The following is a 60948-nucleotide window of genomic DNA, read 5'->3' as shown; positions in this document are numbered from 1 at the left end:
GGTACTGACTCACACTGGGGTACGTGTCCCCCTCTCCTGAAGGTACTGACTCTCACTGGGGTACGTGTCCCCCTCTCCTGAAGGTACTGACTCTCACTGGGGTACGTGTCCCCCTTTCCTGAAGGTGCTGACTCTCACTGGGGTACGGGTCCCCCTCTCCTGAAGGTGCTGACTCTCACTGGGGTACGGGTCCTCCTCTCCTGAAGGTGCTGACTCTCACTGGGGTACGGGTCCCCCTCTCCTGAAGGTGCTGACTCTCACTGGGGTACGGGTCCCCTCCTCTCCTGAAGGTGCTGACTCTCACTGGGGTACGGGTCCCCCTCTCCTGAAGGTACTGACTCTCACTGGGGTACGTGTCCCCCTCTCCTGAAGGTACTGACTCTCACTGGGGTACGTGTTCCCCCTCTCCTGAAGGTGCTGACTCTCACTGGGGTACGGGTCCACTCTCCTGAAGGTACTGACTCTCACTGGGGTACGTGTCCCCCTCTCCTGAAGGTGCTGACTCTCACTGGGGTACGTGTCCCACTCTCCTGAAGGTGCTGACTCTCACTGGGGTACATGTCCCCCTCTCCTGAAGGTACTGACTCTCACTGGGGTACGTGTCCCCCTCTCCTGAAGGTACTGACTCTCACTGGGGTACGTGTCCCCCTCTCCTGAAGGTGCTGACTCTCACTGGGGTACGTGTCCCCCTCTCCTGAAGGTGCTGACTCTCACTGGATTATGGGTCCCCCTCCTCTCCTGAAGGTGCTGACTCTCACTGGATTATGGGTCCCCCTCCTCTCCTGAAGGTACTGACTCTCACTGGGGTACAGGTCCCCTCCTGTCCTGAAGGTACTGACTCTCACTGGGGTACAGGTCCCCTCCTCTCCTGAAGGTGCTGACTCTCACTGGGGTACAGGTCCCCTCCTGTCCTGAAGGTACTGACTCTCACTGGGGTACAGGTCCCCTCCTCTCCTGAAGGTGCTGACTCTCACTGGGGTACAGGTCCCCTCCTCTCCTGAAGGTGCTGACTCTCACTGGGGTACAGGTCCCCTCCTCTCCTGAAGGTGCTGACTCTCACTGGGGTACGGGTCCCCTCCTCTCCTGAAGGTGCTGACTCTCACTGGGATACGGGTCCCCTCCTCTCCTGAAGGTGCTGACTCTCACTGGGGTACGTGTCCCCTCCTCTCCTGAAGGTACTGACTCTCACTGGGGTACGTGTCCCCTCCTCTCCTGAAGGTGCTGACTCTCACTGGGGTACAGGTCCCCTCCTCTCCTGAAGGTGCTGACTCTCAATGGGGTACAGGTCCCCTCCTGTTCTGAAGATGTGGACACTCACTGGGGTATGGGTCCCCTTCCTCTCCTGAAGATGTGGACACACTGGGGTATGGGTCCCCTTCCTCTCCTGAAGATGTGGACACACTGGGGTACGGGTCCCCTTCCTCTCCTGAAGGTGCTGACACTCACTGGGGTATGGGTCCCCTTCCTCTCCTGAAGATGTGGACACTCACTGGGGTATGGGTCCCCTTCCTCTCCTGAAGATGTGGACACACTGGGGTATGGGTCCCCTTCCTCTCCTGAAGATGCTGACACTCACTGGGGTATGGGTCCCCTTCCTCTCCTGAAGGTGCTGACACTCACTGGGGTATGGGTCCCCCTCCTCTCCTGAAGGTACTGACACTCACTGGGGTATGGGTCCCCTACCTCTCCTGAAGATGCTGACACTCACTGGGGTATGGGTCTCCTTCCTCTCCTGAAGGTGCTGACTCTCACTGGGGTACAGGTCCCCTCCTCTCCTGAAGGTGCTGACTCTCAATGGGGTACAGGTCCCCTCCTGTTCTGAAGATGTGGACACTCACTGGGGTATGGGTCCCCTTCCTCTCCTGAAGATGTGGACACTCACTGGGGTATGGGTCCCCTTCCTCTCCTGAAGGTGCTGACACTCACTGGGGTATGGGTCCCCTTCCTCTCCTGAAGGTGCTGACTCTCAATGGGGTACAGGTCCCCTCCTGTTCTGAAGATGTGGACACTCACTGGGGTATGGGTCCCCTTCCTCTCCTGAAGATGTGGACACTCACTGGGGTATGGGTCCCCTTCCTCTCCTGAAGGTGCTGACACTCACTGGGGTATGGGTCCCCTTCCTCTCCTGAAGATGTGGACACTCACTGGGGTATGGGTCCCCTTCCTCTCCTGAAGGTGCTGACACTCACTGGGGTATGGGTCCCCCTCCTCTCCTGAAGGTACTGACACTCACTGGGGTATGGGTCCCCTACCTCTCCTGAAGATGCTGACACTCACTGGGGTATGGGTCTCCTTCCTCTCCTGAAGGTGCTGACTCTCACTGGGGTACAGGTCCCCTCCTCTCCTGAAGGTGCTGACTCTCAATGGGGTACAGGTCCCCTCCTGTTCTGAAGATGTGGACACTCACTGGGGTATGGGTCCCCTTCCTCTCCTGAAGATGTGGACACTCACTGGGGTATGGGTCCCCTTCCTCTCCTGAAGATGTGGACACACTGGGGTATGGGTCCCCTTCCTCTCCTGAAGATGCTGACACTCACTGGGGTATGGGTCCCCTTCCTCTCCTGAAGGTGCTGACACTCACTGGGGTATGGGTCCCCCTCCTCTCCTGAAGGTACTGACACTCACTGGGGTATGGGTCCCCTACCTCTCCTGAAGATGCTGACACTCACTGGGGTATGGGTCTCCTTCCTCTCCTGAAGGTACTGACTCTCACTGGAGTACGGGTCCCCTTCCTCTCCTGAAGGTGCTGACTCTCACTGGAGTACGGGTCCCCTTCCTCTCCTGAAGGTACTGACTCTCACTGGAGTACGGTTCCCCTTCCTCTCCTGAAGATGCTGACACTCACTGGGGTACGGGTCCCCTTCCTCTCCTGAAGGTACTGACTCTCACTGGGGTATGGGTCCCCTTCCTCTCCTGAAGGTACTGACTCTCACTGGGGTATGGGTCCCCCTCCTCTCCTGAAGGTGCTGACTCTCACTGGAGTACGGGTCCCCTTCCTCTCCTGAAGGTGCTGACTCTCACTGGAGTACGGGTCCCCTTCCTCTCCTGAAGGTACTGACTCTCACTGGGGTATGGGTCCCCTTCCTCTCCTGAAGGTACTGACTCTCACTGGGGTATGGGTCCCCCTCCTCTCCTGAAGGTGCTGACTCTCACTGGGGTACGGGTCCCCTCCTCTCCTGAAGATGCTGACACTCACTGGGGTATGGGTCCCCTTCCTCTCCTGAAGGTACTGACTCTCACTGGGGTACGGGTCCCCCTCCTCTCCTGAAGGTGCTGACTCTCACTGGGGTACGGGTCCCCCTCCTCTCCTGAAGGTGCTGACTCTCACTGGGGTACGGGTCCCCCTCCTCTCCTGAAGGTGCTGACTCTCACTGGGGTACGGGTCCCCCTCCTCTCCTGAAGGTACTGACTCTCACTGGGGTACGGGTCCCCCTCCTCTCCTGAAGGTGCTGACTCTCACTGGGGTACAGGTCCCCTCCTCTCCTGAAGGTGCTGACACTCACTGGGGTACGGGTCCCCTCCTCTCCTGAAGATGCTGACACTCACTGGGGTATGGGTCCCCTTCCTCTCCTGAAGATGCTGACACTCACTGGGGTACGAGTCCCCTCCTCTCCTGAAGATGCTGACACTCACTGGGGTATGGGTCCCCCTCCTCTCCTGAAGGTACTGACTCTCACTGGGGTACGGGTCCCCTCCTCTCCTGAAGGTACTGACTCTCACTGGGGTATGGGTCCCCCTCCTCTCCTGAAGATGCTGACACTCACTGGGGTATGGGTCCCCTAAAACTAACTTTATCCCTTTGCAGACACTTTGTAGTCTTCATAATTTGCTTTCCTACCTATCTTTGTATCGTCTGCAAATTTGTCCACAATACATTGCCTGAGCAGCCAGTGCCCACACTGCTTACTCTGAGTTGGTGACAACGACACAAAATGTTTGTGGCCCAGACTCATTTCAGATACTCTTAAGGTGGATTTCATAACCCACTTTCACCATCTCCTTCCCTGCCTTTGTCATCCTCATAGTTGATGAGTAAGAAGTTCTATTTTCCCTTCCTCCTCTTCTTCCTCCTCATCATTATTTTTCTTCACCTCCTCTTCCTCATCCTCCTCGACATTTCCTCCTCTGCCTCCTCAATCACTCTCTAATAAGTGAAGTAGCTGGAACCTGTGTGATCTGAGCCCCAGTGAGAGACAGCAGACAAGAAGAATGGGGGTGGGGGGGACACGAGGGGAGGGAGGACAGGGAAAACGGATTGTAAGACCTCTGCACCATTATAAGTTTGCAGGAGAATGACGGGGCCACATGTGGTTGGAGGCTAGTTTGCTGGTCCTGACACATCAGAAGGTGAACAGTTATCCATTATCTATGCTGCACTGTTGGAGGGTCAGTACTGAGGGAGTGCTGCACTGTCGGAGGGTCATTACTGAGGGAGTGCTGCACTGTCAGAGGGTCAGTACTGAGGGAGTGCTGCACTGTCGGAGGGTCATTACTGAGGGAGTGCTGCACTGTTGGAGGGTCAGTACTGAGGGAGTGCTGCACTGTTGGAGGGTCAGTACTGAGGGAGTGCTGCACTGTCAGAGGGTCAGTACTGAGGGAGTGCTGCACTGTCAGAGGGTCAGTACTGAGGGAGTGCTGCACTGTCGGAGGGTCAGTACTGAGGGAGTGCTGTACTGTCGGAAGGTCAGTACTGAGGGAGTGCTGCACTATCGGTGGGTCAGTACTGAGGGAGCATTGCACTGTCAGAGGGTCAGTACTGAGGGAGTGCTGCACTGTCGGATGGTCAGTACTGAGGGAGCATTGCACTGTCAGAAGGTCAGTACTGAGGAAGTGCTGCACTGTCGGAGGGTCAGTACTGAGGGAGTGCTGCACTGTTGGAGGGTCAGTACTGAGGGAGTGCCGCACTGTCAGAGGGTCAGTACTGAGGGAGTGCTGCACTGTCAGAAGGTCAGTACTGAGGGAGTGCTGCACTGTCGGATGGTCAGTACTGAGGGAGCATTGCACTGTCAGAAGGTCAGTACTGAGGGAGTGCTGCACTGTCGGATGGTCAGTACTGAGGGAGCATTGCACTGTCAGAAGGTCAGTACTGAGGAAGTGCTGCACTGTCGGAGGGTCAGTACTGAGGGAGTGCTGCACTGTTGGAGGGTCAGTACTGAGGGAGTGCCGCACTGTCGGAGGGTCAGTACTGAGGGAGTGCTGCACTGTCAGAGGGTCAGTACTGAGGGAGTGCTGCACTGTCGGATGGTCAGTACTGAGGGAGTGCTGCACTGTCGGATGGTCAGTACTGAGGGAGTGCTGCACTGTCAGAGGGTCAGTACTGAGGGAGTGCTGCACTGTTGGAGGGTCAGTACTGAGGGAGTGCCGCACTGTCGGAGGGTCAGTACTGAGGGAGTGCTGCACTGTCAGAGGGTCAGTACTGAGGGAATGCTGCACTGTCGGATGGTCAGTACTGAGGGAGCATTGCACTGTCAGAAGGTCAGTACTGAGGAAGTGCTGCACTGTCAGAAGGTCAGTACTGAGGGAGTGCTGCACTGTCAGAGGGTCAGTACTGAGGGAGTGCTGCACTGTTGGAGGGTCAGTACTGAGGGAGTGCCGCACTGTCGGAGGGTCAGTACTGAGGGAGTGCTGCACTGTCAGAAGGTCAGTACTGAGGGAGTGCTGCACTGTCAGAGGGTCTGTACTGAGGGAGTGCTGCACTGTCGGATGGTCAGTACTGAGGGAGCATTGCACTGTCAGAAGGTCAGTACTGAGGAAGTGCTGCACTGTCGGAGGGTCAGTACTGAGGGAGTGCTGCACTGTTGGAGGGTCAGTACTGAGGGAGTGCCGCACTGTCAGAGGGTCAGTACTGAGGGAGTGCTGCACTGTCAGAGGGTCAGTACTGAGGGAGTGCTGCACTGTCGGATGGTCAGTACTGAAGGAGTGCTGCACTGTTGGAGGGTCAGTACTGAGGGAGTGCTGCACTGTCGGATGGTCAGTACTGAGGGAGTGCTGCACTGTCAGAGGGTCAGTACTGAGGGAGTGCTGCACTGTCGGATGGTCAGTACTGAGGGAGTGCTGCACTGTCAGAGGGTCAGTCCTGAGGGAGTGCTGCACTGTCGGAAGGTCAGTACTGAGGGAGTGCTGCACTGTCAGAGGGTCAGTACTGAGGGAGTGCTGCACTGTCGGATGGTCAGTACTGAAGGAGTGCTGCACTGTCAGAAGGTCAGTACTGAGGAAGTGCTGCACTGTCAGAAGGTCAGTACTGAGGGAGTGCTGCACTGTCGGAGGGTCAGTACTGAGGGAGTGCTGCACTGTCGGATGGTCAGTACTGAGGGAGTGCCGCACTGTCAGAAGGTCAGTACTGAGGGAGTGCTGCACTGTCGGAGGGTCAGTACTGAGGGAATGCTGCACTGTTGGAGGGTCAGTACTGAGGGAGTGCCGCACTGTCAGAAGGTCAGTACTGAGGGAGCGCTGCACTGTCGGAGGGTCAGTACTGAGGGAGTGCTGCACTGTCGGATGGTCAGTACTGAAGGAGTGCTGCACTGACAGAAGGTCAGTACTGAGGGAGTGCTGCACTGTCGGAGGGTCAGTACTGAGGGAATGCTGCACTGTTGGAGGGTCAGTACTGAGGGAGTGCTGCACTGTCGGATGGTCAGTACTGAGGGAGTGCCGCACTGTCAGAAGGTCAGTACTGAGCGAGTGCTGCACTGTTGGAGGGTCAGTACTGAGGGAGTGCCGCACTGTCAGAAGGTCAGTACTGAGGGAGTGCCGCACTGTCAGAAGGTCAGTACTGAGGGAGTGCTGCACTGTCAGAGGGTTATGATGAAATATAGGTATATTGGGTTAATTAGGTAGAATTTAGATATAATTAATACATTATACCTTTTAGAATTAAGGATCGAATAAATGGTCAGTTTTCAAGAGTCACTGAAATTCCCTTTAAGGGCAGAATTAAAAATCCATGAAAATCTCTGTTGGGGACTATCAGTAAATAGCTGGGTTAGTAACTAAAGTAAAGAGAAAGGTAAGGTCTACACCTATTTTATATAGTAAGTCGTGTTTTTTAGGGAATCTTCAATTTTTGAGTAATTTAAGGGGATAAATTAAGGGTAAGTCATGGCAGGGCAGCTTGGCAATGTGGAGTGCTCCTCCTGTGCAATGTGGGAAGTCAGGGACACTTCCAGTGTCCAGGGTGAACACGTGTACAGGAAGTGTTTCCAGCTGCAGCTACTCAAGATCCACATTTTGGATCTGGAGCAGAGGCTGCGGACACTGTAGAGCATCCGTGAGGCTGAGATCATCGTGGATAGCAAGTACAGGGAGGTGGTCACACCGCAGGTAAAAGCTGCTCAGACAGAAAGGGAATGGGTGACCGCCAGGCAGAGTAGAAGAACTAGGCAGGTGGTGCAGGAGTCCCCTGGGTCCATGTCCCTCTCTAATAGATTTTCCCCTTTGGATACTGTTGGGGAGATAGTCTATCAGGGGAATGCAGCAAGAGACAAGTCTGTGGCACCATGGGTGTCTCAGCTGCACAGGAGGGGTTAAAAAGAATGGGAGAGCGAAAGTGATAGGGGATTCTATCGTAAGGGGTACAGATAGGCTTTTCTGTGGCCACAAATGTGACTCCAGGATGGTATGTTGCCGCCCTGGTGCTAGGGTCAAGGATGTCATGGAGCAGATGCAGGACATTCTGAAGGGGGAGGGTGAACAGTCAGAGGTCGTGGTACAGATTGGTACCAACGACATAGGTAGAAAGAGGGATGAGGCCCTGCAACAGGAATTTAGGGAGCTAGGTAGCAGATTAAAAAGCAGGACCTCAAAGGTTGTAATCCCTGGATTACTCCCAGTGCCACGTGCTAGTGAGTATAGGAATAGGAGGATAGAGCAGATGAATGCGTGGCTGAGGAGATGGTGCAGGAGGGAGGGCTTTAGTTTTCTGGATCACTGGGTCTGTTTCTGGCGAAGGTGGGACCTGTACAAGTCGGACAGTTGCAGCTGAACCAGAACGGGACCAACATCCTTGCTGGGAGGTTTGCTAGTGCTGTTGGGGGGGTTTAAACTAATTTGGCAGGGGGATTGGATACAGAGTGGAGGTATAGTAGGGGGTGATGCACAGTCAGATATAGAAGAGAAACTCAGTCAGTTTGGAAGGCAGAGCAGATATAGACCTGTTAAGGCACAAGCAAATATTACAAGGCTGGGTTGCATCTATTTTAATGCAAGGAGTCTTACTAGTAAGGCAGATGAATTGAGGGCGTTGATTTTCTTTCTTTTGGGCCTCCTTATCTCGAGAGACAATGGATACGTGCCTGGAGGTGGTCAGTGGTTTGTGAAGCAGCGCCTGGAGTGGCTATAAAGGCCAATTCTGGAGTGACAGGCTCTTCCACAGGTGCTGCAGAGAAATTTGTTTGTTGGGGCTGTTGCACAGTTGGCTCTCCCCTTGCGCCTCTGTCTTTTTTCCTGCCAACTACTAAGTCTCTTCGACTCGCCACAATTTAGCCCTGTCTTTATGGCTGCCCGCCAGCTCTGGCGAATGCTGGCAACTGACTCCCACGACTTGTGATCAATGTCACACGATTTCATGTCGCGTTTGCAGACGTCTTTATAACGGAGACATGGACGGCCGGTGGGTCTGATACCAGTGGCGAGCTCGCTGTACAATGTGTCTTTGGGGATCCTGCCATCTTCCATGCGGCTCACATGGCCAAGCCATCTCAAGCGCCGCTGACTCAGTAGTGTGTATAAGCTGGGGGTGTTGTCCGCTTCAAGGACGTCTGTGTTGGAGATATAGTCCTGCCACCTGATGCCAAGTATTCTCCGAAGGCAGCGAAGATGGAATGAATTGAGACGTCGCTCTTGGCTGGCATACGTTGTCCAGGCCTCGCTGCCGTAGAGCAAGGTACTGAGGACACAGGCCTGATACACTCGGACTTTTGTGTTCCGTGTCAGTGCGCCATTTTCCCACACTCTCTTGGCCAGTCTGGACATAGCAGTGGAAGCCTTACCCATGCGCTTGTTGATTTCTGCATCTAGAGACAGGTTACTGGTGATAGTTGAGCCTACGTAGGTGAACTCTTGAACCACTTCCAGAGCGTGGTCGCCAATATTGATGGATGGAGCATTTCTGACATCCTGCCCCATGATGTTCGTTTTCTTGAGGCTGATGGTTAGGCCAAATTCATTGCAGGCAGACGCAAACCTGTCGATGAGACTCTGCAGGCATTCTTCAGTGTGAGATGTTAAAGCAGCATCGTCAGCAAAGAGGAGTTCTCTGATGAGGACTTTCCGTACTTTGGACTTCGCTCTTAGACGGGCAAGGTTGAACAACCTGCCCCCTGATCTTGTGTGGAGGAAAATTCCTTCTTCAGAGGATTTGAACGCATGTGAAAGCAGCAGGGAGAAGAAAATCCCAAAAAGTGTGGGTGCGAGAACACAGCCCTGTTTCACGCCACTCAGGATAGGAAAGGGCTCTGATGAGGAGCCACCATGTTGAATTGTGCCTTTCATATTGTCATGGAATGAGGTGATGATACTTAGTAGCTTTGGTGGACATCCAATCTTTTCTAGTAGTCTGAAGAGACCACGTCTGCTGACGAGGTCAAAGGCTTTGGTGAGATCAATAAAAGCAACGTAGAGGGGCATCTGTTGTTCACGGCATTTCTCCTGTATCTGACAAAGGGAGAACAGCATGTCAACGGTCGATCTCTCTGCACGAAAGCCACACTGTGCCTCAGGGTAGACGCGCTCGGCCAGCTTCTGGAGCCGGTTCAGAGCGACTCGAGCAAAGACTTTCCCCACTATGCTGAGCAGGGAGATTCCACGGTAGTTGTTGCAGTCACCGCGGTCACCTTTGTTTTTATAGAGGGTGATGATGTTGGCATCGCGCATGTCCTGGGGTACTGCTCCCTCGTCCCAGCACAGGCATAGCAGTTCATGTAGTGCTGAGAGTATAGCAGGCTTGGCACTCTTGATTATTTCAGGGGTAATGCTGTCCTTCCCAGGGGCTTTTCCGCTGGCTAGGGAATCAATGGCATCACTGAGTTCCGATTTGGTTGGCTGTATGTCCAGCTCATCCATGACTGGTAGAGGCTGGGCTGCATTGAGGGCAGTCTCAGTGACAGCATTCTCCCTGGAGTACAGTTCTAGGTAGTGCTCAACCCAGCGGTCCATCTGTTTGCGTTGGTCAGTGATTATGTCCCCCGATTTAGATTTGAGGGGGGTGCACATGAGCATGGGTAAGGCTTCCACTGCTATGTCCAGACTGGCCAAGAGAGTGTGGGAAAATGGCGCACTGACACGGAACACAAAAGTCCGAGTGTATCAGGCCTGTGTCCTCAGTACCTTGCTCTACGGCAGCGAGGCCTGGACAACGTATGCCAGCCAAGAGCGACGTCTCAATTCATTCCATCTTCGCTGCCTTCGGAGAATACTTGGCATCAGGTGGCAGGACTATATCTCCAACACATTAGCACATGAAAATATGATATTATTGCTGTCACAGAGACATGGTTGAGGGAGGGGCAGGACTGGCAATTCAATATTCCAGGGAATAGAATCTTTAGGCGTGACAATGGAGGGGGTAAAAGAGGAGGTGGCATTGCACTGTTGATCAAGGAGTCAATTACTGCAGTAAGGAGGGATGACGTTTTCTCAAATGAGGCCATATGAGTAGAACTTAAAAACTAAAAAGGGGGCAATCACTTGGCTGGGAGTGTACTACAGGCCTCCAAACAGTCAGGGAGAGATAGAGGAGCAGATATAGAGGCAAATCTCAGAGAGGTGCAAATATAATAGGGTAATAATAGGAGGGGATTTCAACTTCCCCAATATCAACTGGGATAGTCTTAGTGCAAAAGGCTTAAAGGGGGCGGAATTCTTAAAATGCATACAGGAGAGCTTTTTGAGCCAGTATGTAGAAAGTCCTACAAGGGAAGGGGCAGTACTGGACCTAATCCTAGGGAATGAAGCTGGACAAGTGGTAGAAGTGTCAGTGGGGGAGCATTTCGGGGATAGTGACCATAACTCTGTAAGATTTAAGGTAGTTATGGAAAAGGACAAAGATGGACCAGAAATAAAGGTACTGAATTGGGGGAAGGCCGATTTCAATATGATAAAACAGGATCTGGCCAAAGTGCACTGTCGGAAAGTCTACATCACATCAGTGGGAGTCATTCAAAGAGGAAATAGTGAGAGTTCAGAGCCAACATGTACCCGTTAAGGTGAAGGGTAGGACTAACAGGCCCAGGGACCCCTGGATGTCAAGGGAGATAGAGGATTCAGAGTACTGAAAACAGCGGAGGCACTAGAGGAGTATAGAAAGTGTAGGGTGGCACTTAAAAAAGTAATAAGGAGAGTGAAGAGGGGACATGGAAAAACACTGGCGGGCAAGATAAAGGAAAATCCTAAGGCATTTTATAAGTATATTAAGTTTAAGAGGATAACCAGGGAAAGAGTAGGGCCCATTAGGGACCAAAGTGGCAATCTTTGTGTGGAGCCCGAGGACATAGGCGATGTTTTAAATGATTACTTTTCGTCGGTGTTCACTATGGAGAAGGACGATGTAGGTGTAGAAATCAGGGAGGAGGGATTGTGATATACTTGAACATATTAGTATTGAAAGGGAGGAAGTATCAGCTGTTTTCTTTGGCCTCCTTATCTCGAGAGACAATGGGTAAGCGCCTGGAGGTGGTCAGTGGTTTGTGAAGCAGCGCCTGGAGTGGCTAGAAAGGCCAATTCTAGAGTGACAGGCTCTTCCACAGGTGCTGCAGAGAAATTTGTTTGTCGGGGCTGTTACACAGTTGGCTCTCCCCTTGCGCCTCTGTCTATTTTCTTGCCAACTACTAAGTCTCTTCGACTCGCCACACTTTAGCCCTGTCTTTATGGCTGCCCACCAGCTCTGGCGAACGCTGGCAATTGACTCCCACGACTTGTGATCAATGTCACAGGATTTCATGTCGCGTTTGCAGATGTCTTTAAAGCGGAGACATGGACGGCCGGTGGGTCTGATACCAGTGGCGAGCTCGCTGCACAATGTGTCTTTGGGGATCCTGTCATCTTCCATGTGGCTCACATGGCCAAGCCATCTCAAGTGCCGCTGACTCAGTAGTGTGTATATGCTGGGGATGTTGGCCGCCTCAAGGACTTCTGTGTTGGAGATACGGTCCTGCCACCTGATGCCAAGTATTCTCCGGAGGCAGCGAAGATGGAATGAATTGAGACGTCTCTCTTGGCTGACATACATTGTCCAGGCCTCGCTGCCATAGAGCAAGGTACTGAGGACACAGGCCTGATACACTCAGACTTTTGTGTTCCGTGTCAGTGAGCCATTTTCCCACACTCTCTTGGCCAGTCTGGACATAGCAGTGGAAGCCTTTCCCATGCGCTTGTTGATTTCTGCATCTAGAGACAGGTTACTGGTGATAGTTGAGCCTAGGTAGGTGAACTCTTGAACCACTTCCAGAGCGTGGTCGCCAATATTGATGGATGGAGCATTTCTGACGTCCTGCCCCATGATGTTCGTTTTCTTGAGGCTGATGGTTAGGCCAAATTCATTGCAGGCAGCCACAAACCTGTCGATGAGACTTTGCAGGCACTCTTCAGTGTGAGATGTTAAAGCAGCATCGTCAGCAAAGAGGAGTTCCCTGATGAGGACTTTCCGTACTTTGGACTTCGCTCTTAGACGGGCAAGGTTGAACAACCTGCCACCTGATCTTGTGTGGAAGAAAATTCCTTCTTCAGAGGACTTGAACGCATGTGAAAGCAGCAGGGAGAAGAAAATCCCAAAAAGTGTGGGTGCGAGAACACAGCCCTGTTTCACGCCACTCAGGATAGGAAAGGGCTCTGATGAGGAGCCACCATGTTGAATTGTGCCTTTCATATTGTCATGGAATGAGGTGATGATACTTAGTAGCTTTGGTGGACATCCAATATTTTCTAGTAGTCTGAAGAGACCACGTCTGCTGACGAGGTCAAAGGCTTTGGTGAGATCAATAAAAGCAATGTAGAGGGGCATCTGTTGTTCACGGCATTTCTCCTGTATCTGACGAAGGGAGAACAGCATGTCAACGGTCGATCTCTCTGCACGAAAGCCACACTGTGCCTCAGGGTAGACGCGCTCGGCCAGCTTCTGGAGCCTGTTTAGAGCGACTCGAGCAAAGACTTTCCCCACTATGCTGAGCAGGGAGATTCCACAGTAGTTGTTGCAGTCACCGCGGTCACCTTTGTTTTTATAGAGGGTGATGATGTTGGCATCGCGCATGTCCTGGGGTACTGCTCCCTCGTCCCAGCACAGGCATAGCAGTTCATGTAGTGCTGAGAGTATAGCTGTTTTAGCAGGCTTAAAAGTGGATAAATCCTCAGGCCCAGATGAGATGTCTCCCAGGCTGTTATGTGAGGTAAGGGAGGATATAGCAGAGGTTCTGACACAAATTTTCAATTCCTCTTTGGCCACAGGAGAGGTACCAGAGGACTGGAGGACAGCGAATGTGCGACCATTGATTAATCAAGGGTAGTCAGCACGGCTTTGTCAGGGGGAGATCGTGTCTAACAAATTTGATTGACTTTTTCGAGGCAGTGACTAGATGTGTAGATGAGGGTCAAGCAGTTGATGTAGTCTACATGGACTTCAGTAAGGCTTTTGATAAGGTCCCACATGGGAGATTGGTCGAGAAGGTAAGAGCCCATGGGATCCAGGGCAATTTGGCAAATTGGATCCAAAATTGGCTTAGTGGCAGGAGGCAGAGGGTGATGGTCAAGGGTTGTTTTTGCGAGTGGAAGCCTCTGACCAATGGTGTACCGTAGGGATCATGCTGGGACCCTTGCTGTTTGTAGTGTACATGAATGATTTAGACGTGACTATAGGAGGTATGATAAGTAAGTTCGCAGATGACACGAAAATTGGTGGTGTCGTAAATAGTGAGGAGGAAACCCTTAGATTACAGGACGATATAGATGGGCTGGTAAGATGGACAGAGCAATGGCAAGTGGAATTTAATCCTGAGAAGTGTGAGGTGATGCATTTTGGGAGAACTAACAAGGTAAGGGAATATACAATGGATGGTAGGACCCTAGGAAGTACAGAGGGTCAGAGGGACCTTGGTGTACTTGTCCATAGATCACTGAAGGCAGCAGCACAGGTAGATAAGGTGGTTAGGAAGGCATATGGGAAACTTGCCTTTATCAGCCGAGGTATAGAATATAAGAGCAGGGAGGTTATGATGGAGCTGTATAAGCTGCTCGTTAGACCACAGCTGGAGTATTGTGTACAGTTCCGGGAACCACACTATAGGAAGGATGTGATTGCACTGGAGAGGGTGCAGAGGAGATTCACCAGGATGTTACCTGGGCTGGAGCATTTCAGCTAAGAAGAGAGACTGGATAGGCTAGGGTTGTTTTCCTCGGAGCAGAGAAGGAGATAGGAATCAACTTTTTCCCTTAGCGGAGGTGTCAATAACCAGGGGGCATAGATTTAATGCAAGGGGCAGGAGGTTTAGAGGCGATTTGAGGAGAATTTTATTCACCCAGAGGGTGGTTGGAATCAGGAACACACTGCCTGAAGGGGTGGTAGAGGCAGGAACCCTCACAACATTTAAGACATATTAAGATGAGCACTTGAAACACCATAGCATACAAGGCTACGGGCCAAGTGCTGGCAAATGGGATTAGAATAGATAGGCTTGATGGCCAGCATGGACACGATGGGCCGAAGGGCCTGTTTCTGTGCTGTATAACTCTGTGACTCTATGACAATGGAATGTGTACCAGAGACGCCTTTTAAGTTAAATGAGACAGGCTCGTACACGGTCCGTACTGGTAACTATAATCCTAATTGGAGATACAGAACCTTAGAAAATAGGCGACATGTTTAGAGAGAGGATCTGGATCGGCGCAGGCTTGGAGGGCCGAAGGGCCTGTTCCTGTGCTGTAATTATCTTTGTTCTTTGTTCTTTGTTCTAATCAGTTGATAACGTTAATGATATAGATAGACTGACTTAAGGAGATGGTACCAGATACCATCAACGAACCATCACAGATGATCAATCACAAAATGGAATGTTACGCACAAAAAACAGATACCACAAAAACCCAATTTAACACAAAAAGGAAAAAAAGTTACTGCACAAATGTAATTAAAAATCTTTTATGTATAAAACACATTTATAAAGTTAAGTCTTCGTGTTACTATAAAACACCAGAAATGTTTTGATCAGATAAAAGCTCGCAACTTCATGAGAAGGGAATTTTCAGCAAATAATTAATTGGGAATAAGTAGCTAATGATATTACCATACATGGATAACGAAAGCAGGAAAAACACACACAGAAAGGTACATTCCAAAAGACGAGTTAATAGATTAGAAACAGTATAAACGTAAGAGTTTTGAATTGAAAAATCAGAGGTATTGAAATTCCTCATCAATGCTCCTCAACCTATGGTAAGATTGACTGACTGCCTTTGACAAGAGAATTCTACAGTTACCGACCCTCCTGCCACTGGAAACAGTTTCTCCTTATTTACTCTATCAAAACCCCTCATGATTTTCAACACCTCGATTAAATCTCCTCTTCACCTTCACAGCTCGAAGGAGACCAATCCCAGCTTCTCCAGTCTCTCCACAAAACTGAAGTCCCTCATGTCTGGAACTATTCTCATAAATCCCCTCCGCACCCTCTCTAAGGCCTTGACATCCTTCCTAAAGTGCGGTGCCTGGAATTGAAATTTCCAACTGGGACTTAACCAATGTTTTATAAAGGTTTAGCATAACTTCTTTGCTTTTGTACTCTATTCCTCTATAACTCCCAGGATCTCATATGCCTCATTAACCGCTTTCTCAACCTGTCCTACCGCTTTCAATGATTTGTGCACAAATATCCTCAGGTCCCTCTGCTCCTAATCCCCCTTTAGAATTGTATCCTTTATTTTATACTGTCTTTCCTCATTCTTCTTTCTAAAATGCAACACTTCACACCTCTCTGCATTAAATTTCATCTCCCATGTGCCTGCCCATGTTACCAGTTTGCCCTGTCCACCTGAGTCAGTCACTATCCTCCTCACTGTTCACTATATCCATGACGTTCCTGTCATCTGCAAATGTTGAAATTATGCCCCGTGTAGCCAAGTCCCTGTCATTAAAATATATTAAAAAGAGGAGTGATCCCAACAGCGACTCCTGGGGAACCGCACTGTACACCCCCGTCCTGTCTGAAAAACGATCGTTCTCCACTACACTCTGCTATCTATCCCTTAGCCAATTTTGTACCCCTGCTGCCGCTGTCCCTTTAATCTCATGGGTTTCTGTTTTGCTGACAAATCTGTTATGTGGCACTTTATCAAAGGCCTTTCGAAAGAGACAATGAGTCAGGGACTGTTTGTTCTGACTATGACCTCCCTGCAGGCTCTCACCAAGTGTCTGCTTTGAAAAAGGCTGCGTTGTTTGGATATATAAATATAACCCCCAGTGTCGGGCACAACACTCAGTCGAGACACAGATCTACTGGAGTGACCATGAAGTTTCTGTTGGGAGGATTGTCTCTGTACTGGGCTCTAGCCCTCAGCTTCTCTTTACCCTGGTGAGTACTGCTTTAGTGTGGACGTCCAGCAAGATGTCACCGTGTAGATGGTTCGGGTGTTCTGTTAATGAAAGTTAAGCATTTGCCATTAACTGACCATGAGGCTCAGTGGGGCTGTTTACTGCCCAGTGTGGAACTGAACCACACACCACAAATTAAACCATTTAAATAACAAAACACAGGGGCATTTTTCTTTGCATAATTTCAATCCAATTTATAGATAATTCAAATGAAGTCACTTTGATTTAAGAGGATTAGAAATTGGACAGGCCAGGAACAAGAGAGAAAGAAAGACTTGCATTCATATTATGGATTATCTGTTCATTTGTCTGAAGGTCTTGAACTTCCAACTTGGAGGCGAGCAAGCTACCCACTCCATTATGGCTGCTGGTAGAGGAGACGGGGAGTAGACAGCAGGAGGGTTCCAGGCTGCTGGTAGAGGAGACAGGGTGGAGACAGCAGGATGGTTCCAGGCTGCTGGTAGAGGAGACAGGGTGGAGACAGCAGGAGGGTTCCAGGCTGCTGGTCGAGGAGACAGGGAGGAGACAGCAGGATGGTTCCAGGCTGCTGGTAGAGGAGACAGGGTGGAGACAGCAGGATGGTTCCAGGCTGCTGGTAGAGGAGACAGGGTGGAGACAGCAGGAGGGTTCCAGGCTGCTGGTAGAGGAGACAGGGTGGAGACAGCAGGATGGTTCCAGGCTGCTGGTCGAGGAGACAGGGAGGAGACAGCAGGATGGTTCCAGGCTGCTGGTAGAGGAGACAGGGTGGAGACAGCAGGATGGTTCCAGGCTGCTGGTAGAGGAGACAGGGAGGAGGCAGTGAGGAGACAGCAGGAGGGTTCCAGGCTGCTGGTAGAGGAGACAGGGTGGAGACAGCAGGATGGTTCCAGGCTGCTGGTAGAGGAGACAGGGAGGAGGCAGTGAGGAGGGTTCCAGGCTGCTGGTCGAGGAGACAGGGAGGAGACAGCAGGAGGGTTCCAGGCTGCTGGTCGAGGAGACAGTGAGGAGACAGCAGGAGGGTTCCAGGCTGCTGGTCGAGGAGACAGGGAGGAGACAGCAGGAGGGTTCCAGGCTGCTGGTCGAGGAGACAGGGAGGAGACAGCAGGAGGGTTCCAGGCTGCTGGTAGAGGAGACTGGGAGGAGACAGCAGGAGGGTTCCAGGCTGCTGGTAGAGGAGACTGGGAGGAGACAGCAGGAGGGTTCCAGGCTGCTGGTAGAGGAGACAGGGAGGAGACAGCAGGAGGGTTCCAGGCTGCTGGTAGAGGAGACAGGGAGGAGACAGCAGGAGGGTTCCAGGCTGCTGGTCGAGGAGACTGGGAGGAGACAGCAGGAGGGTTCCAGGCTGCTGGTAGAGGAGACAGGGAGGAGACAGCAGGAGGGTTCCAGGCTGCTGGTCGAGGAGACAGGGAGGAGGCAGTGAGGAGACAGCAGGAGGGTTCCAGGCTGCTGGTCGAGGAGACAGTGAGGAGACAGCAGGAGGGTTCCAGGCTGCTGGTAGAGGAGACAGGGAGGAGACAGCAGGAGGGTTCCAGGCTGCTGGTAGAGGAGACAGGGAGGAGACAGCAGGAGGGTTCCAGGCTGCTGGTCGAGGAGACTGGGAGGAGACAGCAGGAGGGTTCCAGGCTGCTGGTAGAGGAGACAGGGAGGAGACAGCAGGAGGGTTCCAGGCTGCTGGTAAAGGAAACAGGGAGGAGACAGCAGGAGGGTTCCAGGCTGCTGGTAAAGGAAACAGGGAGGAGACAGCAGGAGGGTTCCAGGCTGCTGGTAAAGGAGACAGGGAGGAGACAGCAGGAGGGTTCCAGGCTGCTGGTAAAGGAAACAGGGAGGAGACAGCAGGAGGGTTCCAGGCTGCTGGTAGAGGGGACAGGGAGGAGACAGCAGAAGGGTTCCAGGCTGCTGGTCGAGGAGACAGTGAGGAGACAGCAGGAGGGTTCCAGGCTGCTGGTAGAGGGGACTGGGAGGAGACAGCAGGAGGGTTCCAGGCTGCTGGTAGAGGGGACAGGGAGGAGACAGCAGGAGGGTTCCAGGCTGCTGGTCGAGGAGACAGGGAGGAGACAGCAGGAGGGTTCCAGGCTGCTGGTAGAGGGGACTGGGAGGAGACAGCAGGAGGGTTCCAGGCTGCTGGTCGAGGAGACAGGGAGGAGACAGCAGGAGGGTTCCAGGCTGCTGGTAGAGGGGACTGGGAGGAGACAGCAGGAGGGTTCCAGGCTGCTGGTCGAGGAGACAGGGAGGAGACAGCAGGAGGGTTCCAGGCTGCTGGTCGAGGAGACTGGGAGGAGACAGCAGGAGGGTTCCAGGCTGCTGGTAGAGGGAACAGGGAGGAGACAGCAGGAGGGTTCCAGGCTGCTGGTAAAGGAGACAGGGAGGAGACAGCAGGAGGGTTCCAGGCTGCTGGTCGAGGAGACAGGGAGGAGACAGCAGGAGGGTTCCAGGCTGCTGGTAGAGGGAACAGGGAGGAGACAGCAGGAGGGTTCCAGGCTGCTGGTCGAGGAGACAGGGAGGAGACAGCAGGAGGGTTCCAGGCTGCTGGTAGAGGGGACAGGGAGGAGACAGCAGAAGGGTTCCAGGCTGCTGGTCGAGGAGACAGCAGGAGGGTTCCAGGCTGCTGGTCGAGGAGACAGCAGGAGGGTTCCAGGCTGCTGGTCGAGGAGACAGCAGGAGGGTTCCAGGCTGCTGGTCGAGGAGACAGTGAGGAGACAGCAGGAGGGTTCCAGGCTGCTGGTCGAGGAGACAGGGAGGAGACAGCAGGAGGGTTCCAGGCTGCTGGTAGAGGGGACAGGGAGGAGACAGCAGAAGGGTTCCAGGCTGCTGGTCGAGGAGACAGCAGGAGGGTTCCAGGCTGCTGGTCGAGGAGACAGCAGGAGGGTTCCAGGCTGCTGGTCGAGGAGACAGCAGGAGGGTTCCAGGCTGCTGGTCGAGGAGACAGCAGGAGGGTTCCAGGCTGCTGGTCGAGGAGACAGTGAGGAGACAGCAGGAGGGTTCCAGGCTGCTGGTAAAGGAAACAGGGAGGAGACAGCAGGAGGGTTCCAGGCTGCTGGTAGAGGAAACAGGGAGGAGACAGCAGGAGGGTTCCAGGCTGCTGGTCGAGGTGACAGTGAGGAGACAGCAGGAGGGTTCCAGGCTGCTGGTAGAGGAAACAGGGAGGAGACAGCAGGAGGGTTCCAGGCTGCTGGTAAAGGAAACAGGGAGGAGACAGCAGGAGGGTTCCAGGCTGCTGGTAAAGGAAACAGGGAGGAGACAGCAGGAGGGTTCCAGGCTGCTGGTAGAGGAAACAGGGAGGAGACAGCAGGAGGGTTCCAGGCTGCTGGTCGAGGTGACAGTGAGGAGACAGCAGGAGGGTTCCAGGCTGCTGGTAAAGGAAACAGGGAGGAGACAGCAGGAGGGTTCCAGGCTGCTGGTCGAGGAGACAGGGAGGAGACAGCAGGAGGGTTCCAGGCTGCTGGTAGAGGAAACAGGGAGGAGACAGCAGGAGGGTTCCAGGCTGCTGGTCGAGGTGACAGTGAGGAGACAGCAGGAGGGTTCCAGGCTGCTGGTAAAGGAAACAGGGAGGAGACAGCAGGAGGGTTCCAGGCTGCTGGTAAAGGAAACAGGGAGGAGACAGCAGGAGGGTTCCAGGCTGCTGGTCGAGGAGACAGGGAGGAGGCAGCAGGAGGGTTCCAGGCTGCTGGTAGAGGAAACAGGGAGGAGACAGCAGGAGGGTTCCAGGCTGCTGGTAGAGGAGACAGGGAGGAGACAGTGAGGAGACAGTAGGAGGGTTCCAGGCCTCTCGGGAATGAATTAGGAACAAAAGGTCGGGCGGCTGTATTTATTTCCGCTGGAGGAAAGCAAGCTGAGAGGACAGATAGAAATTGTTCTTTTCACTAAGGAATGGATAAGGTAACTCAATCAGTCAGTGCAGAAACTGACGGAACAAGTATAGAGTCATAGAGTTTTCGAGAGATACAGCACGAAACAGGCCTCTCGGCCCAACGAGTCCGTGCCGACCATCAACCACCCATTTATACTAATCCTACATTAATCCCATTTCCCTCTCACATCCCCACCTTCCCTCAATTCTCCTACCACCTACCTGCACTCGGGGCAATTTACAATGGCCAATTTACCTATCAACCAGCAAGTCTTTGGCATGTGGGAGGAAACCGGAGCACCCGGAGGAAACCCACACAGACACAGGAAGAACTTGCAAACTCCACACAGGCACAGTATGAGTTTCACAAGTCTGATGCAGTTTAAGAGTCAATATTCTGAGCACCTCTGTCACTGGCTGTGGATGTTTGAGTGACACAGAGGGTTCTCCTTGTCCTTCAATATGAGCAGCCAGTCATAATACCCATCACCAGTAGCAACAGTCAAAACAATATCCCAGAGAAGCACCTGATTGTGGAACACGTTCTCAGGAAAAAAATGCCATTGTATATTTTTAAAATTTACTCTGAGGATGGGGGTTTGGATTGCAGGTGGGTTTTATCCTGTGTGAGTGAATAAGCTTTATTTGTTATGGTGTATGCTGGTGCTATGGTTATGTTACTGGACTAGCAATGCAGAGCCTGGGTTCACTCTTTCCCCAGAGAGTGGGGAGAATGTGGAACTCGCTACCACAGGGAGTGATGGGGTGAATAGTATCGATACATTTAAGGGGAAGCTGGATAAACACGAGGGAGAGAGGAATAGAAGGAGATGGTGATAGGGTGAGATGAAGAGGGGGTGGGAGGAGACTCATGTGGAGCATGAACACCAGCATGGAGCAGATGGGCCGAAGGGCCTGTTTCAGTGCTGTATCTCTAAACTAAACTAAACTAAACTAAGGGATAGGAGGCAGAGAGTAGTGGTTAACAGATGCCTTTTTGACTGAAGGGAAGTTTACAGTGCAGTCCCCCAGAGGTCAGTATTAGGATCATTTCTTGGATGTCCTTTTTTCTTTTGGGCCTCCTTATCTCGGGAGACAATGGATACGCGCCTGGAGGTGGTCAGTGGTTTGTGAAGCAGCGCCTGGAGTGGCTTTAAAGGCCAATTCTAGAGTGACAGGCTCTTCCACAGGTGCTGCAGAGAAATTTGTTTGTCGGGGCTGTTACACAGTTGGCTCTCCCCTTGCGCCTCTGTCTTTTTTCCTGCCAACTGCTAAGTCTCTTCAACTCGCCACATTTTAGCCCTGTCTTTATGGCTGCCCGCCAGCTCTGGCGAACGCTGGCAACTGACTCCCACGACTTGTGATCAATGTCACAGGATTTCATGTCACGTTTGCAGATGTCTTTAAAGCGGAGACATGGACGGCCGGTGGGTCTGAGACCAGTGACGGGCTCGCTGTACAATGTGTCTTTGGGGATCCTGCCATCTTCCATGCGGCTCACATGGCCAAGCCATCTCAAGTGCCGCTGACACAGTAGTTTGTATAAGCTGGAGATGTTGGCCGCCTCGAGGACTTCTCTGTTGGAGATACGGTCCTGCCACCTGATGCCAAGTATTCTCCGGAGGCAGCGAAGATGGAATGAATTGAGACGTCTCTCTTGGCTGACATACGTTGTCCAGGCCTCGCTGCCATAGAGCAAGGTACTGAGGACACAGGCTTGATACACTCGGACTTTTGTGTTCCGTGTCAGTGAGCCATTTTCCCACACTCTCTTGGCCAGTCTGGACATAGCAGTGGAAGCCTTTCCCATGTGCTTGTTGATTTCTGCATCTAGAGACAGGTTACTGGTGATAGTTGAGCCTAGGTAGGTGAACTCTTGAACCACTTGTAGGGAAGGTAGTAAGTAGTGAGGAAAATAGCAGATTTCTGGAGGACAGAGAGTGAAATGGGCAGACACATCACAGATGCAATTTAATGCAGATAAACCTTACCGAATCTCTATAAAGGCCTCGACCAGATCCGACATCAAAGTTCTCAACCCAAGGAAATTCAAGAAAAGTTTAACTCAGAGTGAACACGAGTGAGGAGAGGATTAATTTTGGCTACGACACTTTTTGTTGAACAGCTGATCAACACTGATCAACTAGCCTCACATAGGAAGAATAATTATTTCAGCCGGGTGCGGTAGAGGGAGCAGCTGGTGACGATGGAACTCCATTTGACCCTGAGCGCACGGCATATCCTAAGGAGAGATTGCGGGCAATCTGGAAGAAAATGTGTGGGAAGGGGAATTGCAGGCTTGGTTAAAGAGATTTGATGCTTTATTCCAGGATGAAAGGCCACCCAAACATCACGTATGATGAGATGCACCAGCACCACCCATTGCCCAGCATTGAAGGTTAGTATCCACTCTGCTGCTCTCCACATCTCCAGGAATGTAGGAACAGGAGTAGGCCATTCAGCCCGTCGAGCCTCTTCCAACATTCAATGAGATCATGGCTGATCTTGCCCCAAATCCCTTAATACCTTTGGTTAACAAAAATCTAACCATTTCCAGATTTAAAATTAATAACCAATCTAACATCAATTGCCATTTGTGGAAGAGAGTTCCCTCTGTGTGTAGAAGTGTTTCCTAATTTCACTCCTGACATTTTTAGACCATGCCTCCAATCCTGGACTCCCCAACCAGTGGAAATAGTCTCTCTCTATCGACCTATCTATTCCCCTTAATATCTCTCAAACTTCGATCAAATCAGCCCCTAACTTAAATTCCAGGGAATACAACCCTAGTCTTTGTAATCGCTCCTTGTGATTTAACCCTTGGAGTCCAGGGATCATTCTGGTAAATCTACACTGCACTCCCTCAAAGGCCAATATACCCTTCCTGAGGTGTGGGGCCCAGAACTGCTCACAGTAACTCCAGGTGTGGTCTAACCAGAGCTTTGTAAAGCTGAAGCATGACTTCCACCCCCTTGTATTCTAGTCCTCCAGATAAAAAGGCCAGAATTCTATTAGTCTTGTTGATTATTTTCTGTACTTGTTCAGGACATTTTAATGATCTGTGTACCTGGTCCCCAAATCTCTTTGGAAATACCGCTGTTGCTAGCTTTTTACCATTTAGAAAATGCCATGTTTTATCCTTTTTATGTCCGAAGTATATGATCTCACATTTACCTACATTGAAATCCACTGGCCACAGTTTTGCTTAACCTATCAATATCTCTTTGTAATTGTATGCTTCCATCTACACTGCTTACCATATCCCCTATCTTTCTGTCATCAGAAAATTTGGATATGTGTCTTTCTGTTCCATCATCTAAGTTAATAAATATAGTGAATAGTTGAGGCCCCAACACAGATCTTTACCGGATACCACGAGTCACATCCTGCCAGTTAGAATTCCCTCCATTATCCCTACTCTCCGTCTCCTGCCACTCATCCAATTTCCAAACCAGGTCAATAATTTGTCTTCAATTCCTTCAACTTCAACTTTAGTTAACAGTCTCTTATGAGGGACTTTATCAAATACCTTCTCGAAGTCCATATAAGTAACATCCATTCTTTTAGTTTTATGTTGCCTCTTACCTCTTTAGTTGTTCCTGGCTGTCTTTTTTTAACAAGTAGAGCTCTTGCCTCTTTTGGTATAAATTGATTCTGTACCACATTAAATTCGTTTTTGAACATCTTTCACTGATCTTCTGTTTTACCCATTAACAGATGTTCCCAGTTTATTGTGGCCAGTCTCTGTCTCATCCCATTGTAGTCAACCTTATCTAAATCTACAATCTTAGCACTTGCTTCATGTTTCTCCCTTTCAAACACTACGTTGAACAAAATCATATTCTGATCACGATCAGATAAATGTTCACACACCGTTATGCTCTTAATGAAATCTGGCTCATTACTTATTGTTATATCGAACATGGCCTGTCCATTTGTTAATTGTTGGACATATTGTTGCAGAAAACTATCCTGAACACATTCACTGTCAGCCTACTATTTTCCCCATTGATCTTCCGATTACTTGGGATGAAAAAGAAAGTGATATTGAAGGTGCTCTCTCTGACAGTGAATTCAAGAGTCACAGTGGGTATAATCTCAATCCTGAATCATTCACTCAGTCTCTAGAATAGGCCCCTCCCATCAGTCCATAAAATACAAACAGGCCAAAATCCCTCTCTTCTGTCACATCAGTCCAACTACATGACATACCAATGAATCAAACTGCTCCCATCCATTCCCAACCTAATGGATGAAACCCATCCCATCTATTTCAACTGATTAAAATCCCAGTCAACTAAATCCCTCCCATCCAATCCCACTGTGTAGAAGGCCAGTGAATGAAAATCTTTTCACTCGTGTTAGGTGGGACATCCATGGACTCCTTCCCATCCATTGCATTGGCCATTGCACTGGTTTAGTTTCCACATCCTGGCGGCACAGTGGCGCAGTGGTTAGCACCGCAGCCTCACAGCTCCAGGGACCCGGGTTCGATTCTGGGTACTGCCTGTGTGGAGTTTGCAAGTTCTCCCTGTGTCTGCGTGGGTTTTCTCCGGGTGCTCTGGTTTCCTCCCACAAGCCAAAAGACTTGCAGGTTGATAGGTAAATTGGCCATTATAAATTGTCACTAGTATAGGTAGGTGGTAGGGAAATATAGGGACAGGTGAGGATGTTTGGTAGGAATATGGGATTAGTGTAGGATTAGTATAAATGGGTGGTTGATGTTCGGCACAGACTCGGTGGGCCGAAGGGCCTGTTTCAGTGCTGTATCTCTAATCTATCTAAATCTAATCTATCTTTCCAGGTTTTCCCAATCGATGTGATGGCCTGGGATTTGATGCAATCACTCTGGATGAGCAGGGAGTTACCAACTTTTTCCGAGGTAAGACTTGGGCTGCAGAGCCAAGGACGGCAGAGGAGAATTTCCTCACATTGCTCTCACCAAAAACAACAAATCTGGTGTCACCATTGCCACATAATTGCTCTGTCCCACATGCTTGAGATAACAGCAAACTTTTCAATTAGTATCAAGGCCATACAAGAGTGAAGTCCTGCAGATGCTGGAAATCTGAAATATAAACAAAACATGCTGGAAACACTCAGCAGGTCTAGCAGCATCGATAGATTTCTGATTTTATTTCAGGCCAAATATTGCTGATAAGGAGCTGGAAATTCAGGATGAGTGTTGAGCTGGTTATATACCTGCCCTGAAAGCTTTCAATGACCAGGACCAATTTAGATCACAGCTTAAAGATCCCTGATAGATGCCAGAGTAGCATTGGCCACTGATCAGGAGATATGACACTCATACAAACTCTGCTTATGGAAAAATGGGAAGAAGGTAGGTAGGTGGGATTGAGGGATATGGGGAGAAGGTGGGTAGGTGGGATTGAGGGATATGGGGAGAAGGTGGGTAGGTGGGATTGAGGGATATGGGGAGAAGGTGGGTAGGTGGGATTGAGGGATATGGGGAGAAGGTGGGTAGGTGGGATTGAGGGATATGGGGAGAAGGTGGGTCGGTGGGATTGAGGGATATGGGGAGAAGGTGGGTAGGTGGGATTGAGGGATATGGGGAGAAGGTGGGCAGGTGGGATTGAGGGATATGGGGAGAAGGTGGGAAGGTGGGTAGGTGGGATTGAGGGTAATGGGGAGAAGGTAGGCAGGTGGGATTGAGGGATATGGGGAGAAGGTGGGAAGGTGGGTAGGTGGGATTGAGGGTAATGGGGAGAAGGTGGGTAGGTGGGATTGAGGGATATGGGGAGAAGGTGGGTAGGTGGGATTGAGGGATATGGGGAGAAGGTGGGTCGGTGGGATTGAGGGATATGGGGAGAAGGTGGGTAGGTGGGATTGAGGGATATGGGGAGAAGGTGGGTCGGTGGGATTGAGGGATATGGGGAGAAGGTGGGTAGGTGGGATTGAGGGTAATGGGGAGAAGGTGGGTAGGTGGGATTGAGGGATATGGAGAGAATGTGGGTAGGTGGGATTGAGGGTAATGGGGAGAAGGTGGGTAGGTGGGATTGAGGGATATGGGGAGAAGGTGGGTAGGTGGGATTGAGGGATATGGGGAGAAGGTGGGTCGGTGGGATTGAGGGATATGGGGAGAAGTTGGGTAGGTGGGATTGAGGGATATGGGGAGAAGGTGGGTCGGTGGGATTGAGGGATATGGGGAGAAGGTGAGTAGGTGGGATTGAGGGATATGGGGAGAAGGTGGGTCGGTGGGATTGAGGGATATGGAGAGAATGTGGGTAGGTGGGATTGAGGGTAATGGGGAGAAGGTGGGTAGGTGGGATTGAGGGATATGGGGAGAAGGTGGGTAGGTGGGATTGAGGGATATGGGGAGAAGGTGGGTCGGTGGGATTGAGGGATATGGGGAGAAGTTGGGTAGGTGGGATTGAGGGATATGGGGAGAAGGTGGGTCGGTGGGATTGAGGGATATGGGGAGAAGGTGAGTAGGTGGGATTGAGGGATATGGGGAGAAGGTGGGTCGGTGGGATTGAGGGATATGGGGAGAAGGTGGGTAGGTGGGATTGAGGGATATGGGGAGAAGGTGGGTCGGTGGGATTGAGGGATATGGGGAGAAGGTGGGCAGGTGGGATTGAGGGATATGGGGAGAAGGTGGGAAGGTGGGTAGGTGGGATTGAGGGTAATGGGGAGAAGGTAGGCAGGTGGGATTGAGGGATATGGGGAGAAGGTGGGAAGGTGGGTAGGTGGGATTGAGGGTAATGGGGAGAAGGTGGGTAGGTGGGATTGAGGGATATGGGGAGAAGGTGGGTAGGTGGGATTGAGGGATATGGGGAGAAGGTGGGAAGGTGGGTAGGTGGGATTGAGGGTAATGGGGAGAAGGTGGGTAGGTGGGATTGAGGGATATGGGGAGAAGGTGGGTAGGTGGGATTGAGGGATATGGGGAGAAGGTGGGTAGGTGGGATTGAGGGATATGGGGAGAAGGTGAGTAAGTGGGATTGAGGGATATGGGGAGAAGGTGGGCAGGTGGGATTGAGGGATATGGGGAGAAGGTGAGTAAGTGGGATTGAGGGATATGGGGAGAAGGTGGGCAGGTGGGATTGAGGGATATGGGGAGAAGGTGAGTAAGTGGGATTGAGGGATATGGGGAGAAGGTGGGCAGGTGGGATTGAGGGATATGGGGAGAAGGTGGGCAGATGGGATTGAGGGATATGGGGAGAAGGTGGGAAGGTGGGTAGGTGGGATTGAGGGTAATGGGGAGAAGGTGGGTAAGTGGGATTGAGGGATATGGGGAGAAGGTGGGCAGATGGGATTGAGGGATATGGGGAGAAGGTGGGTAGGTGGGATTGAGGGATATGGGGAGAAGGTGGGCAGGTGGGATTGAGGGATATGGGGAGAAGGTGGGCAGATGGGATTGAGGGATATGGGGAGAAGGTGGGAAGGTGGGTAGGTGGGATTGAGGGATATGGGGAGAAGGTGGGCAGGTGGAGTGATACCATTTAAAAATGGTATCAGCTGCTCCTGCACCCTTACCTCTAGGGATGCCCCCCCCCAAGGATCTTTCCTTGGCCCCCCGCCCTCCTATTTCTCATCATCAGTCTGCACCTCAGTGACATCATCTGAAAGCACAGCATCAGTTTTCACATGTACGCTGATGTACACCCAGCTCTACTGGGGAGGGGCTAAATTAGTTTGGCAGCAGGGGACCTGAGGGTAGACTCAGTTGAGACAAAATCAGAAATGAAAATGGAAGGCAGAAAATTAGTGGATGAGTCTGGAAGGCAGAGGAAAAAAAGGTTAGAAAAGAAAAAAAAGTTTGGCAGTGCTCAATGAAAGGAGTGTAGCAAATAAAACAGATGGGCTGAGAGTGCAGACAGATTCGTGGCAGTATTATATCATAGTTATTACAGAAGGCTGCATTTGCTCACAACGCAACCACTAGGTGGTGCAGTACTAGCACATGTGCGAATGCAGCCTCTTCCACTGAAAGGTCACTGTCTGCGCGTTTCAGGCAGCTGCCAGGATAAAAAATGGCGCTGCTCAATTTATCACGAAAAAAAAATTCAACCCAAAATACCTCACAATGGCTACCATCACCACCTCCATCCCATCCCCAACAATCCCCTGCTCCCTCCTGCCATTACGCTTCTCTTTGCCGCCCCCTCTTGTACCTGTCTTCTCGCTGCTCGCTCCCTGCTGCCTTCCCTTAACCACTCGCCACTCCCCCCACCTCTGGCTGCTCACTCCCCGCTCCCCCTCCTTCCCACCCACCCCACTCTCCAGACGTTCGGCTCCCTGCTTCTGCTCCACACTCCCCCCACACTCCTCCCACACACACCGCCCCCCCACACACCCACCCCACACTTCCCCCCACACTCCCCCCACACACACCGCCCCCCACACACCCCACCCAACACCCCCGCCCCCTCAGCCACTAGCTCCAGGCTGCGACGCTTCCCTTCTCTCGGCCACTCATTCCCACATTCAATTGTTCCTCGTCACCCGAGGAAGCAAGGCGGGTTGTGAGGGAAGCTGTGGGGCCTGGAGCTAGCGGTAGGAGGAGGGGGGAGAAGCAGAGAGCGAGCAGCCGGAGATTTGGATGGGGGAGGGGGGATGCGAGAAGCGGGGAACAATCGGCCAAGTGAAGGTGAGGGGGTGCAGTGGCGAAATCTGGAGTGAGTGGCCGAGGGGGGAGAGCGGCCAGTGGGGCGGGGAGAGTGAGTAGCTGAGGAGGGGGAAGAGGGCGGGGAGAGTGAGTAGCTGAGGGTGGAGGAAGCAGGCGGGGGGAGAGGGATGGCAGTGGCACAGCGGGGATCGAGCGGGGTGATGCAGTGATTGAAGCAGGGATGGTGGGAGGGAGTGGGGCACCATTCGGGTGAATGGAGACGGCAATGGAGGCGCGGGGACATCTTTGCGTGGTGATGTCATGCGCATTCATACCGGCAGTTTGGCAAACGTTCACACGCATTGATGACGTCCGCGATCGCTCTGTGCATGCTCTGCATTGTCAGGAGTAACTTTGATTACAGAAACATGGCTGAAGGAGGGACAGGAATGGCAGCTCAACGTTCCTGGTTACAGGGTTTTCAGATGCGATAGGGAGGGGATAAGAAAGGAGGAGGAGTGGCAATTTTGGTCAAGGAAACTGTTCCAGCTTTGAGGAGGGATGATATGTTGGAAGGTTCATCAAATCAGACCATATGGAAGCATGGCAGGTTTTGCAATATTTGTCCACATCGGACCGGAGGTGAGGCCAGAAAAAGTGTTTACTTACTCGGGCTAAAGTTTTCCAAGTCCCTACACGTCCAGCCATTAGGATAGCATGGGTTATCCTTAAAATCTCTTGCCGGTATTCTGGGGGCAGTACAATCTGGTGGAGCACTGTCCACTGCTCCTCCCCAGGTCTCCCAGGAGGTCTCCACTTGTACATTACTACCCCATCTCATACATAGTAACACTTCACTTTTTGAAAAGGAAGAATGTGCAGGGTTCTGGGGAGAAGGCAGGGGAATTGAACTGAGAGAATTGCTCTTTCAGAGAGCCAGTGCGGACACAATGGGCCGAATGGCCTCCTTCTGCACTGTAATGATTCTGTGATTCTATGATTCTGAGCTAAGGAACAAAAAAGGGGCAATCACACTGCTGGGAGTGTACTATCGACCCCCAAACAGTCAGAGGGAGATAGAAGAGCAGATATGTCAGCAAATCTCTGAAGTGCAAGAACAATAGGGCAGTAATAGGGAATTTTAATTACCCCAATATTAACTGGGATAGTTTTAGTGTGAGAGGAATTGAGGGAGCAGAATTCTTGATGTGCATTCAGGAGAAGTTTTTTGCCCAATATGTAGCAAGTCCAACAAGAGAGGGTGAAGTTTTAGACTTAGTTTTAGGAAATGAAGATGGGCAGGTGGAAGGAGTGGCAGTGGGAGAGCATTTTGGTGGGTTAGTGATCATAATTCAGTCAGTTTTAACATAATTATGGAAAAGGACAGAGATAGAACAGGAGTTAGAATTCTCAATTGTGGCAAGGCCAATTTTACTAAACTGAGGAGTGATTTAGCGAAAGTGAACTGGAAACAGCTACTTGAAGGTAAATCAGTGTCAGAACAGTGGGAGGCATTCAAAGGGGAGATTCAGTGGGTTCAGAGTAAACATTTTCTCACAAAAAAAAGGGTGAGGCGACCAAATCTAGAGCCCTATGGATGTCAAGGAGTTTACAAGGTAAGATAAAGCAGAAAAGGAAAGCTTATGTCCGACACCGAGAACTCAATACTACAGAAAGCCGAGAGTATAGAAAGTGGAGGGGTGAAATCAAAAAGGAAATTAAGAAAGCAAAGAGAGGGTATGAAAGAATATTGGCAAGCAAAATCAAGGTGAACCCAAAGATGTTTTATCAATACATTAAGAGTAAGAGGATAACTAAGGAGAGAGTAGGGCCCATAAAAGACCAAAAAGGTAACCTATGTGTAGGAGAAGATGTTGGTATGGTTCTTCATGAATACTTTGTGTCTGTCTTCACAAAAGAGGGGGACGATGCAGATATTGTAGTTAAGGAGGAGGAGTGTGAAGTATTGGATGTGATAAACATAGGGAGAAAGGAAGTATTCATGGGATTAGCATCCTTGAAAGTTGATAAATCACCAGGGCCAGATGAAATGCACCCCAGGCTGTTAAAAGAAGCGAGAGAGGAAATAGCAGAGGGTCTGACCATCATTTTCCAGTCCTCACTGGATACAGGTGTGGTGCCAGAGGATTGGAGAATTGCTAACATTGTACCTTTGTTTAAAAAGGGAGCGAAGGATAGACCGAATAATTACAGGCCCGTCAGTCTAACCTCAGTAGTGGGCAAATTATTGGAATCTATTCTGGGAGTCAGGATAACGAACTTATTAGCAAGAGGCAGCATGGTTTTGTGAAGGGGAGGTCATGTCTTACTAATTTGATTGAGTTTTTTGAGGAAGTGACGAAGATGATTGATGAGGGAAGAGCGGTGGATGTTGTCTATATGGACTTTAGTAAAGCCTTTGACAAGGTCCCGCATGGCAGACTGGTGCAAAAGGTGAAGTCACACGGGATCAGAGGTGAGCTGGCAAGATGGATACAGAACTGGCTCAGTCATAGAAGACAGAGGGTAGCTGTGGAAGGGTGTTTTTCTGAATGGAGGGATGTGACTAGTGGTGTTCTGCAGGGATCAGTGCTGGGACCTTTGCTGTTTGTAGTATATAAATGATTTGGAGAAAAATGTAGCTGGTCTGATTAGTAAGTTTGCAGACGACACAAAGGTTGGTGGAGTTGCGGATAGTGATGAGGATTGTCAGAGGATACAGCAGGATATAGATTGGTTGGAGACTTGGGCAGAGAAATGGCAGATGGAGTTTAATCCGGACATATGTGAGGTAATGCATTTTGGAAGGTCTAATGCAGGTGGGAAGTATACAGTAAATGGCAGAACCCTTCGGAGTATTGACAGGCAGAGAGATCTGGGCGTACAGGTCCACAGGTCACTGAAAGTGGCAACGCAGGTGGATAAGATAGTCAAGAAGGCATACGGCATGCTTGCCTTCATCGGTCGGGGCATAGAGTATAAAAATTGGCAAGTCATGTTGAAGCTGTACAGAACCTTAGTTAGGCCACACTTAGAATATTGCATGCAATTCTGGTCGCCACACTACCAGAAGGACGTGGAGGCTTTGGAGAGGGTACAGAGGATGTTTACCAGGATGTTGCCTGGTCTGGAGGGCATTAGCTATGAGGAGAGGTTGGAAAAACTCGGATTGTTTTCAGTGGAACGACGGAGGTGGAGGGGCGACATGATAGAGATTTACAAAGTTATGAGCGGCATGGACAGAGTGGATAGTCAGAAGCTTTTTCCCAGGGTGGAAGAGTCAGTTACTAGGGGACATAGGTTTAAGGTGAGAGGGGCAAAGTTTAGAGGGGATGTGCAAGGCAAGGTTTTTACACAGAGGGTGGTGAGTGCCTGGAACTTGCTGCCGGGGGAGGTGGTGGAAGCAGGTACGATAGCGACTTTTAAGAGGCATGTTGACAAATACATGAATAGGATGGGAATAGAGGGATACGATCCCCGGAAGTGCAGAAGGTTTTAGTTTAGGCAGGCATCAAGATCGGCGCAGGCTTGGAGGGCCGAATGGTCTGTTCCTGTGCTGTACTGTTCTTTGTTCTAAACTGTCACTTAGAAAGGCACAGGTTAATCAAGGATGGTCAGCATGGATTTGTTCAGGGAAGATCTTGTCTGACTAACTTGATTGCATTTTTTGAAGAAATAACAAGGAAGATAGATGAGGGCAGTGCAGTTGACAAGGTGCCAGATGGCAGACTGGTTAAAAAATAAAATCCCATGGGATACAGAGAAATGCAGCAAGGTGGATACAAAATTGGCTCAATGGCGGGAAACAAAGGGTAATTGTTGATGGCTGTTTTAGCGACTGGAGGGCTGTTTCCAGTGGCGTTCCACAGAGCTCAGTACTGGGTCCCCTGTTTTTTGTGGTACATATTAACGATTTGGACGTAAATGTAGGGGGCAAGATCAAGAAGTTTGCGGATGACACAAAGATTGGCCGTGTGGTAGATAGCGAGGAGGATAGCTGTAGGCTGCAGCAAGATATTGATGGTCTGGTCAGATGGGCAGAAAAGTGGCAAATGGAATTCAACTTGGAGAAGTGTGAGGTGATGCATTTGGGGAGGTCAAACAAGGCAAAGGAATATCCCATTTGTGGGAGAAAACTGAGAGGTGTCGTGGAAGTGAGGGACCTTGGAGTGAATGTCCACAGATCTCAGAAGGTAGCAGGACAGGTCGATAAGGTGATTCAGAAGGCAAATTGAATCCTTTCCTTTATTAGCCGAGGTATAGAATATAAGAGCAGGGAGGTTATGCTGGAACTGTATAACTCATTGGTTAGGCCACAACTTGAGTACTGTGTGCAGTTCTGGTCACCTCATTACAGAAAGGATGTAATTGCACTAGAGAGGGTACAGCGGAGATTTACGAGGATGTTGCCAGGACTGGAAAAATGCAGCTATGAGGAAAGATTGGATAGGCTGGGGTTGTTCTCCTTGGACAGAGAAGGCTGAGGGGAGATCTGATTGAAATGTACAAAATTGTGAGGGGCCTGGATAGAGTGGAGGTGAAGGGTCTATTCACCTTAGCAGAGAGGTCAGTGACTGGGGGGCATAGATTTCAATTGTAATCTGCAGGGCTACGGACCAAATGCTGGAAGGTGGGATTAGAATAGGTGGATCGTTTATCGGCTGGCACAGACACGATGGGCCAAGTGGCCTCTTTCTGTGCCTTAAACTTTCTATGATTCGATACCTCACCACCACCTCTCTCTAGTCCTCCACTGTTGTTAAATTATCAGACTGATGATCTGACATCCAGTATTGGATAAGCAAAAGTGTCTTCCAATTCAATATTGGATTGAAATCATTGTCTTTAGTCCCTGCCGCAAACTCTGTTCCCTCGCCAGCAACTTCATTCCTCTCTCTCTGGCAACTGTCTGAAGCTGAACCAGTCTGTTCACAACATTGGTGTCATTGTTTTACCCTGATATGAGCTTCCAACCACATTTCTGTGACACTACTCAGACTATTTCCAGCTGCGTGACATTGTCCGACTTCGTCCCTGTCTCAGCTCATCAGCTGCAGAAACCCTCATTCATACCTTCATTACCTCTAGACTTGAATTTTCCAACACAGTCCGGCTGCTCTCCAACATTCGACCCTCTGTAAACTTGAGGTCATCTAAAAATCTGCTACTCATGTCCTTATTGCATCAAAGTCCTGATCACCCGTCACACCTCTGCTCGCTGACCGACATTGGCTCCAAGTCAAAGAATCATTTTAAAATCCAAAATTCAAATCCCTCCAGCACCTCGCCCCTCCCTATCTCTGTCACCTCCTCCAGGGCCTCGCCCCTCCCTATCTCTGTCACCTCCTCCAGGGCCTCGCCCCTCCCTATCTCTGTCACCTCCTCCAGGGCCTCGCCCCTCCCTATCTCTGTCACCTCCTCCAGGGCCTCGCCCCTCCATACCTCTGTAACCTCCTCCAGGGCCTCGCCCCTCCCTATCTCTGTCACCTCCTCCAGGGCCTCGCCCCTCCCTATCTCTGTAACCTCCTCCAGCACCTCGCCCCTCCCTACCTCTGTAACCTCCTCCAGGGCCTCGCCCCTCCCTATCTCTGTCAACTCCTCCAGAGCCTCGCCCCTCCCTATCTCTGTCACCTCCTCCAGGGCCTCGCCCCTCCCTATCTCTGTCACCTCCTCCAGGGCCTCGCCCCTCCATACCTCTGTAACCTCCTCCAGCACCTCGCCCCTCCCTACCTCTGTAACCTCCTCCAGGGCCTCGCCCCTCCCTATCTCTGTCCTCCTCCAGAGCCTCGCCCCTCCCTATCTCTGTCACCTCCTCCAGGGCCTCGCCCCTCCCTATCTCTGTCACCTCCTCCAGGGCCTCGCCCCTCCCTATCTCTGTAACCTCCTCCAGCAACTCGCCCCTCCCTACCTCTGTAACCTCCTCCAGGGCCTCGCCCCTCCCTATCTCTGTAACCTCCTCCAGGGCCTCGCCCCTCCCTATCTCTGTCACCTCCTCCAGAGCCTCGCCCCTCCCTATCTCTGTCACCTCCTCCAGGGCCTCGCCCCTCCATACCTCTGTAACCTCCTCCAGCACCTCGCCCCTCCCTACCACTGTAACCTCCTCCAGGGCCTCGCCCCTCCCTATCTCTGTCACCTCCTCCAGGGCCTCGCCCCTCCCTATCTCTGTAACCTCCTCCAGAGCCTCGCCCCTCCCTATCTCTGTAACCTCCTCCAGAGCCTCACCCCTCCCTATCTCTGTAACCTCCTCCAGAGCCTTGCCCCTCCCTATCTCTGTAACTTCCTCCAGGGCCTCACCCCTCCCTATCTCTGTAACCTCCTCCAGAGCCTCGCCCCTCCCTATCTCTGTAACCTCCTCCAGAGCCTCGCCCCTCCCTATCTCTGTAACTTCCTCGAGGGCCCCTCCCCTCCCTATCTCTGTAACCGCCTCCAGAGCCTCGCCCCTCCCTATCTCTGTAACCTCCTCCAGGGCCTCGCCCCTCCCTATCTCTGTAACCTCCTCCAAAGCCTCGCCCCTCCCTATCTCTGTAACCTCCTCCAGAGCCTCGCCCCTCCCTATCTCTGTAACCTCCTCCAAAGCCTCGCCCCTCCCTATCTCTGTAACCTCCTCCAGAGCCTCGCCCCTCCCTATCTCTGTAACCTCCTCCAAAGCCTCGCCCCTCCCTATCTCTGTAACCTCCTCCAGAGTCTCGCCCCTCCCTATCTCTGTAACTTCCTCGAGGGCCTCTCCCCTCCCTATCTCTGTAACCTCCTCCAGAGCCTCGCCCCTCCCTATCTCTGTAACCTCCTCCAGGGCCTCGCCCCTCCCTATCTCTGTAACCTCCTCCAAAGCCTCGCCCCTCCCTATCTCTGTAACCTCCTCCAGAGCCTCGCCCCTCCCTATCTCTGTAACCTCCTCCAAAGCCTCGCCCCTCCCTATCTCTGTAACCTCCTCCAGAGCCTCGCCCCTCCCTATCTCTGCAACCTCCTCCAGAGCCTCGCCCCTCCCTATCTCTGTAACCTCCTCCAAAGCCTCGCCCCTCCCTATCTCTGTAACCTCCTCCAGAGCCTCGCCCCTCCCTATCTCTGTAACCCCCCAGGGCCTCGCCCCTCCCTATCTCTGGAACCTCCTCCAGGTTCTCGCCCCTCCCTATCTCTGTAACATCCCCCAGGGCCTCGCCCCTCCCTATCTCTGTAACTTCCTCCAGGGCCTCACCCCTCCCTATCTCTGTAACCTCCTCCAGAGCCTCGCCCCTCCCTATCTCTGTAACCTCCTCCAGAGCCTCGCCCCTCCCTATCTCTGTAACTTCCTCGAGGGCCCCTCCCCTCCCTATCTCTGTAACCGCCTCCAGAGCCTCGCCCCTCCCTATCTCTGTAACCTCCTCCAGAGCCTCGCCCCTCCCTATCTCTGTAACCTCCTCCAGGGCCTCGCCCCTCCCTATCTCTGTAACCTCCTCCAAAGCCTCGCCCCTCCCTATCTCTGTAACCTCCTCCAGAGCCTCGCCCCTCCCTATCTCTGTAACCTCCTCCAAAGCCTCGCCCCTCCCTATCTCTGTAACCTCCTCCAGAGCCTCGCCCCTCCCTATCTCTGTAACCTCCTCCAAAGCCTCGCCCCTCCCTATCTCTGTAACCTCCTCCAGAGTCTCGCCCCTCCCTATCTCTGTAACTTCCTCGAGGGCCTCTCCCCTCCCTATCTCTGTAACCTCCTCCAGAGCCTCGCCCCTCCCTATCTCTGTAACCTCCTCCAGGGCCTCGCCCCTCCCTATCTCTGTAACCTCCTCCAAAGCCTCGCCCCTCCCTATCTCTGTAACCTCCTCCAGAGCCTCGCCCCTCCCTATCTCTGTAACCTCCTCCAAAGCCTCGCCCCTCCCTATCTCTGTAACCTCCTCCAGAGCCTCGCCCCTCCCTATCTCTGCAACCTCCTCCAGAGCCTCGCCCCTCCCTATCTCTGTAACCTCCTCCAAAGCCTCGCCCCTCCCTATCTCTGTATCCTCCTCCAGAGCCTCGCCCCTCCCTATCTCTGTAACCCCCCAGGGCCTCGCCCCTCCCTATCTCTGGAACCTCCTCCAGGTTCTCGCCCCTCCCTATCTCTGTAACATCCCCCAGGGCCTCGCCCCTCCCTATCTCTGTAACTTCCCCCAGGGCCTCACCCCTCCCTATCTCTGTAACCTCCTCCAGAGCCTCACCCCTCCCTATCTCTGTACCTTCCCCCAGGGCCTCGCCCCTCCCTATCTCTGTAACCTCCTCCAGAGCCTCGCCCCTCCCTATCTCTGTAACCTCCTCCAGAGCCTCACCTCTCCCTATCTCTGTAACTTCCCCCAGGGCCTCGCCCCTCCCTATCTCTGTAACCTCCTCCAGGGCCTCTCCCCTCCCTATCTCTGTAACCTCCTCCATGGCCTCGCCCCTCCCTATCTCTGGAACCTCCTCCACAGCCTCGCCCCTCCCTATCTCTGTAACTTCCACCAGGGCCTCACCCCTCCCTATCTCTGTAACCTCATCCAGGGCCTCGCCCCTCCCTATCTCTAACCTCCTCCAGGGCCTCGCCCCTCCCTATGTCTGTAACTTCCCCCAGGGCCTCGCCCCTCCCTATCTCTGTAACTTCCCCCAGGGCCTCGCCCCTCCCTATCTCTGTAACCTCCTCCAGGGCCTCGCTCCTCCCTATCTCTGTAACTTCCCCCAGGGCCTCGCCCCTCCCTATCTCTGTACACCTCCTCCAGGGCCTCGCCCCTCCCTATCTCTGTAACTTCCCCCAGGGCCTCGCCCCTCCCTATCTCTGCATCCTCCTCCAGGGCCTCGCCCCTCCCTATCTCCACATCCTTCTCCAGCCCCTCTCCCCTCCCTATCTCTGCAACCTCTTCCAGGGCCTCGCCCCCACCTATCTCTCTAACCTCCTCCAGGGCCTCGCCCCTCCCTCTCTCCCTAACCTCCTCCAGGGCCTCGCACCTCCCTATCTCTGTAACCTCCTCCAGCTCCTCAACCCTCTGAGGTCTCTGCACTCCTCCAATTCTGTCCTCTTGCACATCCCTGATTTTAATCGTTCCACCATTGGTGGCCTTGCCTTTAGCTGCCTGGGCCCTAAACTCTGGAATTCCCTCCCTAAACCTCTCCACCTCCCTCTCCTCCTTTAAGACGTTTCTTAAAACCCACCTCTGACCAAACTTTTAACCACATGTGCCATTATTCCCTTTTGTGGCCTTGTGCCAAATTTTGCTTTAAAAACTCCAGTGAAGCACTATGGGATGTTTTATTACATTAAAGGCGCTATGTAAATGCATGTTGTTGGTCATTTTTATGCATTGAAACAGAGAGAAAGTTTTGATGTGGTGGATTTGCAAAAAGGCTGATTTCTCTCTCTGTCACTCTCTGTTTTACAGGAGAGTTTGTGTGGAAAGGTTTCATTCATCACTCCGACTTCATCAATAAAACCTGGCCCCAACTGCCGGAACACATTGATGCAGCGTTCCGTATCCATCACAAAAATTCCATGGCATATCACGACAGAAATGTTCTTCTTCAAGGTAGGCTCATCGGTGACAGTATCCATGGTTACCAGCTTCAAGCAAACCGACAGCTTTCAGTCAGTATCCCGGGTAGTGGGAAAAGCCTGGGAGCTGCTCACTGGTGCACAGAGACACCGAGCAAAGCCAGAGATACCAGAGGCTGATTGCACTGGGATAGGATTTCAAACTCCCATTCTCTGCTTAATGGACTCCTCTGGCAAAGAAATTGTCAGCTCCCAGACCCAATAGATCATGGGACATAGAGGAGGCAGACATGAAGAGTGGGATATTGATAAAGCCGATGATCGGTATGCTTTATCTTATCAAAACAACATTCAAAGGTTTGTGTAGACACACCCCCAGCTGTCTCTGCTTTAAAATCACTCATTCAACTCTCGTTGATTCTCAGGGAAATCAGGTCTGGCAGTATTATGGCACTGCACCGGAAGGCGTGTTCCTGATCTGTGATCAATTCCCAGGAATTCCAGATAATCTGGGGGCGGCGGTGGAGTGTCCAGAGGGAGATTGCATGCACGACTCTGTGCTCTTTTCAAAGGTAAGACTATTTCATGACGTGGGAGGTTTAGACTCTGCTTCAGATATATTCAGGTGGAGGGCAGTGCCCATTCTAGACCAGAGCTACAATGTGCAGAAGACTGGAGGTTGCATCATCATTCCCTGCTGTATTACTTAATATCAGGTTGAGATTGTCTGTTTGGTTTATCACTCCTGGACAGCAGTGGAAAGTGAGGCAGGATTCTCACTCCTGATCCAATCACCCTGCATTAAAGATATCCATATAAAGCCTCAGCTTAGCAGGTAAATCAAACTTCAGTTTGTGAACTAAATCTCAGCGCTCCCTCAGTACTGACCTCTGACAGTGCAGCACTCCCTCAGTACTGACCCTCGACAGTGCAGCGCTACCTCAGTACTGACCCTCTGACAGTGCAGCACTCCCTCAGTACTGACCCTCGACAGTGCAGCGCTACCCTCAGTACTGACCCTCTGACAGTGCAGCACTCCCTCAGTACTGACCTTGTGACAGTGCAGCACTCCCTCAGTACTGACCCTCAGAAAGTGCAGCACTCCCTCAGTACTGACCTTGTGACAGTGCAGCACTCCCTCAGTACTGACCCTCTGACAGTGCAGCACTCCCTCAGTACTGACCCTCTGACAGTGCAGCTCTCCCTCAGTACTGACCCTCTGACAGTGCAGCACTCCCTCAGTACTGACCCTCTGACAGTGCAGCACTCCCTCAGTACTGACCCTCTGACAGTGCAGCGCTCCTCAGTACTGACCCTCTGACAGTGCAGCGCTCCATCAGTACTGGCCTCCGACAGTGCAGCGCTACCTCAGTACTGACCCTCAGAAAGTGCAGCACTCCTCAGTACTGACCTTGTGACAGTGCAGCACTCCCTCAGTACTGACCCTCTGACAGTGCAGCACTCCCTCAGTACTGACCCTCTGACAGTGCAGCACTCCCTCAGTACTGACCTTTTGACATTGCAGCTCTCTCTCAGTACTAACCCTCTGACAGTGCAGCACTCCCTCAGTACTGACCTTGTGACAGTGCAGCACTCCCTCAGTACTGACCTTGTGACAGTGCAGCACTCCCTCAGTACGACCCTCTGACAGTGCAGCACTCCCTCAGTACGGACCCTCCGACAGTGCAGCACTCCCTCAGTACTGACCTTTTGACATTGCAGCTCTCTCTCAGTACTAACCCTCTGACAGTGCAGCACTCCCTCAGTACTGACCTTCTGACTGTGTAGCACTCCCTCAGTACTGTACTGCAGTATCAGGGTGGATCTTGTGCTTGTATGTGCAGTGGGTCTTATGCCCCTGACCCTCTGACTCAGTGAATGGAGAATGTTTACTCCCTGAACCCAGCTCCCAGTTGCCCATTCTAGTTGTTTCCATTCATTTTATGACTTGGTGCAACCACATTCTGAAAACCTCAAGCCCGCTGGATTTCAAGCCTTTAGGACAAGAACGGGTGAACAGAGCAAATGAATAACTCTGTTCCTGTGTGCAGGTGAAACCGTGTACGGGCTGGATCTCAGCACCACACAGTGAAAGAAAAATCATGGCCATGGGTACATAACTGCACGTCAGCCCTGAGGTGGGCTGGAGAGATATTACTGCTTCGAGGGGACATACTTCACTCGTTTCAATCCCAGCAATGGAATCGTTCATGCAGGTTACCCCAAGGATGCTCGCGACTATTTCATGCGCTGTGAAGGACGAGGTGAGGAGGTTTGTATTGCTCCTGCTCCAGAGACACTGATACATTGGCCTGAATATTAGCTCCGAGAAGGGGAGGGACTGGCTGGCAAGGGGGTGCGGCGAGGTGGGGCTTGGTGGGGGGGTTGGGAGGGGGGTTGGGAGGGAGAGGTGGGGCTTGGTGGGGGGGTTGGGAGGGGGATGGGGGGTTGGTTGGGGGGAGGGGGTGCTGGGTGGGGTGGTTGGAGGGGGAGGGGGGTGTGGTGGGGCAGGTGGGACTTGGTGGGGGAGTTGGGAGGGGGATGGGGGGTTGGTTGGGGGGAGGGGGTGCTGGGTGGGGTGGTTGGGAGGGGGAGGGTGGGGTGGGGTGGGGGTGGGGCAGGTGGGACTTGGTGGGGGGTTGGGAGGGGAAGGGGGGTTGGTTGGGGGGAGGGGGTGCTGGGTGGGGTGGTTGGGGGGGAGGTGGGGCTTGGTGGGGGGTTGGGAGGCGGGGTTTGGGAGGGGAGGTGGGGCTTGGTGGGGAGTTGGGAGGGGGGAGGGAGAGGTGGGACTTGGTGGGGGGGGTTGGGAGGGGGAGGGGGGAGTGGGAGGGGGGGTTGGGAGGGGGAGGTGGGGCTGTGGTGGGGGGTTGGGAGGGGGAGGGGGGAGTGGGAGGGGGGGTTGGGAGGGGGAGGTGGGGCTTGGGGGGGAGTTGGGAGGGGGGAGGGAGAAGTGGGACTTGGTGGGGGGGTTGGGAGGGGAGGGGGGAGTGGGAGGGGGGGTTGGGAGGGGGAGGTGGGCTTGGTGGGGGGGTTGGAGGGGGAGGGGGGAGTGGGAGGGGGGGTTGGGAGGGGGAGGTGGGGCTTGGTGGGGGGGTTGGGAGGGGGGGAGTAGGAGGGTGGGTTGGGAGGGGGAGGTGGGGGCTTGTGGGGGGGTTGGGAGGGGGAGGGGGGAGTAGGAGGGGGGGTTGGGAGGGGGAGGTGGGGCTTGGTGGGGGGGGTTGGGAGGGGGAGGGGGGATCTGATTGTGACATGCAGTTTGTGAGCTGGGAAACTGCATCCAGCAGTAAGTGGAAAATTTTTGCCTCTTTTTAACTCTGGGTTTCCCGAGGTCTGGAACACTGGGCTGGTGAGAGTTAAACTTAAAATGCAGGTTAACTCTGAGGCACTCAGACTCTTTATAACATTTCAATTGCAAACACATCGATTGCTGGAGGGAGGAAGGGGGAAGGGAGAGGAAGGGGGAAGGGAGTCTTTACTTAGCCTCAGTGCCTCTAGTCATTACGGGTAGAAATACAAATTGATTTTCACTCTTGGTCACTGCCCGGTGCCTCCTGTGGACACAGGGTAGGAGCAGGCTGGGCAGACCATGATGGTCCCCACAGAAGAATAGCTGGAAAACATTCATTGTGCTCAGCAAGAGCTGATCCCCGCCTGGGAGCTGATCCCCCTCAGGGAGATGATCCCCCTCTGGGAGCTGATCCCCCTCAGGGAGATGATCCCCCTCTGGGAGCTGATCCGCCTCTGGGAGCTGATCCACCTCAGGGAGTTGATCCCCCCTCTGGGAGTTGATCCCCCCTCTGGGAGCTGATCCCCCTCAGGGAGATGATCCCCCTCTGGGAGCTGATCCCCCTCAGGGAGATGATCCCCCTCAGGGAGTTGATCCCCCCTCTGGGAGTTGATCCCCCCTCTGGGAGCTGATCCCCCTCAGGGAGATGATCCCCCTCTGGGAGCTGATCCCCCTCAGGGAGATGATCCGCCTCTGGGAGCTGATCCCCCTCAGGGAGATGATCCCCCCTCAGGGAGCTGATCCCCCTCAGGGAGATGATCCCCCCTCTGGGAGCTGATCCCCCTCAGGGAGATGATCCCCCCTCTGGGAGCTGATTCCCGCATGGAGTTGATTCCTGCAGGGAGCTCATCCCCTCAGTTGTCAGTGAGATTGTCACTAATCAGACTGATTCATTTGAATTTTTTCAGGAAGTAACAAGGAAGGTAGATGAGGGGAGTGCAGTTGACGCGGTCTACATGGTTTTTAGCAAGGCTTTTGACAAGGTCCCACATGGCAGACTGGTTAAAAGAATAAAATCCATGGGATCCAGGGAAATGCAGCAAGGTGGATAGAAAATTGACTCAGTGACAGGAAACAAAGGGTAATTGTTGACAGGTGTTTTAGCGACTACTAGTGTATCTTTTTTTAAAATTAGTGTAATTGAGATTGTAGGGTATTGTTTGGAGTAGAACAAGGCCCCTAGTGTAATTAGTATTTTTTAAAGGGAGTAATTAAGTAATCTAAGAGTAAGTGATGACAGGAGAGCTCAGCCCTGTGATACGCTCCTCCTGCGCTATGTGGGAAATCAGGGATGCTTCCAGTGTCCCTGACAACCATGTGTGCAGGAAGTGTATCCAACTGCAGCTACTGACTACCCGCATTACGGAGCTGGAACTGCGGGTGGATTCACTGTGGAGCATCTGCGATGCTGAGGACGTCGTGGATAGCACGTTTAGTGAGGTGGTGACACTGCAGGTAATGGCTGCACAGGCAGAAAAGGGATGGGTGACCACCAGACGGAGTAGTAGCCGCAGGCAGGTAGTACAGGAGTCCCCTGTCGTCGACCCCGCTCAAACAGATATATCACTTTGGATACTGTTGGGGGGGATGACCTCCCAGGGGAAAGCAGCAACAACCAAGTTCATGGCACCAAGGATGACTCTGCTGCACAGCAGGGAAGGATAAGGAGTGGAAGAGCTATAGTGATAGGGGATTCTATCGTAAGGGGTGCAGACAGGCATTTCTGTGGCTGCAAACATGACTCCAGGTTGGTATGTTGCCTCCCTGGTGCTCGGGTCAAGGATGTCACGGAGTGGCTGCAGGACATTCTGAAGTGGGAGGGAGAGCAGTCAGAGGTTGTGGTACACATTGGTACCAATGACATAGGTAGAAAAAGGGATGAGGTCCTGCAACAAGAATTTAGGGAGCTAGGGAGCAGATTAAAAAGCAGGACCTCAAAGGTTGTAATCTCTGGATTACTCCCTGTGCCACGTGCTAGTGAGTTTAGAAATAGGAGGATAGAGCAGATGAATGCATGGCTGAGGAGATGGTGCAGGAGAGAGGGCTTTAGTTTCCTGGATCATTGGGTCTGTTTCTGGCGAAGGTGGGACCTGTACAAGTTGGACGGGTTGCACCTGAACTGGAACGGGACCAACATCCTTGCTGAGAGGTTTCCTAGTGCTGTTGGGGGGGTTTAAACTAATTTGGCAGGGGGATGGGATACAGAGTGGAGGTACAGTAGGGGGTGATGCACAGTCAGATATAGGAACAGAGGAAGATAGGAACAGGAGTAGGCCATTCAGCCCCTCGAGCCTGTCCCACAAATATAGAAGAGAAACTGAGTCAGTCTGGAAGGCAGAGCAAATATAGACCTGTTAAGGCACAAGCGAATAATGCAAGGCTGGATTGCATCTATTTTATTGCAATGAGTCTTACTAGTAAGGCAGATGAATTGAGGGCATTGATTAGCACATGGGAATATGATATTGTTGCTATCACAGAGACATGTTTGAGTGAAGGGCAGGACTGGCAGCTCAATATTCCAGGGTATAGAATCTTCAGGTGCGACAGGGGAGGGGGTAAAAGAGGAGGTGACATTGCACTGTTGATCAAGGAGTCAATTACTGCAGTAAGGAGGGATGACATCTTAGAAGGTTCCTCAAATGAGGCCATATGGGGAGAACTTAAAAACAAAAAGGGGGCAATGACTTGGCTGGGAGTTTACTACAGACCTCCAAACAGTCAGAGAGAGATAGAGGAGCAGATATGTAGGCAAATCTCAGAGAGGTGTAAAAATAATATGGTAATAATAGTCGAGGATTTCAACTTCCCTCATATCAACTGGGATAGTCTTAGTGTAAAGGGCTTAAAGGGGGCAGAATTCTTAAAATGCATACAGGAGAGCTTTTTGAGCCAGTACATAGAAAGTCCTACAAGAGAAGGGGCGGTACTGGACCTAATCCTAGGGAATGAAGCTGGACAAGTGGTAGAAGTGTCAGTGGGGGAGTATTTCAGGGATAGTGACCATAACTCTGTAAGATTTAAGGTAGTTATGGAAAAGGACAAAGATGGACCGGAAATAAAGGTACTGAATTGGGGGAAGGCCGATTTCAATATGATAAAACAGGATCTGGACAAAGTGGACTGGGAACAGCTACTTGTAGGAAAGTCTACATCAGACCAGTGGGAGTCATTCAAAGAGGAAATAGTAAGTGTTCAGAGCCAACATGTACCCATTAAGGTGAAGGGTAGGACCAACAAGTCCAGGGAACCCTGGATGTCAAGGGAGATAGAGGATTCAGAGTACTGAAAACAGCGAAGGGACTAGAGGAGTATAGAAAATGTAGGGGGGTACTGAAAAAAGTGATTGGGAGAGCTAAGAGGGGACATGGAAAAACACTGGCGGGCAAGATAAAGGAAAATCCTAAGGCGCTTTATAAGTATATTAAGGGCAAGAGGATAACCAGGGAAAGAGGAGGGCCCATTAGGGACCAAAGTGGCAATCTGTGTGTGGAGCCCGAGGACATAGGTGAGGCTTTAAATGATTACTTTTCATCGGTGTTCACTATGGAGAAGGACGATGCAGGTGTAGAGATCAGGGAGGGGGATTGTGATATACTTGAACATATTAGCATTGAAAGGGAGGAAATATTAGCTGTTTTAGCGGGCTTAAAAGTGGATAAATCCCCAGGCCCAGATGAGATGTATCCCAGGCTGTTATGTGAGGCAAGGGAGGAGATTGCAGGGGCTCTGGCATAAATGTTCAAATCCTCTCTGGCCACAGGAGAGGTACCAGAGGACTGGAGGACAGCGAATGTGGTGTCATTATTCAAGAAGGGCAGTAGGGATAAACCAGGTAATTACAGGCCAGTGAGTCTAACATCAGTGGTAGGGAAAATATTGGAAAACATTCTGAGGGACAGGATTAATCTCCACTTGGAGAGGCAGGGATTAATCAGGGATAGTCAACATGGCTTTGTCAGGGGACGGTCATGTCTAACAGACTTGATTGAACTTTTCGAGGCAGTGACAAGATGTGTAGATGAGGGTAAAGCAGTTGATGTAGTCGACATGGATTTCAGTCAGGGTTTTGATAAGGTCCCGTATGGGAGATTGCTTAAGAAGGTAAGAGCCCATGGGATCCAGGGCAATTTGGCAAACTGGATCCAAAATTGGCTCAGTGGCAGGAGGCAGAGGGTGATGGTCGAGGGTTGTATTTGTGAGCGGAAGCCTGTGACCAGTGGTGTACCACAGGAATCGGTACTGGGACCCTTGCTGTTTGTAGTGTACATTAATGATTTAGACATGAATATAGAAGGTATGATCAGTAAGTTTGCAGATGACACGAAAATTGGTGGCGTCGTAGATAGTGAGGAGGAAAACCTTAGATGACAGGACGATATAGATGGACTGGTAAGATGGGCAGAACTATTGCAAATGGAATTTAATCCTGAGAAGTGTGTAGTGATGCATTTGGGGAGATCTAACAAGGCAAGGGAATATACAATGGATGGTAGGACCCTTGGAAGTACAGAAGGTCAGAGGGACCTTGGTGTACTGTCCAGAGATCACTGAAAGCAGCAGCACAGGTAGATAAGGTGGTTAGGAAGGCACATGGGATACTTGCCTTTATTAGTCGAGGCATAGAATATAAGAGCAGGGAGGTTATGATGGAGCTGTATAAAACGCTAGTTAGGCCACAGCTGGAGTATTGTGTACAGTTCTGGGCACCGCACTGTAGGAAGGATGTGATTGCACTGGAGAGGGTGCAGAGGAGATTCACCAAGATGTTGCCTGGGCTGGAGCATTTCAGCTATGAAAAGAGACTGAAAAGGCTAGTGTTTTTTTGCTTAGAGGAGAGAAGGCTGAGGGGGGACATGACTGAGGTGTACAAAATTATGAGGGGCTTTGATAGGTTAGATAGGAAGAAACTTTTTCCCTTAGTTGAGGGGGTCAAGAAGTGGGGGGGCATAGATTTAAGGAGGGGCAGGAGGTTTGGAGGGGATTTGAGGAAAAGATTTGTCACCCAGAGGATGGTTGGAATCTGGAACACACTGCCTGAAGGGGTGGTTTCGGCAGGAATCCTCACAACATTTAAGAAGTATTTAGATGAGCACTTGAAATGCCACAGCATACAAGACTACGGGCCAAAGTGCTGGAAAATGGGATTAGAATAGGTAGGTGCTTGATGGTTGGCACGGACACGATGGGCCGAAGGGCCTGTTTCTGTGCTGTATAACTCTATAACTCTATGACTCTGTGACTGGAGGGCTGTTTCCAGTGGCGTACTGGGTTCCCTGCTTTGTGTGGTATATATTAACGATTTGGACGTAAATGTTGGGGGCATGATCAAAAGGTTTGCAGATGACACAAAGATTGGTCGTGTCATAGAAGGTGAGGAGGATAGCTGTCGGCTGCAGGAAGATATTGATGGTCTGGTCAGATGGGCAGAAAAGTGGCAAATGGAATTCAACCTGGAGAACCAGGGGGTATAAATTTAAGGTAAGAGGCAGGAGGTTTAGAGGGGATTTGAGGAAAAATGTTTCACCCAGAGTGTGTTTGGAATATGGAACACACTGCCTGAAGAGCTGGTAGAGGCAGGAACCCTCACAACATTTAAGAAGTATTTAGATGAGCACTTGAAACGCCATAGCATACAAGGCTACGGGCCAAGTGCTGGAAAATGGGATTAGAATAGTTAGTGCTTGATGGCTGGCACAGACACGATGGGCTGAAGGGCCTCTTTCTGTGCTGTATAACTCTATGACTCTAAGTGTGAGGTGATGCATTTGGGGAGATCAAACAAGGAAAAGGAATACAGAATAAATGGGAAAATACTGAGAGGAGTGTAGGAAGTGAGGGACCTTGGAGTGAATGTCTACAGATCCCTGAAGGTAGCAGGACAGGTTAAGAAGGCATATGGAATCCTTTCCTTTATTAGCCAAGGTGTAGAATATAAGAGCAGGGAGGTTATGCTGGAACTGTATAACTCATTGGTTAGGCCACAGCTCGAGTACTGTGTGCAGTTCTGGTCACCTCATTATTTCTTTTCTTTCTTTTGGGCCTCCTTATCTCGAGAGACAATGGATACGCGCCTGGAGGTGGTCAGTGGTTTGTGAAGCAGCGCCTGGAGTGGCTATAAAGGCCAATTCTGGAGTGACAGGCTCTTCCACAGGTGCTGCAGAGAAATTTGTTTGTTGGGGCTGTTGCACAGTTGGCTCTCCCCTTGCGCCTCTGTCTTTTTTCCTGCCAACTACTAAGTCTCTTCGACTCGCCACAATTTAGCCCTGTCTTTATGGCTGCCCGCCAGCTCTGGCGAATGCTGGCAACTGACTCCCACGACTTGTGATCAATGTCACACGATTTCATGTCGCGTTTGCAGACGTCTTTATAACGGAGACATGGACGGCCGGTGGGTCTGATACCAGTGGCGAGCTCGCTGTACAATGTGTCTTTGGGGATCCTGCCATCTTCCATGCGGCTCACATGGCCAAGCCATCTCAAGCGCCGCTGACTCAGTAGTGTGTATAAGCTGGGGATGTTGGCCGCTTCAAGGACTTCTGTGTTGGAGATATAGTCCTGCCACCTGATGCCAAGTATTCTCCGAAGGCAGCGAAGATGGAATGAATTGAGACGTCGCTCTTGGCTGGCATACGTTGTCCAGGCCTCGCTGCCGTAGAGCAAGGTACTGAGGACACAGGCTTGATACACTCGGACTTTTGTGTTCCGTGTCAGTGCGCCATTTTCCCACACTCTCTTGGCCAGTCTGAACATAGCAGTGGAAGCCTTACCCATGCGCTTGTTGATTTCTGCATCTAGAGACAGGTTACTGGTGATAGTTGAGCCTAGGTAGGTGAACTCTTGAACCACTTCCAGAGCGTGGTCGCCAATATTGATGGATGGAGCATTTCTGACATCCTGCCCCATGATGTTCGTTTTCTTGAGGCTGATGGTTAGGCCAAATTCATTGCAGGCAGACGCAAACCTGTCGATGAGACTCTGCAGGCATTCTTCAGTGTGAGATGTTAAAGCAGCATCGTCAGCAAAGAGGAGTTCTCTGATGAGGACTTTCCGTACTTTGGACTTCGCTCTTAGACGGGCAAGGTTGAACAACCTGCCCCCTGATCTTGTGTGGAGGAAAATTCCTTCTTCAGAGGATTTGAACGCATGTGAAAGCAGCAGGGAGAAGAAAATCCCAAAAAGTGTGGGTGCGAGAACACAGCCCTGTTTCACACCACTCAGGATAGGAAAGGGCTCTGATGAGGAGCCACCATGTTGAATTGTGCCTTTCATAGTGTCATGGAATGAGGTGATGATACTTAGTAGCTTTGGTGGACATCCGATCTTTTCTAGTAGTCTGAAGAGACCACGTCTGCTGACGAGGTCAAAGGCTTTGGTGAGATCAATGAAAGCAATGTAGAGGGGCATCTGTTGTTCACGGCATTTCTCCTGTATCTGACGAAGGGAGAACAGCATGTCAATAGTCGATCTCTCTGCACGAAAACCACACTGTGCCTCAGGGTAGACAGCTTCTGGAGCCTGTTCAGAGCGACTCGAGCAAAGACTTTCCCCACTATGCTGAGCAGGGAGATTCCACGGTAGTTGTTGCAGTCACCGCGGTCACCTTTGTTTTTATAGAGGGTGATGATGTTGGCATCGCGCATGTCCTGGGGTACTGCTCCCTCGTCCCAGCACAGGCATAGCAGTTCATGTAGTGCTGAGAGTATAGCAGGCTTGGCACTCTTGATTATTTCAGGGGTAATGCTGTCCTTCCCAGGGGCTTTTCCGCTGGCTAGGGAATCAATGGCATCACTGAGTTCCGATTTGGTTGGCTGTATGTCCAGCTCATCCATGACTGGTAGAGGCTGGGCTGCATTGAGGGCAGTCTCAGTGACAGCATTCTCCCTGGAGTACAGTTCTAGGTAGTGCTCAACCCAGCGGTCCATCTGTTTGCGTTGGTCAGTGATTATGTCCCCCGATTTAGATTTGAGGGGGGTGATCTTCTTGATGGTTGGCCCAAGAGCTCTCTTCATGCCATCATACATTCCTCTGATGTTTCCGGTGTCTGAGGCCAGCTGAATATGACTGCATAGGTGTTGCCAGTAGTCGTTTGCGCAACGCCTAGCTGTTCTTTGTGCAGTACTTCTGGCTGCTTTAAGTGCTGCGGATGTTAAATCGCTGGGGGCTTTCTTGTAGTTCAAAAGTGCAATGCGCTTAGTGGCTATGACAGGTTCCAGCTCTTCATTATGAGATTGAAACCAGTCTGCATTTCTCTTCGCACTTTTGCCGTAGGTGGTCAAAGCTGACTCATAGATGGCATCTCTGATGTGGGCCCACTTGGTCTCAGCATCCCCTGTGGGAGTGTTTTGAAGGGCTGTTACAAGTGAATTTAGAAATTTTTGTAACAGCTGTGGGTGAGAAATTCTGCTCGTGTTGATGCGCGGGTGGCCCTTCTGCTTGGAATGATGCAACTTCTTTGGTCTGAGTCTAACCTTGCTGCACACCAGGGAGTGGTCGGTGTCGCAGTCCGCACTGTGGAAGCTGCGTGTGATTTGAACACTGTTTAAGGCGGCTCGCCTTGTGACAATGAGGTCTAGCTGGTGCCAACGACGTGATCTTGGGTGCCTCCATGAAACCTGGTGACAGGGTTTAGTGTGAAAGAACGAGTTGGTGATGCAGAGGTTATGATAGGTACACAACTCAAGCAGTCTCTGCCCGTTCTCATTCATCCTTCCAACGCCATAGCGCCCAAGGCAGGAGGGCCATGAGTCATGGTCGGCCCCAACCCTGGCATTAAAGTCCCCCAGCAGGAATAGGTGTTCGGTGTTGGGGATGCTGCTAATGATGTTATGGAGTTGTTCATAGAACTGGTCTTTAGCTTCAGGTGCGGAACAGAGTGTTGGAGCATAGATGCTGAGTAGGTGTACTGGACCAGAGGTGGTGAGCAGTCGGATGGACAGTATGCGTTCCGAGCCATTTGAGGGAGGCTCTATCATGCTGAGCAAGGAGTTTCTGATGGCGAAGCCCACTCCATGCTGTCTTGGTTCTTCAGGATCCCTGCCCTGCCAGAAGAAGGTGTACCTCATTATAGAAAGGATATAATTGCACTAGAGAGGGTACAGAGGAGATTTACGAGGGTGTTGTTGGGACTGGAAAAATGCAGCTATAAGGAAAGATTGGATAGGCTGGGGTTGTTCTCCTTGGAACAGAGAAGGCTGAGGGGAAATCTGATTGAAATGTACAAAATTGTGAGGGGCCTGGATAGAGTGGCGGTGAAGGGTTTATTCACCTTAGCAGAGAGGTCAGTGGCGAGGGGGCATAGATTTAAAGTGATTGTTAGAAAAATTAGAGGGGAGATGAGGAAAAACCTTTTCACCCAGAGGGTGGTGATGGTCTGGAATTCACTGCCTGAATGGTAATTGAGGCAGAAACCCTCAACTCATTCAAAAGAAATCTGAATATGTACCTCAAGTGCCGTAATCTGCAGGGCTACGGACCAAATACTGGAAGGTGGGATTAGAATAGGTGGATAGTTTTTCGGACAGCACAGACACGATGGGCCAAGTGGCCTCTTTCTGTGCCTTAAACTTTCTATGATTCACGTTATGGGATCTTTCTATTAAACAGGACATGGGAAAAGGAACAAAACATCAGCTGATTCCATCCACAACCGTTGCAATAACCGATCATTCGATGAATTCAATGAAGATGAGCTGGGAAGGATCTATGCATTCCGAGGTGAGTTCCACACTCGGGTTGTCAGGGGCCTGTGTCAATGTGGCTTCGAAAGCAGTAAATGGGGAATGATGGCAAAACGACCTGTATCTGTAACATCACTTTAAGGGCAAAGGTCATGAACTACAACTTCTGCCTCAGTAAGAAAATTCCCCAACCTGTGTCACACTGAGCTCTATAGCTCCGTCACTGGCCTCATCTCACTCAAATCATGAGGAAACTCATTGTCCCTCAGCTAAGGAGGAAAAATTGCAAATGCTTCCTGCTCCTGTTTTTAGTGATTCCTGCAGGAAAGTACATGTAAGTACACATCCAGTGAAGAAAGGAAAAGACATAGCTGTGATGCCCCTCACAGTCGACTATCCTTGCTGCAACATCCTCTTTAGATTCATGCCTGAAGAATGAGGAGAGACAGCAGGTGACAGGGAACCTGTTTCCAGCAGCAGGGAGTGAGCATTTTCAGCAACAATGCTGGAGAGATGAGGGTCAGACTGAGATGTCCAGGTGTCTGTCACCCGAGTGAGTGGAGAGGCATCTCACAAGTGCTGGGCTCGGTGTGATCAGTAGTCCTTTTCTGCTGAGTATCTCATCAACATTCTCTCCTGGCTGCTTCTGAATTAAACTTATGCTTTATGTGACTTTCCAGACAGCTGGTACTTTCGCCTGGACTCAAAACGAGATGGCTGGCATGCCTGGCCAACAAATTCCACCTGGCCATCCCTGTATGGAAAAATAGATGGAGTTTTCAGCTGGAATAAGAAGATGTACTTTATCCAGGTAAGTATCGGGATCTAGTCTGGCCACACTTTCAGAGATTTCCCTATAGCTGACATCAGCAGTCGACAGTCCCCCAGTGTGCGCCTACTTCCGACAGTCCCCCAGTGTGTGTCTATTACTGAGACATCCTGTGTGTGTCTCTATTTCTGACAGTTCTGCCTGGGAGGGTGGTAGAGGCAGGTTGCCTCACATCCTTTAAAAAGTACCTGGATGAGCACTTGGCACGTCATAACTTTCAAGGCTATGGGCCAAGTGCGGGCAAATGGGATTAGGTAGACAGGTCAGGTGTCTTTAATGCATCGGTGCAGACTCGATGGGCCGAAGGGCCTCTTCTGCACTGTATTATTCTGTGATTCTGAGTTCCTCAGTGTGCGTATCTTTTTATGACATTTCCTGTGTTTGTGTGTCTATTTCTGACTGTTCCTCAGTGTGTCTATCTTTTTCTGACATTTCCTGTGTTTGTGTGTCTATTTCTGACTGTACCACAGAGTTTGTGTCTATTTCTGACAGTTGCTCAGTGTGTGGTTATTACTGACAGTTCCTGTGTGTGTGTCTATTACTGACAGTTCCTGTGTGTGTGTCGATATCTGACTGTTCCTCTGTGTGTGTGTGTGTCTATTTCTGACAGTTCCTGTGTGTGTGTGTCGATATCTGACTGTTCCTCTGTGTGTGTGTGTGTCTATTTCTGACAGTTCCAGTGTGTGTGTGTCTATATCTGACTGTTCCACAGAGTTTGAGTCTATTTCTGACAGTTGCTCAGTGTGTGCTTATTACTGATGACAGTTCCTGTGTGTGTGTGGTTATTACTGACAGTTCCTCAGTGTGTGTGTCTATTTCTGACTGTTCCTCAGTGTGTGTGTCTATTTCTGACATTTGCTGTGTGTGTGTCTGTTTCTGACTGTAGCTCAGTGTGTGGTTATTACTGACAGTTCCTGTGTGTGTCTCTATTTCTGACAGTTCTTGTGTGTGTGTCTATTATTGACTGTTCCTCAATGTTTGTCTCTATTACTGACTGTTCCTCAGTGTGTGTCTCTATTACTGACTGTTCCTCAGTGTGTGTCTATTTCTGACCTATGTGTATGCGTGTTTCTGTTTCGCACTGTGCACAGTGAGGATGGATTGCTGATTTTCTGGGCATAGGTAGATGAGGGAATCCTGGAAAAATACTATGAAAATGGTTTGAAACTAATCCGAAATACAGTCGATTAAATGCCTTTCTTTTACTTTCAGGGATCACAGCTACTCATATACAAAGCTGAGGCACATTACACATTGATTGACGGATATCCAAAACCTGTCACAGAAGAGCTGGGAATCCCCAATACAGGCATTGATGCAACATTTATCTGCCCAGGAACTTCTCTTCTCTACGTGATCAGCGGTAAGACAAAAGTACATGTTGCAATGACCTTTGTGCAATATTTTCAACCTGTTCTGTTAGTTTTCACAGAATGGGACATTGTCAATGATCACGTAGAAAGCTCAGTTTAGAATTCAGAAGGAAGAATTTTTCAGGAGCTAGTTAAGGAAGTAACTAAGTGAGTAACTCACCTCCTGGCTCCCCAAAGCCAGATGTGGTGGATGCCAAATGCTTTGGCCACCAGATTAATTGCTACATGAATGTTACTTGACCTTTGGAATGATTAATGCAGGACTCTTAAAGGATATGTTGCATAATAATAGAGTGTGAATCTCAAAACACCATTACTGATTTCTTTCAATGTATCAATTGCTGTAAAGCTTACAAAATATATTCAGTTCATAAGGAAAAGAAAGGCACAAGTCAGGAGTGTGATGGAATACTCTCCACTTGCCTGGATGGCTGCAGCTCCAACACTCAAGAAGCTTGACACCATCCAGGACAAAGCAGCCCGCTTGATTGGCACCCCATCCACAAACATTCACTCCCTCCACCACAGACGCACAGTGGCAGCAGTGTGTACCATCTACAAGATGCACTGCAGCAACGCACCAAGGCTCCTTAGACAGCACCTTCCAAACCCGCGACCTCTACCAACTAGAAGGACAAGGGCAGCAAATACATGGGAACACCACCACCTGCAAGTTCCCCTCCAAGTCACACACCATCCTGACTTGGAACTATATCGCCGTTCCTTCACTGACACTGGGTCCAAATCCTGGAACTCCCTTCCTAACAGCACTGTGGGTGTACATACCCCACATGGGCTGCAGGGGATCAAGAAGGCAGCTCACCATCACCTTCTCAAGGGCAATTAGGGATGGGCAATAAATGCTGGTCTTGCCAGTGATCCCCACATAACATGAATGAATAAAACAACAGATGGATAGGAGGTAACCAGCTGACATAAATTTGTTTAATTTTCAGAAGTCATTTATTAAATCTCCAAAAGGTTATGGCAAATTAGTTCAGCTAGACTGAAACTTGGATCAGCAACTGGAGGTGTCAAAGTGCCTCAGTGGGCAGCCTTTGAGTCAGAAGGTCGTGGGTCTAGTCCCACTTAAGAGAATTAGATTCATAGAATGGTTAGAGCGCAGAAAGAGGCCATTCAGCCCATCGTGTCTGTGCAGGCTCTCTACAAAAATGCAGCTAGTCCCACTTGCCTCTCTTTTCCCCTCAACTTCAGAGAATTATACAATTGCCTTTTGAAAGCCACAATTGATGGTCAGTACTGAGGGAGTACTGCACTGTCGAAGGATCAGTACTGAGGGAGTGCTGCACTGTTGGAGGGTCAGTACTGAGGGAGGGATACACGTCAGAGGGTCAGTACTGAGGGAGTGCTGCACTATCGGAGGGTCAGTACTGAGGGAGTGCTGCACTGTCGGAGGGTCAGTACTGAGGGAGTGCTGCACTGTCGAGGGTCAGCACTGAGGGAGTGCTGCACTGTCAGAGGGTCAGTACTGAGGGAGTGATACATGTCAGAGGGTCAGTACTGAGGGAGTGCTGCACTGTCGGAGGGTCAGTACTGAGGGAGTGCTGCACTGTCGGAGGGTCAGTACTGAGGGAGTGCTGCACTGTCGAGGGTCAGCACTGAGGGAGCGCTGCACTGTCAGAGGGTGAGTACTGAGGGAGCGCTGCACTGTCAGAGGGTCAGTACTGAGGGAGTGCTGCACTGTCGGAGGGTCAGTACTGAGGGACTGCTGCACTGTCGGAGGGTCAGTACTGAGGGAGTGCTGCACTGTCGGAGGGTCATTACTGAGGGAGTGCTGTACTGCCGGAGGGTCAGTACTGAGGGAGTGCTGTACTGTCGGAGGGTCAGTACTGAGGAAGTGCTGCACTGTCGGAGGGTCAGTACTGAGGGAGTGCTGCACTGTCGGAGGGTCAGTACTGAGGGAGTGCTGCACTGTCGGAGGGTCAGTACTGAGGGAGTGCTGCACTGTCGGAGAGTCAGTTCTGAGGGAGTGCTGCACTTTCAGAGGGTCAGTATTGAGGGAGAGCTGCACTGTCGGAGGGTCAGTACTGAGGGAGTGCTGTACTGTCGGAGGGTCAGTACTGAGGAAGTGCTGCACTGTCGGAGGGTCAGTACTGAGGGAGTGCTGCACTGTCGGAGGGTCAGTACTGAGGGAGTGCTGCACTGTCAGAGGGTCAGTACTGAGATTTACTAACATTCTCAAAGGGGCAAAAACAGTAAAAGATCATGGAGTGGAACAAAAGAAACTAAATAACAAATTGAAGTTAAAATGAAATGTCACATGGTGTCCTCTAGTCATGGAAGGCGTCCAGTGAAAGATGGCGGATGCGTCTCGTTGCTACCCATGGTCCTTCATGGTAAATTAACCCATTAGCAACAGAGGAAGAGAGACACAAAGTTGGTGCATTTATTGACTGTTCACCAATAAGGGCGGAATCCTGTCTTCAGTTTTTCACACAGAGAATAGTGGGTATCTGGAATGAGCTGTCAGAGGAGGTGGTGGAGGCAGGAACAGTAGCAACATTTAAGAGGCATCTGGACAGGTACTTGAATGAGCAAGGTATAGAGGGATATGCAGGCAGGTGGGATTAGTGTGGATAAGCATCATGGTCGGCCTGGACGCGGTGGGCTGAAGGGCCTGTTTCTATGCTGTACGACTCTATGACTCTATTTGGGTGTTGGATAGTGTCTGTGTGGAGTGGGTCACCTGTGTGGAGTGTTGTGCACTCATGACACAATCCTCTCTGTTTAGTGCTGGAGAGGGGGAGGTGACAATCTGCCCCATAATATCCACTCAGTGTGTAGCCACTATAGATACGGCCAATCACATCCTGAGATACATCACATGGCCAGTTGGTGGTCTGTACGCACAGAGATGGTTAAGTACTGCTTGTGGGATCTTGCTGTGCTCAAATTGACTGCTGTGTTTCCTACATTACAATAGCATCTAAACTTCAAAAAGTTCTTTATTTGCTGTAAAGCACTTTGAGATGTCCTGAGGTTGTGAAGATCACTGTAGAAATGTAACTTTTTTTCTTTCGAACCTCTCTTACCCTCTGATCTTGTAGGTAACCAAGTGCAGAGTGTGAATCTGGAACAGACTCCCAGGACTCTAGGTAATGGGTTCCGTATTGACCATCCCCATGTCGATGGGGCAATGTGCAACACCAAAGACATCTACCTGTTTGTCGGGGCTAATTACTACAAATATGATTCACTCAATCAGCTTGCTGCATGGACAAATACCCCGAATCCACAGAGCATCAGAGAGCATTTCATGTCCTGTGCACAGAGAGGGGATTGATTTGGTCTGAGAGCACACGGGAGGCTTTCCATGGTATGAAATGATCTACCTTTACCTGAGCATCGAATGGGAAAGGTTCTGCTGGTCCCAAATCAATATCCTCACACCTGATCAAAGCACATATGTCCTGAAACTCAGCTATGACCAGTGCAGTTCTCAAGATGTAAATCTTTTCTGTTGACATCATTGTATAAAATAAACACCAGCGACTCTCCAGATTCCAAGTGCTTGCTGACCCGTCACTCTCTAATAAACCAGCTGTTATTCCATTGGTTATTGTCTCTCTCTGATTTTCCACCACACTCTGCTCCTTCCTTGGCTCATGGTCTGAACATACACAGGTCACTCTCTGAATTCATCCACTTTGTAGAAAGGACAGGCAAAAAGCAAAAGGAAGTGGTGTTGCACTGATGATGAGCAATGGGATCAATACATTAGTAAGGGAGGATCTCAGATCGGAAGAATAAAATGTGGAATCTGTTTGGGTAGAGTTCAGAAACAGCAAGGGGCAGCAAACATTGGTAGAATGAAGGGTCACTGGCCTGAAACATTATCTCTGCTTCTCTTTCCACAGATGCTGCTAGACCTATTGAGTATTTCCAGCATCTGCAGTATTTTGCTTTTATTGAAACATTGGTAGGAGTTGTTTATAGGCCACCAAACAGTAGTGGTAGTGTGGTGCATGGTATTAATCAGGAGATTAGAGAAGCAAGTAGCGTGGGTAATACAGTAATCATGAGGAACTTCAATCTGCAAATAGACTGGGTAAACATAATGAGCACTAATGCTGTGGAGGACGAGTTTCTGGAGTGTGTTCGGGTGGTTTTTCCAGAGCAGTATGTTGAGGAACAGACTAGAGAACAGGCTATTTTAGATCTAGTATTATGTAACAAGAAAGGGCTAATTAATAATCTTGTTGTAAAAGAACCTTTAGGGCTGAGTGACCATAATATGACAGAATTTTACATTATGTTTGAAAATGAGGTATTTCAATCTGAAGCCAGGGTGTTAAATTTGAACAAAGGAAATTATGAAGGTATGAGGGGCAAATTGGCTGAAGTGGATTGGGAAAATACAGTATGACAGTACATAGACAATGGATAGTCTTTAAAGAAATATTACATAGTTTACAGCAACTATACATTCCTTCAAGGCACAAAAACCCCAAAATAAAGGCAACAAAGGAAGTTAAGGATTGTATAAGATTAAAAGAAAAGGTCTATAAAGTTGCCAGAAATAGTAGTAAACCTGAGGATTGGAAGGATTTTAGAATACAGCAAAGGAGGATGAAGAAACTGATAAAGAAAGGGAGAATAGAATATGAACGTAAGCTGGCAAAAAATATAAAAATGGACTGTAAAAGCAGCTGTAGGTACATGAAAAGTAAACGTTTGGCTAAGACAAATGTGCGTCCATTACAGGCAGAGTTAGGAGAATTTATAATGGGGAATTAAGAAATGGCAGAGAAGCTAAATGATTACTTTGTGTCTGTCTTCACCGAGGAAGATACAAGAAATGTCCCAGAATTACAGATCCGAGGGATCGGGGGAATGAGGGATTGAAGGAAATTGGTATCAGTAAGAAATATTGCTGAAAATAGAGACATGTCAAAGCTTTTCGTCTTGCACTCATCAGGACAATCCGCAAGAATAACCAATGTAAGGTAAAACAACAACTTATACTGCATTAAAAGAGAGTGCTGATTGGATGGCAAGTGAACTCTGAATGGTAGAGGCGTTGCCATGGAGAATGCACCAGTTTACGGTGACTGACAGTTAACTGCCAAGCTTTGTTTGAAACGTGTCTTTGATGGAATGATACCTAACCTCCTACCTCTTGCTTATTTCCGATATGTAGACAATACATTTGCTATATTTGAATCTGCCGCTGGGTGCAATAATTTCCTTGCACGTTTGGGCTTCATCCTGTACTCAAATTCACCTTTGAAATGGAGCAGTCAAATGAGCTTCCTTTCCTTGACAGACTAGTTGAGAAATCTGCCAAGGGGTTCTCTAACACGGTTCATCACAAACCTACCTTCACCGGTCAATACACACGTTGGGATTCTTACAGTTCCACATGCTAGAAGACTGGCCTTATCGGCAGCTCGTAAATAGGGCCCGAGCCATTTCCTCACCATGTAAGTTTGATGCTGAAACAGGGTGAATCAAAGACATCCTGCGTGACAATGGCTACCCTGATCAGATCATTTCTCGCTGTATATCGCACAAAATTATGAACGGACCTAAGGCCGTCTTTCTCGGCCCTGAAAAGTGTCCAGACTATGTCAAAGTACCCTGGAAGGGTAATGTATCCCAAAAATTTGAGCAACAGGTAAAGCTAGCTGTTTCACGCTGCTACTATGCAGTAGCAACACGTGTGGTGTTCGCCACTAACAGGATGCTGCAGTGAAGCCCAAAAGATGTTCTGCCTATCACACAAATGAATAATGTGATAGATGAATTTCAATGCCAGTGTGATGCTAGGTACACAGGCCATACGTCCCAAAGACTGGCAGATCATATCAAACAACATGTCCCTCCTGTTCACAACGGGCAAGGTACAGGCCGTATCCAACCAGCCCGTGCTTGCAAAACTCAAAACACAGTGTTCAACATTAGATGTGATTCCGCGATTGGACAACTTTTGCTAAATAATCTTCAGTGTGCTAAGAATTACGCTGACAACCAATTTAAGATTGTCAGTCGGGTTCGCAGTGTGGCGCATTTGCACGTAGTGGAAGCTACATATATTAATACACAGGGCCCTGTTCTTTGCAGGCAGAAAGAATATGTATAAATATTGTGCCTGTTTCAGCCAAACAAAATAACTGACAGCCATTCGCTGGTTCATTCCTCAATCAGAGTCAAGCTGCCTGGTTTAGATTTCAAACATTTGGCAGTTAACTGGTGCATTCTCCATGGCAACACCTCTACCAATCAGAGTTCATTTGCCAACCAATCAGCACTCTCTTCTCATGCAGTATAAGTTGTTGTTTTCCTGTACATTGGTTATTCTTGCGGATTGTCCTGATGAGTGCAAGACAAAAAGCTTCAACATGTCTCCAATTTCAGCAATACTCATGTTCTGTACTACTAAATGACTATTAGTAAGAAGGTTGTATTGGAGAAATTAATGGGGCTGAAGGTTGATAAGTCCCCAGGACCTGATATTCTACATCCCAGAGTGTTGAAAGAGCTAGCTATGGAGATAGTGCATGCATTGGTGATCATCTTCCAAAATTCTATAGGTTCTGGAGCGGTTCCTGCAGATTGGAAGGTCGCAAATGTCACCCCACTATTTAAGAAGGTAGGGAGAGAGAAAACAAGGAATTACAGACCTGTTAGCCTTACATCAGTCATTGGGAAAATGCTAGAATCTATTCTAAAGGATGTGATAAATGGACACTTGGATAATAATGATCTGATTGGGCATAGTCAACATGGATTTATGAATGGGAAATCATGTTTGACGAACCTATTGGGAGTTTTTTGAGGATGTTACTAACAGAATTGATAAAGAGGAGTCGGTGGATGTGGTATACTTGGATTTTCAGAAGGCTTTTGATAAAGTCCCCCACGGGAGGTTGGTTAGTAAAATTAAAGCACATGGGATAGGAGGTAAGAAACTGGCATGGATTAAGGATTGGTTAACAGGCAGAAAACAGAGAGTAGGAATAAATGGGTCATTCTCGCGTTGGCAGGCTGTGACTGGTGAGGTACCGCAGGAATCAGTACTTGGGCTCAGCTGTTCACAATATATATCAATGATTTGCATGTGGAGACCAAATATAGTATTTCCAAGTTTGCGGATGACACAAATTTAGATGGGAATGTGTGTTGTGAGGAAGATGCAAAGCGGCTTCAAGGGGATTTGGACAGACTTAGTGAGTGGGGAAGAACGTGGCAGATGGAATATAATGTGGAAAAATGTGAGATAATCCACTTTGGTAGGAGGAACAAATGTGCAGAATATTTCTTAAATGGTAAGAGATTAGAAAGTGCAGATGGACAAAGGGATCTTTTTTTTTATTCATTCATGGGAAGTGGGCGACACT

The 60948-nt window shown here is 50.4% G+C and overlaps 1 protein-coding gene across 1 annotated transcript; it reads left to right on the top strand.

Moving 5' to 3' along the window:
• Positions 1 to 16403: 16403 nt before the first annotated feature.
• Positions 16404 to 57160, top strand: LOC137371074 (hemopexin-like). The gene is given in 14 exon segments (XM_068032977.1): positions 16404 to 16547; positions 22724 to 22791; positions 25198 to 25275; positions 38310 to 38437; positions 38439 to 38453; positions 38845 to 38991; position 40238; positions 40471 to 40500; positions 40503 to 40561; positions 40563 to 40683; positions 51312 to 51422; positions 52066 to 52196; positions 53427 to 53577; positions 56656 to 57160. Coding segments are annotated over 14 exon segments (1341 nt in total). The 5' UTR covers positions 16404 to 16482; the 3' UTR covers positions 56892 to 57160.
• The last annotated feature ends 3788 nt before the right edge of the window (positions 57161 to 60948 follow it).

This window comes from Heterodontus francisci, chromosome 6, assembly GCF_036365525.1.
Source record: "Heterodontus francisci isolate sHetFra1 chromosome 6, sHetFra1.hap1, whole genome shotgun sequence".
NCBI lineage: Eukaryota > Metazoa > Chordata > Chondrichthyes > Heterodontiformes > Heterodontidae > Heterodontus > Heterodontus francisci.
This window is presented reverse-complemented; position numbering and strand designations above follow the sequence as displayed.